Genomic DNA, 72,089 nt, shown 5'->3' on the forward strand with positions numbered 1-72,089 from the left:
ATCCCTTTCTCCCTCTCTTGTTTTGTTTTTTTGAAAAACCCTCGATCCCTTTGCAAAATGGGGTTTTCTTCTCCCTAATTTCTGAAAATCTCAAATCCAAATCTGAGATTTTCTCTCAAAATTTCAGATCCAGATCTGAGATTTTCCTTCTTCTCCTCCCTTTCTCTCTCGAAAAATCAATGAAAACCTGTGGATCCCGCCCCGAGGGGGGTGGTCCCACGAGGGTGTGTTTTACGATGATGATGATAGCGCCTTTGTCCATTGGATTTGAATATGATTGCTTTTTTCGCAAATTTAAGATAAAAGTCCTAACTTCACGAAAGAACCAACTGACTAGAGTCGCCACCTAGATTAGGAATCTAGGACCCATGATTAACTCTGTTAATTTGGTCTACGTTTTGAATTCTGGGTAAGTTACCTGATTACGAAGTCGGAAGGTGTACCGCACGAAGTGTACAGCACCGACCTTGCCTAACTTTTTAAAAGTTTTAATTATTCAGGTTTAACTAAGGGGGTGAATGTGAGTTTTACTTTAGAAATCTAAACATTACTAATGATTTGGCCGTTCACAGTTTAGACTCATGCGGGCCAGGAGTGATGTTCCTAAATGCCTAGCTAGAATGCTTAGATGCCTATATGAGTGACTTGACATTTTATTAGATTTGATGAGATTTAGTTTAAGTTGAATTTGATTAATTGATTTGACTTAAAATGACCTATGCTATATGAACCTAGATCTAATGCAATGGACCTAAGTTGCATTTTCAGTATATTTGAGAAGTTTGGGCTCTAAGATTCTATTGGGGAACCTAAAGTGCAACCTCTAAGTTTATAACCTGAAACATTTTTACAATTGATCTTGAATTGTGATTTTCCAATTGGGTGAAAGTTCTTAGGTTCTTTAAGGCTTTCAAATTCCAAAGAGTTCCAAATTCAAACAAAATAACTAAACATGCAATTTCTACCAAAGACAATTAACATGACATTGATGAAACATGCAAAAAAACTAAACATAGGAAGCAAAGTAACTTAATCATGCAAAATGACCAAAGAACTAAACATGCAATCGATGATTTGAGAATGAGAGAAGGGATAGAAAGAGGGGTGGAAGAGACGGAGAAGGGTGTGAGAGAATAGGAAGGGTGGAGAAAGGGGCGGCTGAACTTGGTTTTGCCAAGTTGCCTACGTACCCCGTCGTGGGGATCAAGCCATACGTAGTTCCCATTCGTGGTTGAGATTAAGAATTGGGATTGGGATTTGGATTAGCTTTGGAAGCTAGGATTTGAGAATTAGAGACTTGGATGAGGAATTTTGAATTGGAAACTTGGGGTTAGCTCCGAAGGATTGAATGACAAGGTCATCAAAAGAGATGGACTTGTAGATTTGGGCATAGGAATGCAACTCAGTTGGGGTCTAGGGGTTGGGTTTGGGTAAGCTTGGATTAGGCTGAATCGGGTAGTTCGGGTTGAGTGCGGATTGGGGTGCGGCTTGAGGCTTGGGTGAGGCGAACTAGGTTCGGCGTGTGGCTTGGGGTTGGGCCTGCGACTTGGGTTTGGGATGTGGCTTTCAGTGTAGGTCCGGGTTGGAGTCGGGTTGTGGGTCCGAGTTGGGGCTGAACCGGTTTAAGGGTTTAAGGCTGAACCGGGTTGGGCTGGGTTGAACCGATTCGGGGCTGAACTGAGTCGGGGTCGGGTTGTGGGTCCGAGTTGGGGTTGAACCGGTTTAAGGGTTTAAGTTAAATGAATGGGCTGAAGTCTGTTGATAGGGATGGGTTATGGGATGGTCGGTGGATGTGAGGATGAGGGTAGGTGGGTTATAAAGGTTGGCAGGCATGGGTGTTGTGGGCTGATGGCCATAGGTAATGTGATGGCTATGGGTGAAATGTGTGAGAGTAAACTCCATGGTGTAGGTGGCTGCATGGGTGCTGTTGGGTTGGGTAAGGGTGGAAAATTGGTCCGGTTGAAATGGGTTAAGTTGGGTTTAGTTGGCTAAGCATGGGGTCTGTTGGGTTGGGTAAGGGTGGAAAATAGGTCCGGTTGAAATGGGTTGAGTTGGGCTTAGTTGGCTAAGCATGGGGTCTGTTGGATAAAAAAATTAAGTGGAGATGGGATGGGGTATGTGCTGTATGGATGGGAATGTGAATGTGAAGTCCAATGGGGTAACCGAATGGGTTATTGGGAGGATGGATTAGATGAATGCTTTTCTATGTAGGCTAAGGGTATGATAGCTATGAGATGTGAGATGGAGTGAATAACAGGATGGGGGATGAGGTATATTATAGTCTATTGGGGATGGAATCATGTGAATGGGCATGGCACATGGTTAGCGGCTACGGGCATGGTAACAAGGGTAGTGACTGTGTGTTAAAAAGCATATGAGATGTGAGAGGATGGTATATGGGGTCTGATGCATGTAGAAATGGGGTGAGATGTGATGATGTAATGGATGGGGAAGGGATTGGGTTTAGCTAATTGAGTGGACTATTAAGGCTTCGGGTCAGGGCCAAGTAGGCCAGGGGTTCGGATCAAGGCCGACTTGTCCGTGGGTTTGGGTTAAGGCCAGATAAGCCGCGGGTTTTCAGTTCGGGTTTGGAATTTGGGTACGGCTTAGGGGCAAGTGAGTCGGGTCTAAGCTAGGGGCAAACCCGAGACTAGCCAGGGTCTAACTAGGGGCTAACCAGGGGCAAGTAGGGTGCGAACCAGGGTGTGAACCAGGGTGCAACCGGGGGCTAAGCAAGATGCAACCAGGGCCTAAGCAGGATGCAACCAGGGTGAACCAAGGGCTAAGCAGGGTGCAACCCGAGTTGGGTTGTGGTGCAGGGTGAAGGGGGGCAGCAGGGTGCAATCTGAATTGGGTTGGGTCCGGCTTGGGGCGAGGTCTTTGTAGGTTTTGGGTTCAACTAATGCACACAGTGCATATAATTAAAACCCACACGGATGTGGATGATGAAATCCATATGGTTCGGTTGGATTTTTACTAATGACCAGAACACATAATTTGTAATGCATAGATGTGACCCTATTTTGGTTAAAAGAATACACACAGTGTGTATTTATTTGTGGACACCACATGAGGTGAGGAAAGGCATATATAAAGCTATGATGTTTGCTAGGATCCATCTGTTGCATGGAGAGCAGCTACCTCATGACAAAATCTGTTGGTAAGTGAGCCCATGTGGCTGCTCTCTTATGCAACAGACATTCCGTGAAATGTCATTTCCGATGGGCCCTAACAAATCCCTCTTATTTTATTCTTAAAATTTGGAAAAATTATGATGGCCTACCTCTCCGTTGTTTGGTGTCGATCCTCGATGAAGATGATTCCTCGATGATAATTCCTTGCTTTCGATGCGAGATTCCACAATAAAAAAGAGAGAGGAAAATGATGGAGGGAGAGAGAGAGTATGGACGAATTTGACAGAGAGAGAGAGGGAGTCTTCAATTCTGTTGAGAGAAGAAGAGAGCATGGGTATTTATATGGGAATGGAGAGCTAGGTTGCCTTCTTAGGAGCCTAAAGGTGTAGGGTGGAGATTGAGTGATGGAAAAAGGAAGGAAAAATGATGGCCAAGATCGAATTTTTCTAGAATATTCTCCCTCTTCTTTGGCATCTTCCATTTTAGCCATGGCCACGTTCAAAATGGCAGGCACTTATGTGGTCAGGATCAAGCACTAAAGATTTAGGAACAATTCAAGGTCCAAGATGATGCCACTTGTCCTTGAAATCTTTGTGGATTTGGAAGCAAATTTTAAGACAAGGGAAATGTCCAATTTGGTTGTCTTTGTAGAGAATGGCAACGATTTGGATTGCCGCGATTAACTGCAATCTCCATGTGATCGAAAGAACGGGCGAGATGGGGTCTCCAAATATCCTGAAATCTTTGCAAAGATACGGAATAAGATTGGGTGGTTGAGATCAATTGCAAATCTTTAAAGCATCGAAAGAATGGATGAGATGATACCTCCAAATCTCCTAGAATCTTTGTAAGAGATTTTTCAAATATTTTGAATGTGAAAATCAAAAAACGTGGTTTTCAGGAGATTTTGAAGTCCGATTTCGATAATTCTTTCGCCGTTGGAATCGTTGATTTTTCCTCTTTCATTTAAGCCCAATATTGCCGTAGAAATACAGATTTTAAAATTTTCGACCAATGAGAGCCGTCGATCTCCATCGGCAAATCGCTTTTCCAAAGATTGTGCAAACCGGTGATCCAAACGAACCGACCGACTCGATCAATCTTGGATCGACGATTAAAACCATTAAACCAAGATATCAAAGCCAATTAAGACATTAAAAGGTTCTGTTATCGATGATTTAATGGGATAATTTCGACGGATCTCATTCATCCTGCCTTGATCCGTGACTTTTCACTAAGTTTTTGCTCAGTTAAGTAACCCAATGTTTAATCCGGATTCGAGATTAACCTTGATTGATATTATTTTGACTAAATGATCACAAATCCTTGGTAAAGAAAGACACCTAGGTCAAGATCTGCCCTCGATCTGAAGATTTACGAAAATTGGGTCTCGGAATGGAACCAGGGCCCGGGTTGTGAAGTGACCCAAGCTTATTTTGTTCCGATTGATGATCCGTAAAGTCAGATCGAGGTCACCATGGTAGAGGGGCTTTTCTCATGAATTCTAGGGAATGTGAGGATATTTATTTTAACAGTGAAACTTCGCGGATCAATGCATTAGGCTATTGTTGGTTAAAGTGTAGCAAAATGAGGGTGTCTACAAAACCGAATTCCTCCTTTTCTACAAAAATATCATATATTTGCATCCTTTTTCAATGGACAACCCCCTTTAAGATGGTTCACCTCCCCTTTCTACATTTCTTTCTCGGCTTGCTTGCTAAACAAACGCGCTCGGATCCTGACAAAATTTTGTAAGGACCCTGGCGGGACCCTAAGCTACCTCAGGGTTAAATTTGGAATCTTAGCTTGGTAATTGGATGGGGCTTCGCACAAACATAGCGAACTTGGGTCCGGTCAAAATGGGGTGTCTACAATTGGCTTGCGTCTTTTTAAGTTGTTTCAGCAAATTATCTTCTTCTTCATCCAAACTCTGTTTCTGTTTTTGGTTTTCTGATTCCCTTGCTACTTCAGCAGGATTCTCAACTCGTGGCTCGGCCGGTTTGAAAATGCGTCCACCACGTGTAACATGGCGGAGTTCATCACATGAGTCATTAAGAAGTAACAGATCTTCATCCTCCAACCTTAAAACATAAGAAACTTTTTCTTTACTCTCTTCTTCTTCATATTTGAGGACATATGAACATTCGGCAGATTCTGCAATTCCCCCATCCTGAGCAGACAGTACATAGGGCTTCTTGTTTTCGATATCTTCATCGTCTTCTTCCCATCTCAAAACATAAGGTTCCTCAGAGACGATAGCACATATATGAGAATGATCCAAAGCGACTTCCTCTATAAGGATCGCATAAATATTTGGCGGAGGGATCGCATGTGTCGGCAAAGGATTGCGAGTAACGTTAGGAGCTTCAACAGTAATTTTCTTTGCCTCGATCATGTCTTGGATCTTATGCTTCAATGCCATGCATCTATCAGTCAGATGTCCGACACTCTGATGGTATTCGCAATAATGGTCCTTCCTCCAGTACCTTGGGAGAGGGTTTGGAACTTCTCTAGGCTCTAGTAACTCGATCTTCTTGTCTCTCAACAATTTCTTCAATGCCATTGAAAGGGAATATGGCAAAGGGACGAATCGGCTCGGTTCTTTCCTCTCTGGGCGACCTTCACCAAAGTTTACCCTCCTTCATGGCGGGGCAGTATTCACGTTATGAACCTCTTTGGGTGCCATCATAGGTCTTTTCCCTTCTCTTAAATCAGAAGAAGTTCTTGACCTTAGGCCTTTGGACAAGGCATCCTCTATTTGGGTTCCCGTCTTAATGAGGTGGTTGAAATCGAGGAAGTATTGAATGGCCATGTGATGGTAATACTATGGGTACAGATTCTTGACGACAATCTTGATTTGGTCCTCGTCTGACAACCTGTGAGTCATCTGAGCGGCTTTTCTTTTCCATCTGCGGATGAAGGAAGTAAAGGTTTCATTGTGCCCTTGCTTCATCACTTTTAGATCTCTCTTTGTCACGTCTATCCCCTCCTCCATGGAAAATTGCTCGATGAATCGATTAGCAATATCTTCCAAGGTTCGGAACTCTTCGGATTTCAAACTCAGAAACCACTTCTTAGCTGTTCCAATAAGGGATCTAGGAAAGAGAAGAGCAACCTGCTCTGGAGATAAACCGTGCTGTTGTAGGAGCGGAAGAACATACATCATATGGCTTCTAGGACACCCTGTCCCGTCGTACTTATCCATATCTGGTACTCTAAATCTTGGAGGCAGTGTGACTCCTGGATATATCATGAAATCAGCCATATTCAACTTCTTCGGGCCTTGAAATTTTATATTCTCCATCTCTTGAGTCAGCTTGTCCAATCTGTCTGTTATCACCTTGCCCTTATCAGCTCTATCCAAATGAGGGTGACAATTCTCTTGTGCATACTGCTCACCATCAAAGTCATCCTCAACAGTGAACACTGGTGGCCTAGTCGCCACAGGAGGTGGAGGAGGTATTACTGAAGGGTGCTGGGGTGCATGTTCTTTGGAAGAGGAACCCCTATCATTTTTCAACCGGACTATCTTCTCACTCATATTATTCATCTGCTGGAGCATAGACTTCATCAATTCATTCATTTCAGCCAGAGTGTTTCCAGATTCAGCCATTTGTTCAGGTGCGGGTTGAATGGTTGGAAATATTTCCTGGAAATTCGAAATAGGTGACAGAGGAGAGGTAAAAGAGGTAGGTGAAAGAGAATATCGACTCAGCCTAGAATCAGTAGACTGACGGGACCAGGTTGGTTTTGAAATTGTAATTTTCTTTGAAGCAATGGCTGCTCAGTCATGAATCCTAAAATGGAAGTATATACACTAGATTAAAATGAATGATAAATAAGATAAGATATTCTGATCAAATAGTAACAAGAGAAACAGAAACACACTTTCATTAATGGAATTGAAACTGTGATTACAATTGACGAAAATACTAATCTCTGATTACAATTGGATAAGCAAACTGACAATAATGGGAACTGAAGAAATCAAGATAACAAAACATGATAGAGATCTTCAAGATCACTCAATCCGAGCTCTCCGCTTTCGGGCTCTTCTGATATTTTTCCATGTTGGACTTTAGATGCTAAAGAAAATCTTCTCTCTATATTTTTGTTTCCCCAAGCAGCCACAATGGATCTAATGAGATCAGGAGTGAGATCTTCACAAAGAGGAGGAGGGGCTATGGCTCCGGGAGGACATGAAATTCTCGTAACCTGATGGAGAAATCGCGTGAGTGCATAAAAAGAAGATTTCTCGATACCCATGAGGTAAATAAACGGATGTGGGTAGGTGCTAGTGAAAACTTGGAAGCACGAATGACTCACTTAACGAAACAGGTTCTCCTCTACATGCTGCAACCAATTGTGCCATTCCTTGATGGACTGAGGTTGATTAGCCATCGATTGCCATAAATGAAAATTCTTCAGGGTATACAAATTTTGGTTTTGTCGCTGAAGAACCTTAAGTTTTTCACTAAGCCAAACATATAGCAATTTAACACATCCACAGAAATTGTTTTTGACCTCTTGACTAGCAATAAGGTCTAGTCCCAAGAAGGTCTCTGCTAACATGGTGGGTATAGGATTCCTCCCTTCATTAATTTGGTTTACAACGGCTAGCAAGGTTAACGGGGCAACACGAGGGTTTCTTCGAATGACATATCGTTCAAAGACACCAAAGATCAAAGCATTACGTCGACAACTTCGAAAACGGGAGTTGGTAGGATTGACGTTTTCGAAAAAAAGTGTAATGAGGTTCTGAACTTGCACACACGTATCCGTTAAGCATGGAAGAGCATCAACGGTTTGATTTTTGAATAGCTTGCAAAAAAGAGAATGAGAGGAATCGATATTCAAAGGTAGTATCCAAAGTCCTGTTGGAAGCTCTAATAAAGCACACCAATCCTCAAATATATGACAAAGCTCGAAGGATCCAAATCAAAAAACATGAAGATTAGGATCTCAAAATCCAGCGGCTGCTTGGAGAAACTTCCAATTTATATCAGATATACTCAAATAATTGAAGGTACAGATGAACTGATCAGCCATACTCCTTTCTGAAGGTTCCCGCGGAAGAGCCTTAATAGCCTCACTTATCCAACCTTTCAACACATTATTCTCCATGATTTACTAAACACAAAGATAGGATAGGATAATTAGGTGATGAAGAGAACTGAGAATAAACAAAGAATAGGGATAAACTTAGCAATCAATCATAGGAATGATACAATTGGCGACACCGAATGTTCCATTGATGATCAAAGATGTTCAAAAATTCAGAAAAGAGACCACGGTCACAAAATGACAAAAGTAAATCATAGACCGGGTCTAAATCTGGAAGATGGATGTCAAACTATATGATCAAAAGATCGATAATAATAGACTATGGCCATAGAGACAGCGGACAAGCTATCGACCATATCTAAGACAAAACAAGCAAAAATCTGAGTAATACACATGCAATATGAATCTATGACACAACAAAAGAATGAATGAATGAGGTTTGAATTCGAAGGATAAGAACAAGCATAATTTATCATCACTAGATCAAGAAATAAACCACGGCTATAGGTGTGACTAATAGGAGTCACCAACCGGGTTTAAATCTGAAGGATGATTTTACATGATTAATTGCTTTAGACTAGGAATCCCCACTAGAAAGTAGGTCCCGGTCTCATAGCCAAGGAATACATGGACAAATTTTCCAAGAATAGATCAAAAGATAAATCCTGACCATGAGAATGGTAAATAAGAGCCACTGGTCGGGTCTAGATTTCGGAGATGGATTGATAGAATTGATTAGATTAGATAAGGAAGCCTTACTAATGAGTAGGCCTTAATCTGATAATCAATATATAGATATGTATACATATATATCCTAATCAGGGGCACCAGCCCTAAGTATTATCCCGCAGAGCCAAGACACTTGACTCAAGACAGACATGTGAGTATACTAGGACTGCATTGTAGCCACATAAGGCGAACTACAATAATATATAGACAGGACATAGCTCCTAAATCTAGGCTCCACATGTGTAAACAACAGATGTTCGTCCCTATATGAATGCAATACATATATAAGCACATGTGACTCCTAATTGGGTTTTACTAAATCAGTAAATATATTCATTTACATAATATATGTAAAATGAAAGTAGGGCTCCAGACTCAATCAATCAGGCACTATGCATATGATCCATACAATAAATGTATAAGACAAGTACACTTAGTGTTATACATAGTATGCTTCATTGCTCACTGGCTGTTATAAATACAAGTACACCGAGTGTTTACGGCTGTAGCACTGGCGCATAGTTTGGAAATATATACAATAGCACCATCAGCGAAACGACATCCCATCTGGCACGCACTGTATCTATCCCGTGGAGCTAATAAAAATAAAAGAAAATAAAAAACATGATAATGTATGCTGTGCAGTGTGTGAATTCCTTATTTTGTTGTGCACCTATTTGGTGCCCTTGGATTTCTAAGCGATTAAGTTCTCATTTATAATGATTTTGGCCCAAATTTCTTCAAAATTAGTAAAAAATGGCATTTTAACAGAGCTAGGAAATATCTCGAAAGATTCCCCAGCAGAGTCGCTAGCTTGTGGGCCTCGATCCGAGAGAGGTGGGGGACGAGCCCATAAAGTCTCTAGATCATCCACGTGAAGGAGAGCTCTACCAAGAAACTCTCGAAAGAAGTGCCTCTCACAGAATGAGTGGTGATGTAAGGTGGGATACCTCTCGATTCGGAGACTAGCTCGGATTCGAGAAGTACCTTAAACAAAGAAGAGTCGCCATCCAAGGAAGTCAGACCTGGATCCCATACTATGCTCTGTTGCAATGGATAACCAGAGATATAAAAAGGTTCGTGCCTGGTTACTAATTTGGAAGGTCCGAAGAGCACCTCATCCGCCCAAGTGCAAGCACCTGGTCTCTTATGCCATTTATTTATTGATTTTGAAGAGTTTTGGGAGAAAGTCATGTGAAATTAGAACATATATCACCGAGAAGACGTCTATCTAATCTGCATGTCTCGGAGATGAATAATAAACATACACAAAATATAAATGAAACAAGTGTCACCTAAGCATAGCTAGGTTATGAGTGTCATGCCTAAATGATGTCTAAGTTCTAGTGTGCAAACACATGCATGCTACAGCTAAAGGTATAAGGCATGTACATGAAAGTAAGAAAATACAACAAAACACACAATACAACTGGACTCCTCACACGAATCGACACGACAAACCCTAGACTCTAATGTGATACTTGACTCGGACCAAGATTGCCATCCATCCCGGCTGCTCTACGTATCCCGGCCTCGGGAAGAATCAGAGTCAACGTAGTTCGGTGGCCTATTCTAAGCTATGATGCCTAACTGTCTAAGACCGCTATCCTAGACTCCATTAACTAGACCCGACTAATTTTTAAAGCTTCCTGTACGATTGCTTATGTTCAAGTGAATGGTAATTCTTAGGACTCCATATATGCCCTGACTAATGCAAGTTGGTTAGCCTTAAGCTAATGCAGGTGATTCCTATATCCTATGTATAACTAGGCTGTGTGTCCTAAGAAAAATCATGGGCAAACTAAGTGCTTCCTAGTCTATCCATCGACTCGACTAAGTGTCTAACAGACCACGACTCGAGGCCTCCTAACTCTAGGGACACTTACCGACAAGACACACAAAACATCCACATAACCAGGACAGACTCCTAACTCTAAAACATCTCAAACTTCTAAGACAGATTCCTAACTTTCAGGGAAGATCTTTTTGAAAAGATTTTTGAAGAATTTTTTTATTTTTGGAAGGTTTGAAATGTTTATTTTGAAAGGTTTGACTGAACTTGGGATATGGATCCCAAGCTGCCTATGTACCTCATGAAAAATGATCAAGCCAACATAGTTCGGAAACAGACTCTCCTAACTACTCCTAACGACTCCAGATATTTAGAATGTTTTGGATTTTTCAGATGTTTTTGATATTTTTGACTCAAGATGACAGAATCCTATCATCATAAGAGTAGGACAGACTGCTGATATCCCGCAAAGGTTGGACAAAATCCTATGCTTTGAAGGAAAATTGGACAGAATCACGACTCTGCAAGGGTTGGACAGAATCCTATGTCTTGCAAGGATTGGATAAAATCATATGACTTGATGAGAGGTTGGACAGAATCCTAACCCCTATGATGATAAGATTGACTCCTGAAAGACTGACTAAGAACAGATTCCTATGCTAATGACTCTAAAAGAGGTGCCAATGAGTGTGGACCCCGATCCGAGAGAGGCGGGGGACAAGCCCCGGGAAAGTCTCTAGATCATCCACGTGAAGGAGAGCTCTACCAAGGAACTCTAAAAAAGAATGTGAATGCCCCTCACAGCATGAGTGGCGATGTAAGGTGAGATACCTCTCAATTCGAGGACTAGCCCGGATTTGAGACGTACCTTAAACAAAGAAGAGTCGTCATCCAAGGAAGTAGGCCCTGGATCCCATACTATGCTCTGTTGCAATGGATAACCAGAGATATAAAAAAAGGTTCGTGCCTGGTTACGAATTTGGAAGGTCCGAAGAACACCTCATCCGCCCAAGTGCAAGCACCTGGTCTCTTATGCCATTTATTTATTGATTTTGAAGAGTTTTGGGTGAAAGTCATGTGAAATGGGAACATATATCTCTGAGAAGACGTCTATCTAATCATGCATGTCTCGAAGATGAATAATAAGCACACGCAAATGAAATGTCACCTAAGAATAGCTAGGTTATGAGTGTCATGCCTAATTGGTGTCTAAGTTCTGATGGGCAAACACATGCATGCTACAGCTAAAGGTATAAGGTCTGTACATGAAAGTAAGAAAAAATAACAAAACTCACAACACAACACAACTCGACTCCACACACGACAAACCCTAGACTCTAATGTGATACTTGACTCGGACCAAGATGGCCATCCATCCCGGCTGCTCTACGTATCCCGGCCTCGGGAAGAATCAGAGTCGACGTAGTTTGGTGACCTATTCTAAACTACGATGTCTAACCATCTAAGACCGCTATCCTAGACTCGATCAACTAGACCTGACTAGTTTTTAAAGCTTCTTGTAAAATCGCTTAAGTTCAAGTGAATTGTAATCTTTAGGACTCTCTATATGCCCTAACTAATGCAAGTTGGTTAGCCTTAAGCTAATGTAGGTGGTTCCTATATCGTATGTGTAACTAGGCTGTGTGTCTTAAGGAAAACCATGTGCTAACTAAGTGTTTCCTAGTCTAGCCATCGGTTCGACTAAGTGCCTAACCGACCACGACTCGAGGCCTCCTAATTCTAGGGACACTCACACGACAAAACACATCATATCAACACAATCAGGACAGACTCCTAACTCTAAGACATCCCAAACATCTAGGACAGACTCCTAATTCTAGGGAAAAAAAATTTTGAAAAGGTTTTGAAGAATTTTTATATTTTTTAAGGCTTGAAATGTTTATTTTGAAAGGTTTGACTGAACTTGGGATATGGATCCCAAGCTGCCTACGTACCTCGTGGAAGAGGATCAAGCCAACGTAGTTCGGAATAGAATTTCCTAACTACTCTCCTATGACTCAAGATTTTTTAGATTTTTTTGTATTTTGAAGTATTTTTGAATATTTTTTACTCAAGAGGACAGAATCCTATCATCAAAAGGGTAGCACAAACTTCTAAAAATCCCGCAAAGGTTGGACAGAATCCTATACTTTGAGGGAAGGGCTAGATGGAATCACATCTCTGCAATTGTTGGACAGCATCCTATACCTTGCAAGAGTGGATAAATATCACATGACTTGATGAGAGGTTGGACGGAACCTAACCCCTATGATGATAGGACAGACTCCTGACAGATTAAATCTCTAACTAAAGACAGACTCATATACGAAAGAACTGACCCTAGTGCACAACCCTAAGAGGGGAGTGTTAATGAGACTAAGCTAGTCTCCTAAAAGAAGAAGAGATAAAGAAGGGTGTTAGTGAAACTGGGCAAGTCTCCTAAACACCGAGATGGGTTCCAAGTAACCTTATCATTGCCCTTGCAGTGATAGATACGGTTAGGGCAACTACCAGACCAAGATGATTTTCAATTAGGAAAGGAGTTTCTAATGATGAGGCTAAGCAAACCTCCTATGTGTGACTCGGTAATGAGACAAAGCTTGTCTCTTAAAGAGTATGACTCTCTGCTGAGACATAACTTGTCTCCCTAAAAGGTGGGCTCAAGATATCTCTTTCATTGCCCATGCAATGAATATGAAAACCTAAGGTCTTAATGGATATACATCTAAAAGACTTGGGCAAGTCTTTTAAATGAAAGAGAGGGGAGTGCTACTTGGACTGAGCAAGTCCCCTAATGATGGGCTTGGGTTAATGCCTTCATCGCCCGCTTTCCTTCCCTTCTTTTTTCTAAAAAAAAACTAAACCTATGCCGGAAAACAACTCTGACATAAAACCCCATGTCAGTAACCTCCCAAATTCTGAGTCCCTAAAAAATCAGGATAAAGGAATAAACAGAATCAAACGACCGGCTTCCATCAAAGTCCCAGGATTAAGAGAATATTAAGTTTGCAATTAACATCCTTTCTAAGTCAATTTTTTCGAACAAATGTCGAATGCTAAAGACAAAATAGCAATGGTTTAAAGGCTCAATCCCTTCTCTGCCCTCTTTGAAGTACATTCATTGAGGGTCATTTTCTCAGTAAAGAATACAACAGAAAATTAGTCTCTACCTCTGTGTCATCTAGGCATAGGTACTGGACGTGAGGAACAACAAAAAGAGTGAGACTAAACCCTGACCCTAAGTCTATCATGGACCATGGAATCAAAGCGAAACTCAAACTGAGAATCACACCTCACCGTTATATCAAGGTCAATTGCACATCACACTCATTATTTAGCAAAAAACTAGTGATTTTCCCGGATGAGAAACAAAGGCTGGTAGTGGCAAAGTTGAATATTTCTCAAAATTTGGGCCAAAGTCTTTCAGCGAAACCTACCCTTGTGCTATATTTCGACTTGCCTTTTATCATCACACCAATTAATCATAACCATATCAATTCTGCCCTAATGAATGACAAATCTAGAAGATGTCATGATCCCAAGACTAGTGACAGCAAGCCTCCTCAGGCGAGAGAAGGATAACTTTTTTTTTTACAGACCCTTTTGTCGCAGAAATAATCATTCAATGGTCTTATTATTCATAAGATTCTCACAAGTCAGTTAAGAGAAAGGGAAAACAAAATATAAGCTGGGTTGATTCAATTAGCAAAACAAGACATGGCAATATTCATGAACAAATACAGACATCATCAACTTCATACTCAAGTGGTCACACCTATCATTGACCCAAAGAAATGATATTAACACCTCAATGTTTTACTATTTAATGAGTTGATGAATTTATTTATTTTTTTAAAAACAGTGGTAACCTGTTGAAGGCCTCTTAAACATAAAAAAAACTAGTTAGTAGAGCTTGAAATCAAAACAATGAAGTGTAGATATCATTTCCCTTTGACTTATCATGACTTTGACAATTGCAACAGGATCTTTGAAATTTTAAGCTACAGGCGTGTGATTCAATCCCCCTTTAAATCAATACATTATCCCCTGAATGAACTGATCCTAACCATTTTACAAAAAAAAAATCCAAAAGAATTCAGCATACATGTTATCACAATAAACCTAATTTGAGCTCTGATCTGCAAATTTAAGTTTCAAATCCAAAACTGAAATCTGATCATTTTGTATAAGTATCCAGTCCAGTCTGTTAGTCTTTGATCCAAGCTTTAATTTCTCCGGAAAATCCGATCATTTTGTATTAGTATACTCAGGGATAAAAAGTAAGAAGAAGAAGATCAGAGGGAGATAGAGAGGTAGAGAAAGCGAGTTATAGAGAGCATCGAGAGAGAAGAAAAATAGTAGAGAACAAGGATCTACACTGAAATTCCAGTTCTCATCGGAGGAGATTTTGAGCGGAAGCTCAGGGAACAAAGCCTAATCTATCACACAGAAAAGTTCAAGTAACCTTCTCATCCGTTTTTGTTATCTTTCGTATACATATGAATGCTCAAATTAGGTTTATTGTGATAACATGTATGCTGAATTCATTTGGATTTTTTTTCGTAAAATGGTTAGGATCAGTTCATTCAGGGGATAATGTATTAATTTAAAGGGGGATTGAATCACACGTCTGTAGCTTAAAATTTCAAAAATCCTGTTGCAATTGTCAAAGTCATGATAAGTCAAAGGGAAATGATATCAACACTTCATTGTTTTGAATCCAAGCTCTACTAACTAGTTTTTTTTTATGTTTAAAAGACCTTCAACAGGTTACCACTTTTTTTTTTTTAAAAAAAAATTCATCAACTCATTAAATAGTAAAACATTGAGGTGTTAATATCATTTCTTTGGGTCAATGATAGGTGTGACCACTTGAGTATGAAGTTGCTGATGTCTGTATTTGTTCATGAATATTGCCATGTCTTGTTTTGCTAATTGAATCAACCCAGCTTATATTTTGTTTTCCCTTTCTCTTAACTGACTTGTGAGAATCTTATGAATAATAAGACCATTGAATGATTATTTGTGCGACAAAAGGGTCTGTAAAAAAAAAAAGTTATCCTTCTCTCGCCTGAGGAGGCTTGCTGTCACTAGTATTGGGATCATGACATCTTCTAGATTTGTCATTCATTAGGGCAGAATTGATATGGTTATGATTAATTGGTGTGATGATAAAAGGCAAGTCGAAATATAGCACAAGGGAAGGTTTCGCTGAAAGACTTTGGCCCAAATTTTGAGAAATATTCAACTTTGCCACTAGCAGCCTTTGTTTCTCATCCGAGAAAATCACTAGTTTTTTGCTAAATAATGAGTGTGATGAGCAATTGACCTTGATGTAACGGTGAGGTGTGATTCTCAGTTTGAGTTTCACTTTGATTCTTTGGTCCATGATAGACTTAGGGTCAGGGTTTAGTCTCACTCTTTTTGTTGTTCCTCACCTCCAGTACCTATGCCTAGATGACACAGAGGTAGAGACTAATTTTCTGTTGTACTCTTTACTGAGAAAATGACCCTCAATGAATGTACTTCAAAGAGGGCAGAGAAGGGATTGAGTCTTTAAACCATTGCTATTTTGTCTTTACATTCAACATTTGTTTGAAAAAATTGACTTAGAAAGGGTGTTAATTGCAAACTTAATATTCTCTTAATCCTAGGACTTTGATGGAAGCGGGTCGTTTGATTCTCTTTATTCATTTATCCTGATTTTTTAGGGACTGAGAATTTGGGAGGTTACTGACATGGGGTCTTATGTCAAAGTTGTTTTCGGGCATAGGTTTAGTTTTTTTTTGAAAAAAGAAGGGAAGGAAAGGGGGCGATGAAGGCTTTAGCCCAAGCCCATCATTAGGGGACTTGCTCAGTCCAAGTAGCACTCTCCTCTCTTTTATTTAAAAGACTTGCCCAAGTCTTTTAGATGTATATCCCTTAAGACCTTAGCTTCCCATATTCATTACATGGGCAATGAAAGAGACATCTTGAGCCCACCTTTTAGGGAGAGAAATTATGTCTCAGCAGAGAGTCATACTCTTTAAGAGATAGGCTTTGTCTCATTAGCGAGTCACACATAGGAGGTTTGCTTAGCCTCATCATTAGAAACTCCTTTCTTAATTGAAGACCAACTTGGTCTGGTAGTTGCCCTAACCGTATCTATCATTGCAAGAGCAATGATAAGGTTACTTGAAACCCATCTCGGTGTTTAGGAGACTTGCCCAGTCTCACTAACACCCTTCTTTATCTCTTCTTCTTTTAGGAGACTAGCTTAGTCTCATTAACACTCCCTGTAGACACCCCATTTTGACCGGACCCAAGTTCACGGTGTTTGTACGAAGCCCCATCCAATCAGCAAGTTAGAACCCCGGATTCTACCCTAAGATAGGTTAGGGTCCAACCAGGGTCCCTGCAAAATTCCGTTTAAATCCGTGAACGTTTGTCAAATAGGACAAGCGCTGTGGTATAGTATCAAGGGATGTAGAAGGGGGGTGAATTATCCGCAGAGGGAGATATCCATTTGAGAAGCGGGGTGAGTTATCCTGTGATGGGTGCGCCCAAGCCGAATAAGACAAATCTGGCGGGCGCGCCTCATCAAGTGGGGGTGCGGATATCAGCACTTTTATTTTGATATATAAAAAAAAAATCAAAAAGAAATGGGGGCACTGTTCATTCTTATCTAAAACAGAGAGAGAGAGAGAGAGAGAGAGAGAGAGAGAGAACGAGAGGATTTTTTTCAAACCCTAACCCATTCCATTGATTTTCTCCGGCCTAGCACCGGTAAAAGCTCCGACCGCCCTCATTTTCTTCCCTAATCTATCTTATTCTTCTTCTTAGCTAGCTTTAAGCCATAGATCCAAGTTTCTTAAACCTTGATTCTAGATCTAAGAACCTCTAACCCTCTGTATTTCTTCCCCAACCTCTAACCATTGCAGATCCCATTTTTGTTCACCCTAGCCATCTCTTCCATTACCCGATCCGAGCTCTCAGCCTTTCTTTCCGATCAAAATCTGACTAGTTTTCCGGCAAGCTGAAGTTTCTGTTGATTTTCTTCTTTATCCAAGCTCCGATTGCAAGATCAAGTTGGTTTGAGCCCTTTGTCTCTCTTTTTTTATGCTTGTTCGAGACTCTAAATTTTCCTTGTTACAAATCCTAACCTTGTCTTCTCTGATCAAGCTCCGGCAAGCTCCGACCGGCCAATATTCCAGATAATTTCTTCTTCTTTTTGTAGTATTAGCACTCCTCTCCTTGAATCATCATCAGATCTAAGTTTTCTTTCTTTAAGAACCTTAAAATTTTCTTTTGTTTTTTCCAAAACCCTAGGTCCAGAATTGCAAGCCCTAGATCTAAACTTCTAATTGTAGAGCCAATTTTTATTTGTTTAGATCTTCTCATTATTGAAGTTTTTTTTTTAGTCATCTCATTGAGAGCCTGCAATTCGAGTATTGTTAGGACTGGGATTTCAGGGAAGGAGACCTAAGAGATAGCTCATCCTTTGTTTTCACTCATTTTTGAATATTTTGCAAATATAACGCAGGAAGAAGAAAAGTTCATTGGTAATTTTGATCAATTCCAGTCAGGTAGCATTCTTTTCTTCTTTAATTCTGGATTTAAAATTAGTATATTAATTCCTGTTGTAATCTCCTATTTGATGAAATAGTGTTGATGTATGAAATGATTTTAAGTAGATCTGTTATTATTAGATGATGCTAATTTCTGTAGTAAAGAAAATAGGACTAGTTGGGTAGCTTGTGGTTGTTTGAATGCTTAACAAGTGATGTAAATACCTTATCACTTGGAGAAGATAAGAACAGTTTTTCATCGTTCATTGGTGTTTGAGAAATTTATTGTTTGCAAATTACTTTGGTTCGCTCAACACCTGCTGAAATGAATGTTACTGGCATGTTCTTATACCCAGATAATCTGGTCAACTATTCTTTTATTTAGATATTTTAGAAAAAAGGACATGTGGATGATGTGCATATGTTAACTTAAGTAGGTGATCAACTTAAAACCTGTTGAACTGTTTTGTTTGTAGATTTTCAGAGTTTTTGATGGTATTATTAGAGAGTCTTTGACTCATCCGTTCTTTTGTGGTATTATTAGGGAGTCTTTGACTCGTTCTTTCTTTTGATGTTTTATTAAAGAGTCTTTGACTCATTCATCTTTTTTATTGGTATTTTTAGTTAGGAGTTTCTCCTTAATTTTGTAGTCATTCTCCTTCTTTGGAGACTAGCACAGTCTTATTAGAGCTTTGCCTCTTGAAGTCCTTTTATTTTCTTATCTTTGACATTAGTTTACCAGGTTTAGGGGTTTCCCCTATTTGCCCTAGGGTTTGGCCAACAGCTTTATGTATTCCCCTAGGTCTTTGACCAAAAGCGGTGAAAACAGTTAAAAATTCAGAAAACATCTAAAACATTTTTAAAAATCCAAAATTGAAAAAGCTTTAAAATCTAAAAAAAACATTGAAACATTTAAAACTCAAAAACATTAGAAATTTAAAACATAAAAAAAGTATTTGAAAACCTTAAAAAAAATCTAAAGTGTTGAGTGTTTTAGAAGTAGTAATTAGGAGAGTTCGTTTCGAACTACGTTGGCTTGATCCTCTTCCACGAAGTACGTAGTGCATCTTGGGATTTATATCCCAAGTCCAGCCAAACTTTTGTAAATAGCATTTTAAATCTTTTTGAATAAGCAACCTTTAAAACCTTGTTTTCAAAAGATCTTTCTCTAGAGTTAGGAGTTTCTCCTAGATAGAGAGTTTTAGAGTTAGGAGTTTCTTTTGATAGGTTGTTTGATTGTTTGTTTGTTGTGTGCTTGTTTTAGAGTTAGGGGTTTGTCCTAGAGTTATAGGAACGCCTCCATCTGGTCAGCTGGCGATCCACATCGGCGACTGATGACTAGAATAGGATACGCTAGTCCACCCTTTATTTTCCTTAGGAAACACAGCCTAGTTACACATAGGTTGTAGGAACCACCTGCATTAACTTAGGACTAACCAGCATTTAGTTAGGGCATATAGGGTGTCCTAAAATTCACAATTCATTGGAATCTAAATGATCGCTTAAGAAGCTTTAATAACTAGTCCGGTCTTTTAGATTGAGTCTAGGATAGATGTCTGTGTCTTAGCCATCATAGCTTAGAATAGGCGCGAAGAACTACGTTGCTCTGATTCTTGCGGAGGCGGGGATACGTAGGCTTCTTTGGATGAATATCAGACCATCCGAGGACTCGGGCTAAATCGTTTAACGTCTTAGGATTTGTGTTGTTATTGTATGTTTTGTTGTGTTTTCTTACTTTCTTGTACTGATCTTATTTGTTTAGCTGCAGTCTGCATGTGCTTGTCCATTAGAACTTAGACACCAGTTAGGTATGTCACTCATAACCTAGCAATGTTTAGGTGACACTTTTTTCATTTATTTTCTGTGTGCTTATTTCTATTCTTAGGAAATGCATGCTTAGGTAGACGACTCCTGAGGATTGTTCCCATTTCACATGATTTTTGCCCAAAACTCTTCGAGGTTAATAATAAATGGCATAAGAGACCAAGTGCTTGTACTCAGACAAATTGGGGGTGCTCTTCGGACCTTCTCCATTCGTAATCAGGCACGAGCCCATATATATTTCTGGTTATCCATTGCACAGAGGATTTGATTTTGGGGTTCCATGGCCTATCCATGGATGGCGACTCTGAGTTCATTTTGGGTATGTCTTGGTTTCGAGCTTTGGCTCCGAATCAAGACATATCTCTTTCTTTTTATATCGCCACTCGTGCTATGCTATGAGGGTGGCATTTGTTTCGAGAGTTCCTAGGTTGAGCTCTCCTTCACACGTGGAGATCTTAGAGTATCTAGGGGCTCATTTCCTCACCATCCTCGAATCGGGGTCCACACTCCCCTCTTAGGGTTGTTCACTAGGAGTTAGTCCTTTCGTATATGAGTCTGTCTTTAATTAGAGATTTAATCTGTCAGGAGTCTGTCCTATCATCATAGGGGTTAGGATTCTGTCCAACCTCTCATCAAGTCATGTGATTTTTATCCACTCCTGCAAGGTATAGGATGTTGTCCAACCCTTGCAGAGATGTGATTCCATCCATCCCTTCCCGCAAAGTATATGATTATGTCCAACCTTTGCCGGATTTTTAGAAGTCTGTCTTACCCTTATGATGATAGGATTATGTCCTCTTGAGTAAAAAACATTCAAAAATACTTCAAAACACCAAAAAATCTCAAAACTCTTGAGTCATAGGAGAGTAGTTTGAAAATTCTATTCTGAACTACGTTGGCTTGATCCTCTTCCACGAGGTATGTAGGCAGCTTGGGATTTATATCCCAAGTTCAGTCAAACCTTTTAAAATAAACATTTCAAACCTTCAAAAAATACAAAAATTCTTCAAAACCTTTTCAAAAAAAATTTCCCCTAGAATTAGAAGTCTGTCCTAGATGTTTGGGATGTCTTAGAGTTAGGAGTCTGTCCTGATTGTGTTGATATGATGTGTCTTGTCGTGTGAGTGTCCCTAGAGTTAGGAGGCCTCGAGTCGTGGTCGGTTAAACACTTAGTCGAGCCGATGGCTAGACTAGGAAACACTTTGTTAGCCTATGGTTTTTCTTAGGACAGACAGCCTAGTTACACATACGATATAGGAACCACCTACATTAGCTTAAGGCTAACCAACTTGCAATAGTTAGGGCATATAAAGAGTCCTAAAGATTACAATTCACTTGAACTTAAGCAATTATACAAGAAGCTTTAAAAACTAGTCAGGTTTAGTTGATCGAGTCTAGGATAGCGGTCTTAGATGGTTAGGCATCGTAGTTTAGAATCGGTCACCGAACTACGTCGACTCTGATTCTTCCCGAAGCCAGGATATGTAGAGCAGCCGGGATGGATGGTCATCTTGGTCCGAGTCAAGTATCACATTAGAGTCTAGGGTTTGTCGTGTCGAGTCGTGTGTGGAGTCGAGTTGTGTTGTGTAGTGTGTTTTGTTATTTTTTCTTACTTTCAAGTACAGACCTTATACCTTTAGCTGTAGCATGCATGTGTTTGCCCATCAGAACCTAGACACCAATTAGGCATGACACTCATAACCTAGCTATTCTTAGGTGACATTTCCTTTACGTGTGCTTATTATTCATCTCAGAGACATGCATGATTAGATAGACATCTTCTCGGAGATATATGTTCCCATTTCACATGACTTTTGCCCCAAACTCTTCAAAATCAATAAATAAATGGCATAAGAGACCAGGTGCTTGCACTTGGGGGGATGAGGTGCTCTTCGGACCTTTCAAATTCGTAACCAGGCACGAACCTTCTTTTATATCTCTGGTTATCCATTGCAACAGAGCATAGTATGGGATCCAGGGCCTACTTCCTTGGATGGCGACTCTTCTTTGATTAAGGTACGTCTCGAATCCGGGCTAGTCCCCGAATCAAGAGGTATCTCACCTTACATCGCCACTCATGCTGTGAGAGGCATTCTTTTTTTGAGTTCCTTGGTAGAGCTCTCCTTCACGTGGATGACCTAGAGACTTTCCGGGGGCTCGTCCCTCGCCTCTCTCAGATCAGGGTCCACAATGAGACATGACATGTCTCTTAGAAGAAGAGGAGATAAAGAAGCGTGCTAGTGAGACTGAGCAAGTCTCCTAGATACAGAGGTGGGCTCCAAGTAACCTTATCGTTGCCCCAGCAACGATAAAAAAAAGTTTGGCTAATTAATAGACCGAGTTGGTCTTCAACCATTAGGGGGTACAAGTTAGGATACAACTTAGAGAAGGTTCTATAAATGAGGCTAAGGCATGCCTCCTATAGGATGACGCATTAATGAGACAAAGCTTGTCTCCAAAGGATGAATGACTTTTCTACCGAGATATAGCTTATCTCTCTAAATGGGGTAGGCTTCAGCTAGTGCTATCATCGCCATTATACCTAAACAGATGAATTCCTTGCATATTGAAAGATATAGTCCTAATACAAGTGCCAAATTCCAATAAAAATTTCAAACATAAAGACCAACTCTGGGAACTTCAAAATTTGAACAAACAAATAGAACAACCACTGAATCTATTAATGCATTACACAACAAGTGTGGTAACATGTGCTGCGTGTGATCAAACAATGCATTATAACCCATATAATAGAGCAGGATTTCAAGAGCATTTAAACCATGACAAGTAAATTTATCGCACTCTAGGCAGGTCACTGCTAACATCAACCACTCAAATGGCACAGAATGATGGATAATCAATGCAAAGAAAATTATTTAACACTATACATATTAATTCTCAAAGGATAAAGTCATAACATTAATATCGTATACCCTTTTTTTACAGCCAGTTATTCTAAAAAAATGAATATTTTTACAATTCCCAAGCAATCTTCATATATTTAACAAAATAAACTATTGATAGCGGTACAGATATTAATTCTAAAGAAATGTTTTAGAGAGATGAAAACATTCACTATACAATTATCATAACTGGACAAACCCTCTTGAATTAACTGAAACCAAAGCGTATAAACTTGAATGGAGATTATTTACTAAGATATTTTACATGCATAATAATATAAAATAATGACACAGAAATGAAAACTAGAGCACGTAACTAGCTGAAGCTTGACCAATATTCCAAAAGTAAAACCCTTTACTACTAAATTAACCTTGAAAGATTTCAATAACCTGAAATAATGAAAACATGCAAAATTCTACTCATGGACATTTTAAAGACCAAAGAAGCATATGATCTGAATATATTGTAATTTCTTCAATCAAAACACTTTTTGGGCAGAAACCCATATATCTAAAAAAAATCATACATCTTGACAATGATTGGGTTAATATCACATGCTAATTTTTCTAGAGAATTTTCTAGAGAATAATAATGCTGCAATTTCACCTGAAGTTACCCCAACTTAGCATGTCCTATAATATCCAAATGTTTATTAGATAACCTTTATTATTCTTAAAAAGAGTTCTCACAGACTATACTCAAATGTAATAGAAACATCAGCAGATTTCTAAATCAGTGTTGAAAGGAAATAAGGCAAAACTAAGCATTTTTCAAAGCATAGCTGAGTTAGTATTTTTTTCTTACTAAAATATGAAAACCAATAAAAATAAGATAAGAGGCAAAGCATAACAACATCGAGAAAAATGGTGTCAATTAATAAGAACAAATCACTGCAACAGGGCTACTTTATCATATTATCTTTCTCAAATTAACTCATCTGACCTAACGAACTAGCCATATGCAAATAACAAAATCATAGAAATTTGGACTACTAATTAACCATGTAATCATATGAACCTATTTTAGTAACCATGCCATTACCTTGAAAATCACTCATCACCTGAAATTGTTATTACTAGTTCAAAGAAACACAAGCATACAAGCATATTTTGAATTACTCTTGTAATTGGTCTCATATTCTCAAAAAAAAAATACATTTACAAAACCTAAAAAAAAAATCCTAGCCATAAGAGAAATAGCAGGTGTCAAGATATGATTGTACCCACATAGTCGTCCAAAGCAATTAGAAGGACGGGGCCTTTAGATTATTCATAGATCAAATTTTAGGGACTTGGAACAAGGAAGGGATTTCATCCCTAAAATCTTCAAAGTTTCGTATGGAACTTACAGATAATTAATGGAATAGATGTCATAATGTAAAGCAATATAATACTGAGGAATAGATCAGGGAATCTCAACCAATGTAACAGTTCTCATATAGTTCAAGCATTCAAATGGAATATGCATAAACCGCAAGCCATATGAAGGACAGATTCAAGGACACAGTTTCTTTTTCTGAAACTTTCAATACATTCAACAACAACAAGCCTTATGACTGGATTCACAGCTTTCTATGTTCAGAAATTAGATGAAACTGATCTAGGAAAACTTTATAGAATCTTACAAGAATTAAATTTCCAATCATAATTCTATCCCCAAAGGAAAACAGAACATGTCTTAATACTATTACAAACACATATAATAAATTCGGTTCAACTTTTACTTTCAATTGACTAGATTAACTTTTAACATCCATTTTTAAACCGAAGCAGAGTATACCTAAGCTTCTACATAAACTTTTGTACTTCAATAATACTGATCATTACCATATTTCATTGATAACACTAATCATCCTATCATTCATTTTTCAATTAGAACATCCAAATGCTAATAGAGCTATATGTTTGGACGCAAAAAAATAATTATCCTAAACTCAAAAAACATGCACCACCACCCAATGCTTAGATTTGTTTACCTATTCATATCATATTCATGTCATATTATTTATGATGCTAAATTTAATTGAAAATGACATGTTGATTTCAGCTGCTATGGACCTATACAGATTATACAAATCCTAAAAATTCAACAAAAGGAATCATCTTGAAATTGAGGTCAATGATGAGAATATTATTTGCATAATTTGTACTACAAGATTACCTGAACTTCAATGATACCAAAGGATATAATAAAATAGGATTCATACTTTTCTTCATGAGGCAAGCTCAGCAAAAACAAAATTTAGGTAGCAATGAACAAATCAAAGAACAAATCTGAGATTGAAAGTCACATACAAATCAAAAACCTAAAACTAGTGAAATCAGTAGATCTCATATAAGGATTAGGAGAAACTGTATCTCTAATTAATAAAAAAAAGCATAGAAATTACCGAACAACCTAAAATAAAAAAAGACACAGCAGATTCTTAGGCAAATATGAATATACTTTTATAAAATCCTATAAATGAGGGAAAACAATGTTAAAACATCCAAGTTCAAGCGAGAATATTTACACAAGCAGAGAATTAGAAGAAAATAATAAATAAATAAATAAATAACTTCAAGAACTTATGTAAATACATCATACTCACAGAGAAATGCCGAGCTTGATTTTTACCTCTTAAACCTTTCTATCTGTCTTACTCCTTGTAATTACCCTTGCTACTGGAATTAAAGCGCTTGTCGAAAACAGATCGAGTGACCAAAGTAGATGCGAATCACTCAGTCACATCCTCTTCTCAACACTTTCTCTATGCTTAGGGTTTGCAGAGATAAGGGAACGATGACAGAAATTGAAGAAGATCCGCTAGCTTTTGGTGATGTTTGATGGAAAAGATGGCAGAATACAAAGAAAGGAGTCTAATTCTCTCTCTCTGCTATGATCTCTTGATCTCTCTCACTCTCTTTCTTCCTACTCTATTTCAGTTCTCTTCTCTCTCAATCTCTTAAATCTCTAATAGATCTCTCACTCCCTCCATTTCTCAAATCCATGACAAAGAACAAGTGACTGAGAGGGATCTAGGTTAGGTAAGCTAGAATTAGGATTGCCATGGCCAGATCTATGGTTTAGATTGAATCTAAAGGAGGTAAAAGTCTAAGGTTTTGAGTTAGAAAATGGTGAAGATTAGGGTTTCTAACAGGATGAATCTAAGGCTTCAATGTTAAGAAGAAGAACAGAGGAAGTAAAGCAATATCAATGACAACAAAATCCGGCTGAAAATTGACCGGAGTTAGGCCGGAATCCGGTTGGATTGATTGGAGAAGATGAAGAAGGGGTTAGGTTTTCTCAGATTTGGGGATTTCTCCTTTCTCTCTCTCTCTCTCTCTCTCTCTCTCTCTCTAAGATCTTTGAATGAAAATGAAGAATAAAAAATCCTAAAAAACGAAGAAGGCTTCTCTATTTATAGTAAAAAGAACACTGATATTGGCACTTTTATTAGTGATGGGCGCGCGGTTTTGCGCAAATAATTGATGGGCGCGCGCTTCATCTTGTCTTTTCTGCCCCCAAATTCGTCCCTTCCAGGATAATTCACCCCCATTTCTGGTTTACACTACGAACACTTCTTTGGTTCGTTCGCTAGGCAAACGCACTCGGATTTCGACAAAATTTTGCAGGGACCCTGGTGGGACCCTAACCTTGCTTAGGGTGAAATTTGGGGCTTTAAAACAATAGTTTAATGGGGTTTTACTCAAACATGGAGGTTTAGGGCACGGTCAAAATGGGGAATCTACACCGACATCCCAAAAACATCCTTCGTCGCCGAATAAGGATTGTTCTGTTATAAAGTGATGTCGTTCAGTCTTAAGAACGCAGGGCCGACCGATCAAAGGTTGGTGAACAAAATCATCACTCTACAGATTGGCCGTAACATGGAGGTTTATGTCGATGACATGCTCGTAAAAAGCTTAAAAGCTTCTAATCACATCACCGATCTCCAAGAAGCATTCTCAGTACTCCGGAAATACAAAATGAAGCTCAACCGTCAAAGTGCGCTTTTGGAGTCACCTCCGATAAATTCCTCGGCTTCATGTTAAGTCAGTGGGGAATTGAGGCAAATCTAGAAAAGATAAGAGCAATACTCGATATGACTCCCCCAAAGACCGTTAATGAGGTGCAACGAGTTGCAGAAAGGATTGCAGCATTAAGCCGATTCATGTCAAAATCCGCTGAAAAATGTCTCCCATTCTTCAAGATATTAACGAACATGAAAGACTTTCAGTGGACGAACGAGTGCCAAGAGGCATTCGGAAAACTTAAACAGTACCTCCAATCTCCCCCAGTATTGATGAAACCATAGTCGAATAAAGAGTTATACCTCTATCTAGCGGTAAGCCCCGTAGCCGTCAATGCCGTACTCGTCAGGCAAGAACAAAAAATGGAACACCCCATATATTATGTCAGTCGAGTCTTACACGATGCCGAGACAAGGTATCAGAACATTGAGAAGTTCGCATTCGCCGTGGTTGTTGTAGCCAAGAAATTGTGTCCATATACTTCCAGCCCACACGATAGTTGTCTTTACCGACCAACCATCACAAAGCTCGACACTTTGGGACGGTTAATTAATTGGGCGGTGGAGCTGGGCGAATTCGATATACAAGTACGGACCGGTCCCGTCATTAAGACACAAGTGTTTGCCGACTTTATAATAGAATGCACGGCTCCGACCAAAGACTCCGGGGGGCAAGAGGAGCCACCAGCTAAACAACATGACAAGCAATACCCTTGGATGCTATTTGTCAATGGATCAGCTAACTCGGGCGGAAGCGGCGTCGGATTAGTCTTGGCCGGACCTGATAAATTCCTGGTCGAGTACGCCCTAAAGCTTGATTTCAACGCTTTGAACAATGAAGCTGAGTACGAGGCGTTCCTTGCCGGACTTTCACTCGCCCTTGAACTAGAAGCCAATAGACTAAAAGCCCATAATGACTCTTAGCTTATCGTCAGGCAAATTAACAGCTTTTATGAAGAGAAGGACCAAAGGATGTTGAAGTACCTGGAAAAGGTAAGACAAAAAATTTCCCTCTTTAAGGAATTTGAAATTACACAGATTCCCCGAACACTTAATGCGAGGGCAGATGCACTCGATCGAAAGGAAGCACAGAAAATCGTGGCCAAGTCCGCCCTATATATCTTGAAGGACGAGATACTATACAAACGGTCCTTCTCATGGCCACTCCTCAAATGTCTCCGACCCACCGACGCCGACCGAGCCATGAGCGAGGTACATGAGGGCATATGTGGAGACCACTCAGGGGGCAACGTACTGGCTCATAAAATTCTCCGTCGAGGATTCTTTTGGCCAACTATCTTAGGCGATGCACAAAATTTCGTAAAAAGTATGAGCAATGTCAAAAGTTTGCCTCGGTGTCCCGCCAACCAGCCACGCAGTACACCCCTATCTCTAGCCCAATCCCGTTCGCCACCCGACCATGAAGTACCGTCAAAACGGTACCACCCTTGATATTTGATCCAACTGCAGCCCACTTTTTAAGAGGCTGTTGTTGGATCAAATATCAAGGGTGATACTTTTGAAGTACCACCTTCATAGGACTTGACGGTTGGGCATCATATAATTTCTCACTTGCCAAAAATCCGGTTTGTCATGCAAGAACAAAGCATATTAAGATCGAGCACCATTTCATTCATGAAAAGCTATTAGATTGGACAATTGGTGTGACGGAAGTGAGGAGCGAAGAGAAGATTGCCAACATCTTTACCGCATCATTTTCCAAAGGACCGTTTGAGCTGCTACTAAGGGATAAGGTTGGACTTATTTCCAAAAAAAAAAAACCTCTAAAAGGGAGTGTTAAATTTGAAGTGTATTTTTCAGAAAATCATTTTGTTTATTTTAAATTTTGTTTTATTTTGTGAGTTGTAGTGAGGACAAAAATGTATTTTGTGTTCAAGAGCATTTTGGTCACTTTGTCTAGCTTGCACATGTGTGAAACACACATGGTTGGTCCATCTTTTCCCACTTCCTACCTATGTCAAATTCAAACTCCACTTGGAACTCTAAACCCACCACCAATTCCCTAAGCATGTTAGTGTGCAAGCTTGTTCTTGAAGGAAAGAGCTAACTTGCCCTATTTTCTTGTTTTGAAACTTTGTTCTCTTGCTTGTGGTTTGTTCTTCTACCTTGGTTGTGGATCTTAGGCTTAGTGTAAACTTCGATTTTACTTTTTTTTTTTTTTTTTTTATAAAATGACTTCGATTTTACTATTTGAGAAGTGGATATCTAGACATTACAAAATCTCTCTCTTTAAAATAAGAATTATTTGGTCATTTGATAGCATTCATTTGAAAATTTAATCCTTAAATAAATATATTTTAGTTATGTTCAACGTTTTTCTTTTCCACAGTAGAGCCCCTAGCTTGATGGTTTTTTTAGGGATAATTACATTTACACCCCCTCTAGTTTCTGACATATCCACTTCCACCCCTATAGTTTAAAACGTGACAATTACACCCCTGTAGTTTCAATTTGTTTAAGGTTTGCCCCCTCAGCTGAAGGTTCGTCCATAGATTGAAGGGTTAGGATGATCCGATGGAGCTGATTTTTTGGGCACACCCTATCTATGTTAGGACACATCAAATGAACGCTTTGGATCATCCAAATAATGTGGGCCCATACCCGAATCCAAACACTACCAAAAAATCATCCAAATAATGTGGGCCCACATTGTTTGGATGATCCAAAGCGTTCATTTGATGGGTCCTGACATAAATAGGGTGTGCCCAAAAAATCAGCTCCATCGGATCATCCTAACCCTTCAATCTATGGATGAACCTTCAGCTGAGGGGGCCTACCTTAAACAAATTGAAACTACAGGGGTGTATTTGTCACGTTTTAAACTATAGGGGTGGAAGTGGATGTGTCAGAAACTAGAGGGGGTGTAAATGTAATTTTCCCTTTTTTTTAATACTGTGTGTTTATATGTACGTAATTTTAAAAAAATTACAGTACCGTCCACATCTAAGAAGCACGGGTACGACACGACACGGGTACACGGGTACGTGATTTTCCAAAAACCTAGGTGCGGGTATGTTCAGTTACGTTAAATATAATAATATTTTTTATTATTTTATTATATATTTATAAAAATTAAAAAAAATTAAAGAACAATCAAATTACAATTAATATCACCAAAATAGTAAACTCTAATATTACTCCATATTTCATAAGTTCCATATTTCATAAGTTCCAACTTTAAGTACAAAATGTTACGATCGCATCATTCATTAGATACAATGTCCATCGCCTCATCTCCAATATCATCATCTACATCATCGGTAAAAACAACGGCTTCTAAATCCGGCTAGCAACTTCAAGCACCCCAACATTCTCAAAAGAGTCAAATGAATCTCCACCTATGTCCCACATCCTCGTCTCTCCCTATGCATACTGTGGAGATCGTCTTGATAGAAGACGAGGATTACTATGAACAAAAACCAAGTCCTGAGCCCGTTGTGGAGTTATCTTGTTCCTTCTCAAAGAATGCACAAAGGAGTAAGTGCTCCAATTCCTCTCGGCACAAGATGAAGAAGAAGGCTGCATAAGAAGCTTCAAAGCTAAGCTTTGAAGCATTGAAGCACACGTACCGTGGACAGCCCACCAATCATGAGGCTCTAAAGTAGCTCGGTCATTGATGGAATCAACGTCATTGAATAATCCAGACTTCATAAAGAAGTGGGCTCCACATTAGCCTTCGTGCGATCTGCTGAATTGGGAAAGTACCTTTTGAGGCACTTTACCCTCTCTGCATAAATCTCTGTATCCTTATGTGGAGGAACACGATTTGAACCGGCACTAAGCCATTCTTCGCTGTAATACCTTCAAGAATAAAAATAATAATTTAGTTTCATGTTAAAAGTAGGAAATAAAGTTCACAATGAACATAACTATTAATCTAAATAAAATTTGAAGTCACCTAATCTTGGATTCAATGAATGAGCCAAGCAATGAAGCGAAGTGTTGCTCTTGTTCCAACAATCAAAAAGAATTTCTTGCACCACTTCATAAAAGCTAGACTCTTCTTCTTTTCTCTTTGCTTCCTTCCTAGATATTGTCGTCTTCACTTTCTCAATCATCGTATCCCACATATCATAAACCAAATGAAGACAAGGCTTATCCGTGTCATACTCTCTTAGCATGTCATACATAGGAGATGTAAAAGAGAGTATGTAATCGATAGAATCCCACCAAATGTCATCCAACACCTTCTCTTTCACAAACTTTGCTTTTCCTACATCATCATCTCGATAGCAATTCCATTTGTCACTAATCACCATCGATTGTAGACCTTGCTTTAAGAGTTTAAATCTCTTAAGCATCACAATAACACTAGCAAAGCAAGTCTCGGCAACGGAAAGCAACTTCAAACTATTGAAGTTGTTGAATATGGCCAATCTCATCGAATGATTCATGATGAAATTCTTCACTAGAATGACATCTCCCACAATATCCGAGATCCAACTACATTCTCCATAAGCAATTTGATTTACTTCCATATTCTTTGCCGCACAAATGTTCTTCAAAGCAAGATTGAGTGTGTGCACCACACACGGGGTCCAAAATATGGAAGGAAATTGAGCTTCAACAAGTTGTCCGACCGCCTTGCAATTTGGAGCATTATCGGTAACTACCTGGACAAGCTTATCATGTCCAACCTCATTAATGACTTCCTTCAATAAGTTAGCAATGAAATGCTTGTCTTTTGTCTCCCCCGAACAATCTATCGCCTTAAGAAACATAGGTCTACCTTCCGATACCGCCATGAAGTTAATGAGAGGCCTCCTCTGTGAGTCGCTTCATCCATCACTAACAATGCTCACGCCTTTCTCCCTCCACGTGTCTTTAATAGGTTGCAACAACCTATCAATATTAGCCCTCTCTCTTTGAAGTAGAGTTGCCCTAAGCAAGTTGTACCCCGGAGGCAAATAACCCGAAGTGCATTGTTGGCGGCAAAAGTGTAGGAACTAGCATAGTATGGGTTTCTTGCTAGGTGAAAGGGCAAGCCACCGGAGTAAAACATCCTAGCAATCTCGGCATGTAGTTGATCACGGGCCGCCATGTTGAAAGCTTTTTCAAGTGCACTCACATTTCCACTTGTCTTTCTCTTCTTCAAATCATAACTTGGAGCCACAAACATACTTGTGCAACCCAATGATCCAGTACTCGACGATGGCGGCAATGCCACTTTCTTGGGAGCATTTTGCTTCATAATCTTCTTGGCCTCTTCCTCCATCCTTTGCATAGCAACTAGATCACTCGTCTTCACTTTAGGACATGCTCTGATTCCTTGTCCGGCTATCTTTAACAAGTGTGCCCTAACCCTTGTGTACGAGCTACTAAAATTCTTCTGACAATAATTGCACTGCTACTTCACATTCCCTCCACCTTTAGGATCTTTATCAAATCTCGACACATGCTTCCACAAAGGCTTCGAGACATCTTCATCGCTAGGAGGTGTCACACTAGCACCGGATGAAGACATTCTTAAATCTATTAAAAGAACAATGAACAGATTATTGGAATAAAATATACAACAAATTATTGAATAGATATATAATAAAATATCTATTCAATGAACAATGAGCAGACAGTATAAAAATATCAAATGAACAGGGCCTAAATGTGAGCCCCGAACAAATTATTGGACTCAAAATTAAACAAAATTTTGAATCCAATAATCAGTTTTGGACTGTCAATCGGTTGACACAATCCCAAATGAACATTTAGGCCCTTTTAATTTTGGATTTTTGCACTTCTCAAACCAACTTAAGTCCAAAGCTGATTATTGGACTGAAAATTACAAACACTACAACAAAAATGGTTTTTAGCAGCGGGCAAGACCGCTGCTGAAAGAAGGCTTAACTGCTACCATTACATTTAGTAGCGGTTAAATAACCGCTACTAAATCTCGTGTCGCTATATGTTATAGCTGCGTTCTCACTGCTGCTACATGGACCGCTTGTGTATGGAACTATTTAGCAGCGGATATCACCGCTACTGTTTTCAACTCTTAGGAGTCTAGGCTCGTCAATATAGCAGCGGTTTAGACCGCCGCTAAAAGTTACAGTTTTTTAAAAAAAAATTTAATTTTCAGCAGATCCCAAAACACGGGAATAACAAATTTGTTTGATACATAACCTGTTTTACAATTAGAACCTGTTATATACACATCACATTTATAAAAACCAAAAACTATACTATCTCATGTTATATACAATTAGAACCTTTACAATATCCACCTGGAAATATCTCATGTCCAGTAGGATGTATTGACTATAAATCCACCAAAAATAATATTAATGGCGATTGGTAGGAAGTAGGAAATATAAAACCATACCCCATGTGCTAAAAAGAATAAATTTAAATGAGATACATAGGAACACTGGGTGAATGCTTACTTTAAATCAACTTTACCAAACCTGGCAGGGCTTGCTCGTTCTTAAATTAGAATTTTCTTATGAATTTACATCTATTATCTACTTCATTTTGATGGGGTGATCTTCTTTAAGCTCCTTCAAGAAATTTTAGCTTAATTATTCATTACAAGTTATGCAAAGATGTTTTTTGGCTGAAAATGTTGTTATTGTTCTTGAGACATCAGGATTGCTATGGCAATTCCATAGAACTGTGACATGACTTCATGGCAATTCTCTCGAACTACGATATGACTTCACTAGTTTGTAAAGGAAATCTAATCATTCCATATTGTTTACCGATATATTATTACAATAGTTTCTGCGAGGCTTCAAACCCCTATGTAGGCCCTGTTTATTTAATTTTCTCTGTAGAGGATCTAGGCTGAAACAGATGCTTGGTCACCATATTAACCCTACAGTACAACCTCAAACTCATTAAGGTTTAGAATCATTCACTCGATTCAACAAGTATCATGAACTTACCAAGGTAAAATGCTAACATTTCAAGTTTGAGGAATTAGCACGGGTTAATTATTACGATAAGTCAACATTCTCTGTTTGTATGGTTCGTTGCTAAGAATAAGTTAAAAGTTGTGAACCATTGAATTGCTCTCCTTGTGACAATGTTCTTCTTAATCCCAATCACCTGGATTGCATTATATACCCTCTAAAATGCATGTTTTTCACGATCTCCCCAACTGGATCTGTGTCACTCCAATCAACCTCGTGTTAGATTGCATAACTTTGTTATTCCTACACTGTTGAGGGAGCTCCAATTTTAAATGCCCTAGCACATGTACCTCCAATCAAGCATGAAAACTGGTTTGGTTTTGAATTCCAATCAACACCTTGAACACAAACATATAGGTGAATCGTGCAACTTTGAGAATCATATTTAGATCACTTACCCAATAGCCCACTTAGCTTTTCAGCTTTGGACTGTATCTCTCGAAATAATGATTGATCACTCTAATACTGATGGTTGGAAAAACTGTGCCACCATCTGTCAGATGTTTTGATAGCCCACGTTCATCTAAAAGTTCACCTGCTCGAAGCACAGAGTTGAAATCATGTTGCTAGTAATTTGTCACGAATGTGGAACGGCTCACCATATTCTTAGAAGATTAATATGTACATGTTTGTGGAGTTCATAGAACATGGTTTCATGTTGTAGAGCTCCCAAATGAAATGCCAAACTGGCAATCAAATGTTATTTAACAAAATCAGCACTAAATATATCATGTCCAACACATTATAGAGAAGTTTTCTAACTTAGTCTCAATATGAACCCACTTTTTAAATCCTACTTCAAGGAAAAAAAAATAAACCAGAAACTGTAAAATTGTTATACTAAATCCACTCTAAAAATCCATGGAGGCTTAAGGACTTTCAGAAAGTCTTTGACTTTGGGCATTATAGGGAGCATTTTTTATGTATTTCTCTCCTTGATACAGGTATGTTGATGCTGTGCTGACAATACCAAAAGGCACACTGTTTCCAATGTGTGGAATGAACCTAGGGTTTAACAGGGAGCTCATAGGCCCTGCTATGTATTTTGGGCTGATGGGAGATGGCCAACCCATTGGCAGATATGATGACATGTGGGCAGGATGGTGTTGCAAGGTATCTTACAAATGTCTTTTCCTTTTCTTTTTTTGAATGGATGCAAATTTCATTCATAACAAGGAGAACTGGGGAGGACAACCCCAAAATTACAGTGAATGAAGAAAAAGAAAGGAAAATACAAAAACTGAATAACAAAGGCCTAAACTCATGGAGGCAAAAAATAAAAAAATTCCAAGCTTGCTTTTCTACATCTTCCCTAGCCAGGCAGTCAGCCACGCTATTCGCTGATCTCCTAACATGCATAAAAATGACAGACCATCCATTAATTTTATCTTGAATCTCATCAAAAGAATGATCAAAACGCGAAGAGGGAACAATGGATCCTCTGAGCCAACGGATTGTGTTGAGAGAGTCGCTCTCCCTTCCCAATCTTTTAATCCCCTGGTGAACAGCTCGTACCTCAGCCTCACTGGCGTCCGCTGTCCCAATGGGCCCTGAGAACGCCCACAAAACTCTATCTCCATTGTCCCTGAGCATACCTCCTATACCAGCGGGTCCGGGTTGCCCAGACTGGATCCATTAAAGTTCAACTTCAACATCCCTTGAGACGGTGGTTGCCATTCCTGCACTATAGTAGGGTGCCTCTCAACACTAAAACAAATTTCCTTCCACCCCACTCATAAATCATAAGCCGAGATAAAACGGAAAGGAGGAAGGCTTTTTACCCAGGTAATGGTCAAGGCTATTACCTTGATGAATAAGGAGGAGGATGATTTGGACACACCCTCAAACACTTTTGCATTCCTCTTTTTCCAAAGAACCCAAAAAGTGCCTAAAAGACATACTTCCCAAAGGTTTTTTCCTTTTTTCTTCCTGGGCACCCAAGACCAACCTTAGATGGGAAAACCCAAGAAATTCCAAACCTTGAGAGGATGCCCTTCCAATCCTTGTTACCATGCGAATTATTTTTTTACATTATCTATTTCATTTTTAAATTTTACATTTGATGAATGATCTTGGGTATGAATGAATCACCAAAATTGATGCATAAAGTTTCAGTATCTGCTGTTCCACATGCAAATCATCTCCACTGTCCTATGGATATATCCTCCTAAATGAATCACAGCCCAAAAATTGCAGCTATCGAATATTATTATGAACAAAATCTCCAATCAATGTATTTTGGATCATTGTCCATAAGTCTACTGACCATCTCCAGCTGGCAATTGATTTGGTGGTTATGAACATCCACTCACTGTGATTTTTAGCATAAGACCGATCCAAGAGTTACCTATTGATTGGGTGCCCAAAATTGATGTGCATTCAAACCATACAGTAGTTTCAAAACTCCCCCGAGTCAACTCCATTTTACCTTTGCCGTTTTCCTGTCCAAGTCTGCGTTATGCCCACCAAAGTCAATCAAAACTCCTTGGACTCTCCCAAGTTATGACCACGTCAATCGACTACTTGGCCTTGTCGTGCCAATCCAACTAGAATTTACTTTGGCCGTGTTTAGACCCGCATTCATGTTTTGAAACACTGATTCAAACCATTCGGACAGTGAAAATGGCTCATGAATTTGGAAAGTTACCTTTCGGAGGAAAACAATTGGAGAGTTAGAGATGGTTCATGCAGGAAGGAAGAGAAGGCTCTATCAGTTGATAGAATGTGAACGATTTGAATGATTTACGCAATGAAAATACTTGGATCTACCAAGTGTTTGCACTGCAATAAATAGGATATCTGCAGTCAGTCAAGAATGAATTGAATTAAGACAGATCGTACATGAATACTCTCCCATTGTACAGATCCAAACCATCAACTCTTATGCTATTTGTGATAATTTCTTAGAGAAAGAACTTACGTTGCTACTTGCTAGAAGTCTTATATGACAATGTCCATTGTGTAAGAATGAGAAAGGAAAGACCAACTTTTTCAGTGAATCTTACGGGAAAGTAGATCATTTCAAGTGAATGTGGCTAAAAATCTATCAGCCAGAGAACAATTAGTAATATGAATGACCAGTGGAGGACAATGACGCCATTTTAGATCTACCAAGTGTTTGTACTACCAATTTGATAATAAAATGAAGGTGTAATTATATATCTGCGGGCGGATGATATGATGATCATCATAACATACTGTAAAGCAATAAAAGACACCTAAAACTTTATATCTAAAATTTTGAGAAGAAAACTGCCCCTAATTTTGACCTACATGATAGGAGGGCGAGCAGCTATACACATTCATCCAAAGAAACGCCCACTAGAGAGCATTAAGAGTGTTGAGATACCTTAAGGGTACTGTGAATGGCAATGGAATTTTTCTAGATATCCACTATATTGAGATAAGACAATGATGTAATTTGAATTTTTGAAATGGCTACTAAGACCAGACACGAATATGTAGTACAGGAAAACATGACAACCAAATTGTTAAAGTTTGAGTGTTGGAAGTACTCTCCTGTGCATAAGGCTGAGGATACAAAATACTTTGGCACATAGGGCTTTAATCAATGAAAGAAAAGGCCAAGCGTAAGAGTAGAAGTTAAAAAAAAACAGAAAATCTGCAGCAACTATGACATTATCGACCCATGAAGCACAAGACAATTTGGTACCTGAAAATCACTCGACAAATCCTTCGCATTGTCTTCGGAGAGCTTTTTTTCCTGCACAATATAAGAAAGATAACAAGAAAGGAGGAATGGTTGTTAAGCAAATAAATGAGAACAAGTGAATAAAAAGAAATTGTATATTCAAAGCTTTGAAAGGCAAATTCAAGATGCAAACCTTCTCAAGTTTCTCATAAGCTTTTATTGCATCTCTCCTTATGTTTCGTATAGCGACCTGCAAATAGTAGATCAGCAACATATGAAGAAAGTTATAATTCTAGCCTCACATACAAAATCTAATATCATCTTACAATATCGCATGCTTTGCTTTTTCTTCACAAATACTAGCAAAAGTTTTGTCAAAACCAATTATGGTTTTTAAGCTGGGTTAGACTATTTACCTCAAATAAGTTTGGAAAATCTGTGAAAGTCACCTGACACTTAGAAAGTAACTATCGCATGAGCAATTGTACACTTACAGATTCAATTGTGAAAAACTGAAAACTATATTAACAGAACCATTTAAGACGGATATCTATATTGAAATTCCAGTTTGCGGTAGAGAATTGGATAGGTGTTTTAAACTGTAGAAGTTTATTGTAGCACCAAGCCATATACTAAAATATAAAAAAATCAACTTTGCTAGATTGAGGCCATGTGGTAATGCACTCACATGGTGTGAAGCTTACACAAACATGTTCAAAAGGCATGGGTCCATTTCTCAATCAGATGGTAGGTCCCATTCAACACCATCATCAGATTGTGACAAAAACCTGGTGAATAGCGCATACAGAAGAAGTTTAGCTGTATGTGCTTCAGACCGGATCATCCCTTTGTCTAATACAACAACAATGACTTCCCAAAACTGACAAACAATTGTGCATCTCTATGTGTGCATATGGGCTCTGTTCATGCAAATGCAAATAATACAAACACAAGGATTTGAAAAACTTCATGCTTTCAAGATATTGATTTGATAAGTTCCTGTAAGCCTCTTCTAAAGCATTCAAAATACCCTTGATTTTGACAATATTTACTACCCTTGCCACCCTACTCTTTAAGTAAACAAAAACCCAAAAAGCCATCGAATTTACGACGAATGGCATCGGGCCCTAACATCGACAGTTCTCTCACTCCGAATATATTTCCGCCCATGTTTTGCCAAAAATACACCAAATCTCTTTTTTTCCCTCCCAAATCTTGCCCAAAATCATGTAATCTCAATCAGCCAACCTCAAATCTCTTAGATCATTCTAGTTTACTAAACTTCCAAACCCAAATTTGATTTCAAATCAAAGAAATCAACATTCTGTGGTACCCGATCCCGCAAGAGGGGCGTGGGGCGCGAGCCGCCGCACGCTCTCTCTTGGTCTCTCGTACCCACGCAATTGGCGTGTGCATTTTATTATTGATTTCGTCTTTCCTGTGAACTTAGGATCACTAAGGCAATCCGAATTCCACACGAAAGAGACTGACAGAGTCGCCACCTAGATGTGGGATCTAGGACCCATAATCAACCAGAAATCTAGACTCGCTACCTGGTTACAAGAATGGAAGGTATGGGGATTTATCCACCACATGCACCATTCCTGCCCGATAATCGGTCTTCGATTCCAAAAGCTAACTCTTTTAAATTTATTTTAAATGGCTCATTCAACTCTATGTTAATGTGTGAACTAAGTGACATGCATCTTAGACTCTAATTTCAATGTGAATCCTAGATGTGTATCTTGATTTATTAATTTGTCTGGATTCAATCTAAGTGAAAGTTCTCCTAGAATTCTAATTTCATGGAAAGCCCTAAGTGAATTTATAAAAAAATTAATATACAAAACACCACAATTCGTTGTGGTGCCGACTCGCGGGTGGTATGCCATCAGACATCCAAGCTGCCTATGTACCCAAGCCTCACTGGGATCAGAGTCGACGTAGTTCGGTGCACCTAAGCTAAGTTACATATGCCTAACTCAACTAAGACACCGACCTGGACGGGATTGACTGTTTCAACAGTTTTAGGAGAAGTTATTTAATTCAAGTTGAGGATTTTATTATCTTAGGATTTCATCAAAGATGCTATATGATTCTTATCTAAATGCAAGTTGTCCCTTAGACTAATGCAGGTTTGCCTACATCCTAGTTTACTAGGCATGTCCTAAGGAAAGATTGGGTGACTAGTGTAACTAGACCTATAGCACGGTTGCTATTCATAGCAAGCGTCCGTGATGAGGCTGGACTCCTAACTCTAGGACTCCTTAAAACCTAGGACACGGCACGACACCAGTGTTCCTAAATTGGGCTCTAATGGTTCTTAGATTGGAAACCATAATCCAATGGTTCCGAAAGACTCGAGACAAATCGATTCAAATTCCTGAAGTTAATTAATTTCAGATTTCATGGATTTTCGGTTTCTGGACATTTAAGGAATACCAATGGTTCTAGGGTTCACGAATTTCGGCCCAGAATGACATCCAAGGGAGGGAATCGTGCGCTCTTTCCTTGTGCAATTTAATACTTAGGTTATAGCATCTTATTGCCTGGCAGATCTCAGGATTTCCGTGGACAGTAACCTCGGAGCCAACAGCATGCTATAGCTTAAATATTCAAATTGTCAAAGATCGGTTGCAATTGGGATACGATTATGGATGCACTGGCCATTTTTCCAGGGAAATCTAAAGATCCTAAAATTTCTGTTTCAATGGATTAAGGAGTGAACATGTGACAGAATTTAAGGTTATTTGGAAATTTTCACAATGACTATTAATTAATTTCGAATTTTCAATGGATTTTATCAATTTTAAGCATATGAGTGATTTTACAAGTGAAATTATTGCAAACGAATTCGAAATGAGTTGAAATTTCTACAGCAGAAATATGGGAATGTATGTAGCTTACTGGATGAGTTTTGTAGATTTTTACGTTAAACTCATATTTAATTTTGGTTTAACAATTAATTGACCAGATTGCAAAATAACACAGAAACTACTAGCAATATAAATCTAAATTCATGGACATTTCTCCAGAAATAAGATATGAATAAAAATAGCATGCTGTAAGAATTTCATGAATTTTGGAAACCATTTACTATCAATTTCGGATTTTTCAATATTCAGACCAGATTATGAATTAACACTACATCCCATATGCAAACAGATCCAAATCACTTGAACATTTTACAGTAGCAAGTAATATGGAATATAAGACTACTGGAATAATTGTAAGAATTTTAATGGTGATCTGGTGTCAGTAATAATTCTCACAAAATCTGATAATTTTCAAAGAAAAATAAAATAATATATCAAAAAAAATCCAACAATTCTCAAAAATTCATGGTAGAATGTGTCAGTATCATATTATTTTTCCACGAAATTTCATTAAGTTTGGAATCTTTTTAGTATATAATTTATTTTTCTTTGTCAAAAAATGTTTTTTTGAAGAGTTTTCGATATTCAGAAAAATTCAAAAAAATTTCAAGAGCAGTGTACCTACCTGTGGTGAAGATTTCCGCCCAATCCAAGAGTAAAAAAATCTGAAAAATCCTGTTGCCGCCGATCCGCTCTGCCGTCTTTCGCTTTCTCTGGAGTGATTGGAAGAGATAATGGAAAAAGAATATCTTTTAGAGTGATATGGATGGCAAGGAGAGAGAGTGATTGGAAGAGATAATGGAAGAAGAATATTAGAGGGAGGGATTGAGGGAGTGATTGGAAGAGATAATGGATGAATAATCTTAGAGGGAGGGATTGAGGGATTGATTGGAAGAGATAATGGAAGAAGAATATTAGAGGGAGGGATTGAGGGAGTGATTGGAAGAGATAATTGATCAATAATCTTAGAGGGAGGGATTGAGGGAGTGATTGGAAGAGATAATGGAAGAAGAATCTCTTTCTTTTTTTTTGGTATGGATGGGAAGGAAGATATATATAGGGAGAGATAGTGGAAGAGAGAGGTGTTAGTGGAGAGCCCATCATGTTGTCCTTCTTAGTGGAGAGATACCATTATTGCTCTTGGTGGAGAACCCATCATGTTGTTTTTCTTAGTGGAGAGCTACCATCATTGCTCTTGGTGGAGAACCCATCATGTTGTTTTTCTTAGTGGAGAGCTACCATCATTGCTCTTGGTGGAGAACCCATCATGTTGCTTTTCTTAGTGGAGAGCTACAATCATTGCTCTGCATAAGAGGCCCCACAAGAGGCCCCACTGAGGCCCCACTATATTATGACATCCAAATTAGTTTTCATAATAATGATCCAAACCGTTCACGTAATTAGCCACAATGACAATTGATTGTCCCTCTAATTTATTTCCATGAGTCGATCCAACCGTCCAAATAATAGCCACAATGTAAATCGGTTGTGTGACCAAAAATACAATTTCCACAGATTGATCCAAACCGTTCACGCAATTAGCCACAATGACAATTGATTGTCCCTCTAATTTATTTCCATGAGTCGATCCAACCGTCCAAATAATAGCCACAATGTAAATCGGTTGTGTGACCAAAAATACAATTTCCACAGATTGATCCAAACCATCCATTAAGTTGTGCCTCAAAATCATTTTCGAGAATTATCCGAATAATTCAACTTGATGATCGCAACATAATTCGGTTGTTAAGGTAACCTCCCTGAAATCCTGATTGTTCCCTTGATGGGCATTTTTATGCACTGGATCGACATAGGCTCGAAACTCATTTTTATCAAAACAATGTGGGCCCCCCGGTTGATTCAAATTTAAACAAATGTTCAATGCGGGCCCACCAAATGGGTCCAAATTCTCCCTTGCTCGGATTCTTGTGAATAACCCTTTTCAACACTTAACGGAAAAAAATCAGAACATTGCAGGAATGACCAGAAAGATTTGAGAAAGCGTAAGGGACGAACACCGGAATAGAAAACACTGAAAAATTGACAGCGAAACCCTAATTTCTTTGTTGATCAGAGCGGAGCAAAATGGGGTGTCTACAGATGCCCCTCTTTGGTAGAGATGACGTAGTCATCGAATTTCAAAGCAAAAGTGACAGTGCCATTTTGCGTAGCTTTGATCGACAAAGGACTCCCTAGACACAACGCAACCTAACTTAATGCAAGACCCTAGATGAAATCCTAGAATTTGAACATATATCACAATCGCTTACTCTAAACACCATGAGATGGCAGTTTAGAATAACGGAGAATCAGATTTACTCTAGGTGCAAAAATCTTGCAATCCAGAACAAAAATGATTATGATGCGGCGCTGTTTTCGAACGGGCAACGAAGGAACGGGATACCATTTTCAAATGAATTTTCAGAGGGAAAAGAATACCGTTTTTGAACGGTTTCAGAGGAAACAAGACGCCATCTTCAAATGGTCTTAGAGAGAATGACTTTCAAAAAGGTTTTTTTTTTTTTAAAAAAAAAAAAAACGAAGCCTCATTTTTGAACGGGCTCAGACACGAGATATCACTTTGAATGGATTTAACAAGAAGGAGGCCTTATATTCGTACGGGGTCGAAACGCTAAGAGACCGTATTTGTATGGTCTCCCAATAGAATGAGCAACCATATTTGTATGGATCCGAAAGAGAAATAAGAGACTATTTTGGAATAGACTGAGAAATGATGAGATACCGTATTTGTACGGTACTCAAAAAGGAGTAAGGGACCATTTTCGAATGGACCTGGAGAGAATGAATCAACATATTTATATGAATTCCAAGGAAATGAGACATCACATTTGTATGATGCTCAAAGAAAATTAAGGGATCATTTTTTTTTAATGGACTTGGATAAGATGAAATACCATATTTATACGGATTCCAAGAAAATGAGACATTACATTTGTATGATGTTCAAAGGGGATAAGAGACCATGAAATACCGTATTTGTACGGATTTCAAGGGAATGAGACATCATAGTTGTATGGACTCGAAGAAAATGGAATACCGTATTTGTACGGATTCCAGGGGAATGAGACATCATAGTTGTATGATGTTCAAAGGGGATAAGAGACCATAGTCGTATGGACTCGGAGAGAATGAAATACCGTATTTGTATGGATTTCAAGGGAATGAGACATCATAGTTGTATGATGTTCAAAGGGGATAAGAGACCATGAAATACCGTATTTGTACGGATTTCAAGGGAATGAGACATCATAGTTGTATGGACTCGAAGAAAATGGAATACCGTATTTGTACGGATTCCAGGGGAATGAGACATCATAGTTGTATGATGTTCAAAGGGGATAAGAGACCATAGTCGTATGGACTCGGAGAGAATGAAATACCGTATTTGTATGGATTTCACGGGAATGAGACATCATAGTTGTATGATGTTCAAAGGGGATAAGAGACCATAGTTGTATGGACTTGAAGAAAAGAGGCACCGTTCTCAAACGAGCTCGAAGAATTTAGAGATTTTTCGTGAGCTTGAATTTGACGTAGGAAAGGGGATAAGAGACCATAGTTGTATAGACTCGGAGAGAATGAAATACCGTATTTGTACGAATCCCAAGGGAATGATACATCATAGTTGTATGATGTTCAAAGGGGATAAGAGACTATAGTCGTATGGACTCGGAGAGAATGAAATACCGTATTTGTACGGATTCCAATGAGATGAGACATCACATTTGTATGATGTTCAAAGAGAAAAGACCATTTTCAAATGGATTCAGAGAAAATGATAATTTGAGCTTCGACAGAGATTATCAGAAAAAGGAAATTGAAATCTCCAATTAACAACTTTGGAAGCGAAGGATTCATGCAGCAAAGGACTTTCAAGGCTTGAATATGAGATGCCACTTCATTAGCAACCTGCCCCAATTTGAGGCATTCTAACCTTCTTCTATTCATTGACTAGAGATCATTCTTCAGAGATTTTTCGCCATTCGCGGCAATCTCGCCTTTTTCCAGTTTCTCGGAACCTGTTAATGAACCTGCCTTCAGAGTGATTGCACCCTACAATTCTAAAAATAGAGTTCGTAAATTTGTCTAAAAAAATAAAAAAAAAACAGAACCACAGACATTCGTAATAAAAAAGACAAAATAAGAAAGATTACTCAAGTAATTTCGTGATGCTTCTGACTTATCAGTATTTTCTTTTGGGTTAGGCTAACCTCTTTTAAAGAATATTTCTCCATTGATGAACATCTTCACTTATTTTTAAGACAGTGATACTTCATATATCTTTCTATCAACTTTCGGATTGCTTTGAAATTAATGCCCCTAGTTTCAGGAATCATTATTATTAGCTTTGCCTGACCTACCACGAGTTCAGAGATTGATATAATTCTTCTGGCGTGAACCCAATCTTACCACGACAAAGTCTTCCTTTTTAGATTTTCAACTTGGCGGACCGCTCAACCTTAACTTTTGCCTGAATCGTCTTTTTAGGTTTTCGACTCAGCAGGCCACCCCTTAACTTTTGCCTAAGCCGCCTTTTCAGGTTTTCAACTTAGCAGGGGAATGATCCTAAATTTTGCCTAGATTGCCTTTTCAGGTTTTCAATCTAGCGGATCTTCAAGCTCCATTTTCTTTTCCTTTTTTTTATTTTTACTTGAACACCAAAAGGACTTTACAGGTGAGGTAGGGCTTTTCAAAGAATGGCTTAAGGTTTTGCAAGAGTTTCGACCGAACCTGTGAACAGGTTGCCTACGTATCCCAGTGTAGGAATCAGGTCATGCGTAGTTCAGGGCGGATGCCCCTAGTTTGAGGGTATTTCACTTTTCTTTTCTTTTCAGATAACATGGATTTTTTTCTTTTTCTTTTCCTTCTTTTTGGAATGATCGATTTTCTTCTTTTGAAACAACCGAACTCGGTTTGACCGAGCTGCCTACGTACCCCGGTGTAGGGATCAGGTCATGCGTAGTTCAGGGCGAATGCCCCTAGTATATTGGGTTTTGAAAGAAAATTTTGTTTAGGCTCAAAAGGGTTTGCAAAAGGTTATATATTTTTTTATTTTGGGTTATGAATTTGGGATTTATTTGGCCAAAAGAAGGCCTTCTGGTGTTCAAGCATAGAACCTCTTGAGTTGATCAAGGTTTGTTGGTTCTGGTAATATTTCTCCATTTAAATTACGGAGCTTGACGGCTTTTCCGGGTAAGATTTGGTCCACATGGTAAAGCGCCTTTAACCTCTTCTCATCTAGCATGTTCAGCTCTTTATATCTGGCATCTGCCCATTCATTTTCTGGCAATTTGACTTCAGTCAATACTCGAAGCGAAGGTACACGGATTTCAACAGGTAGCACTGTTTCCATCCCGTAAACAAGAGAGTAAGGAGTTGCCCCAGTTGAAGCTCTAATTGATGTTCTGTAAGCCCACAAGGCGTACGGCAACTTATTCGACCAATCCTTATAAGTTTCTGACATTTTGCTAATGATAGTCTTGACATTTTTGTTTGCAGCTTCTACCGCTCCATTTGTCTGCGGACGATAAGGCGAGGATTTATGATGCTTAATCTTGAACTCTTCGCAAAGAGAGATTACTTCCTTCTTGAAATGAGATCCATTATCTGAGATAAGTTCATGGGGAATTCCATATCTGCAAATGATGTTGGTGCGTATGAATTTAGCAACTGATGAGGATGTAAGCTTTGCATAAGAAGCGGCCTCAACCCACTTGGTGAAGTAATCAATAGCAACGAGTATGTACTCGTGACCATTAGACGACTTGGGAGAAATCTTGCCAATGATGTCAATTCCCCATACCGAAAACGGCCAAGGAGAGGTAAGAGAATGCAATTCGGTGGGTGGTACATGGATGAGATTCGCATGTATCTGACATTTATAGCATTTCTTCACAAATGTGTGACAATCTGCTTCTAATGTCGGCCAATAGTACCCTAGACGTAGGATCTTCCTTGCCAACATCTTCCCATTCATATGAGGCCCACACACCCCTTCATGAATATCTGCGAGAATTTCTTCTGCCTGATCTTCAGTGACACATAAGAGTTGAATTCCGTCGAAAGACCGTCGATACAACTCTCCTCCACAAATGACAAAATTAGCTGCCAATCTCTGCAAAGTCCTTATTTCTTTATTCGACGCCTCATTGGGATGCCCTTGGCCTGAGATATAGTTCTTTATGTCCGTATACCATGGTTTACCATCGGGACATCTTGCAGCTATCTCTATAGCATCAACATATGCAGGAGCCCATTGCTCTTGAACCGTGATGGGTCTCATCTTCATATTGTGAGGTATGTCAATCATAGAAGCTAACGTCGCTAAGGCATCGGCGAATCTATTCTTCAACCTTGGCAGATAACTGAAAGTGATGCACCGGAATTGTTTAGCAAGCGCATCCAAGTATTCATGATATGGCAATAGCTTTTCTTCTTTGGTACTCCACTCTCCTTGAGTTTGGCAAATGATTAGCTTCGAATCTCCATATACGTCAAGATTCTCTATGCTTAAGGCCAATGCGGCCTCAAGCCCAACAATGCATGCTTCATACTCTGCCATATTGTTGGTGCAATTGAATTGCAACTTAACGGCAAGGGGAACATGCTCATTTCGAGGTGACACAAGCAATGCCCCTACTCCTTGTCCTGTTTGATTTGCTGCTCCATCAAAATAGAGGGTCCAACCAGTTTCTGGATATTCATCTTCTATCATCATGATCTCTTCATCTGGGAACATCGGCTTGAAAAGATGATTTTCTTCTCGGGGTGCTTCCGCCAATTGCTCAGCAATGACTCGGCCCTTTACTGATTTTTGAGTTACATGGGTGATGTCAAACTCAGACAACAACAATAACCATCTGGCAGTCCTGCCTGTCAAGGCTGGTTTTTCAAAGAGATATTTCAGAGGATCCATCCTTGACAGGAGCAAGACCTTATGTGATAAAAGGTAATGCCTGAGTCGCTGAGTAGCCCAAACCAGAGCTAAGCAGGTTTTTTCTAGGACAGTGTATTTTTGTTCATACTCCAACATTTTCTTACTGAGATAATACACAGCCTTTTCATGCTTGGTTTCTGGATCTTGCTGTGCTAACATACAACCCATTGTGGTTTCTGTTACGGACAAGTAAAGCAGCAAAGGATGCCCCGGTATCACTGGTGCTACTATCGGTGGTTCAGACAAACTTTGTTTTATCTTCTCAAAGGCTTGCTGACATTCACCCGTCCATACTTTGGAAGAGTTTTTTTTTAAGAGCTTAAAGATAGGTTCACAAGTTGATGTCAGATGAGCGATGAATCGCCTTAGGAACTGTATTCTTCCTAAGAATCCCCGAATTTCCTTCTCGGTTTTAGGCGGCGGCATCTCCTGGATAGCCTTAATCTTCTGAGGATCTACCTCTATGCCCCTTTGACTCACCATAAATCCAAGCAACTTACCAGAGGTAACCCCGAATACACACTTGCTAGGATTCAGACGAAGCTGGTATTTGAGAATTCTTTCAAAGAATTTCTTAAGGTTCGGGATATGATCTCTCCTTTCCTTGGCTTTTACAATCATATCATCAACATAAACTTCGACTTCTCTATGTATCATGTCATGGAGTAGGGCTGTAGCTGCTCTTTGATATGTCGCCCCAGCATTCTTAAGACCAAATGGCATTACCCGATAGCAATATGTCCCCCATTGTGTAATGAACGAGGTCTTAGCCATGTCCTCGGGCGCCATCTTAATTTGATTGTAGCCCGAGAAACCATCCATGAAAGATAGTAATTCATGCCCGGCCGTATTGTCTATCAGGATGTCGATATGTGGTAGAAGGAAATCATCTTTTGGACTTGCCTTGTTCAAATCCCTGAAATCTACACACATTCTCACCTTTCCATCTTTCTTCGGTACAGGTACTATATTTGCGAGCCATTCTGGATATTCCACCACTTGCAGAAATCCAGCATTCAACTGCTTATTAACCTCTTCTTCTACTTTCAAGACCCACTCGGGCTTCATTCTCCTTAGCTTCTGCTTTTTAGGTTTAATTCCTGGCAACAAAGGTAGCTTGTGCTGAACAATGTCTTCACTCAGTCCGGGCATATCTTTGTAGGACCAGGCAAAAACTTCTTTATATTCCTTAAGTAGGTTTATTAATTCATCGCGCTCTTCAGATGATAGAGTATTTCCAATTCGTATTTCCTGTATTAAATCTTCTGTTCCGATGTTTACAATTTCGATTTCATCTTTAAGAGGCTGGGCTCGGCGCTCCTCCTCTTGTTTGAGCATATGCTGCAATTCAAGGGGAGTTTCGTCAATCCCATCTTCCTCGTCTGAGGAGGGAGTGTTGTCAGAAGCAAACACAGAGACATACTGAGAATCAGATTTCATTGAATTGAAAGAAGTTACATCATTATCATTGGACTCATCCTGAACAGGCTCAGGATTCACATAGTAAATAAACTCAGAAAATGACTCGCCTGGACTAGGCACTGACACCGATTCACTCGACTTGACTAGACTTGACTTAGCAATATAATAAGATGGAAAAACATCAGAACTCCAGTTTGAAAGATTTTCTGTTGCAGGTGCAATCTGACTCTGAGGTTCAGTAAAGGTATCATTACTCTGAATAACTGCCACCAGCACATCTTCACAATCTGTCTCTTCTTGTTCTTTAGAATAATGATCAACATCAGGCACATTTTCTTCAAACAAAGATCCCAGCACATCTGGCTCAAGGTAGACTAACCAGTCCTCAACAGCTTTCTCAACACAATATATCGGCGGTTCTGTTTCTGGAAGAGCAAGGCCACTGAATATTTCAAAACCGGGTATCATGATCCCTGTCACTGAGTCATACCATGGTTCAGAAAACCCATAGTATGGAAAGGTCTCACCTTCTTTGATAAAATGACCATTCATTGATAAGGGATATGGAGCCATTAGGAGTACCCTTCCGGTGCGGCGGATTTCTTCCTTCAATTTCAACAATTCTTCCATGACTTCCTCCTCCTCCTCAGTAGGTACATATCCAAGACCGAAAATTCCATGGTTTGCTTTGATTGGGCGCCAGTGAGATGCCTTGCTTGGATCACGACCCAAATTCATACCAGGGAAGTAGTTCATTTTTCTCATCATCTTGGCCACCACAGGACTGATGGCGAACGGCAAACACAACTCCTCCCGAGAGGCATCCTCATAAGAGATAGCAGCAACCTCGAATGCGAAACCATTCAAGTTGTAGTCATCTGCTTTTGCAACTGGAAGGATCAAAGTTTCTCCTGTTATCTGCCCTATTTCTGGCTCTTCATCACCTCTGACAGTGAACAACTTCCCATCTTTGATGAATTTCAGTTTTTGGTGAAGGGTTGAAGCAACAGCACCTTCCTTATGCAACCAGGGACGTCCTAGAAGCATATTGAACGAGGCTTTGATATCAATAACTCGAAACTCAACCTCAAATTCTTGACCGCCCATAACGATCTTGGTGGTGAGGATTCCGACCACATTTCTGCGGGTGTTGTCATATGCGAGGATACCAAGGGTTGATTCGGCAAAATCAGTGGGACCGAAACCCAAGGTAATGGCAGTTCTCAATGGACACACATTCAATGCGGATCCGTTATCTACCAACACAGATGGTACTTTCTTGCCTCCACAGACAATAGTGACATGAAGAGCTCTAGCATGATTCCGACCTTGAGGAGGCAGCTCTTGATCTGAGAAACTAATGGCCCTGGTAGCCTGGGTTAGAGCAACAACTTCAGCCAGTTGCTCCGGAGATATCTCTGAGGATACCTGTGTTGTATTCAATTCTTTTAACACAGCCTCTCTGTGTTTCTTTGATGCTATCAATAATCCCCATACAGATATAACAGCCTGAGTTTTCTTCAACTGCTGCACAACTTCATCATCTGAATCTTTCACATATTGCGGCTCCTCTCCTCGAGCCAATGCCCCTGGATTTTCGACACTCAATTCAGCAGGTTTGAAAATTCTTCCGCCCCTTGTCACATGTCTGACTTCATCCAATTCAGGCTCATCATAAGTGATAATTTGAGGGACTTGTGGCTCATAGGTGATTACCAAGGGAGGTACTGACTCTCTTGGGTATGATTCATCACAAAAGATAATTTGGGGTTCAGAAACGGGTTCTAAGGCACATATGAGGGTGAGAGGGTCAAACTCAGAATCTCCTATGGTTATGGCATTAACGGTAGCAGGAGGGTTAGCATGACCAGGTAGCGGGTTTTGGGTGACATTGGGTCTTGGCTGGAATGCAATGACTTTTTCATCAATGAGTTTCTGGATTCTAAATTTCAAGGCAATGCAGTTGTCAGTAAGATGACCAGGACCTCTGTGGTACTCACAGTGTAGGTCAGCTCGCCAACTTGCAGGTAGAGGATTGGGTGGAGGCCGGATGGCAGGTAGGGTTATGCGACCTGAAGCCAGACACTGCTTAAGCACCTCTGAAGATGGAATGGGGAGAGGGGTAAATTCTACCCGGGTTTGTTGCCGAGGTGCGGTTGCGGTTTGAGCATAGTCCATTACTAGAGGTTCTTGGCACCTAGAGGATTGAGCATTGGAACGGGAAATGCTATTGACTTGGGCTGGAGGGGACTTTTTGAAATCTCTGGGGTTTGGGTTGCTGCGGTTAAATACACCTTGAGCCATAGCCTCCTCTATCTGGGTACCAGCCACAATGAAGTGTTTGAAGTCTGGATAGTATTGCAATGACATGTGATACTGGAGCTGGGGGGAAATATTTTTCATGATTATCTGGACTTGCTCTTCCTCAGACGGGCGCTCCATCATCTGAGCTGCTATTCTCCTCCATCTTTTCACAAAAATAAGAAAGGATTCCCTCGAGTCTTGCTTTGTTCTCTCTAAATCCTTTCTAGTGATTTCTGTCCCATCATCATATTTGAACTGCCTGATGAATTGCTCGTCAATATCCTTCCATGTCCTATAACGAGTCTTGTCTAAGACCATGAACCATCTCCTAGCAACCTTGGTTAAGGAAACTGGGAACAATTGAGCCATTTGCTCAGGAGATAAGCCTTGAGGCTAACACATGATGGTGAACATTTGCAAATGTGTGATTGGACAACCCACACCATCATATTTGTCGAAATCGGGCATTTAAAAATTAGCAGGAAGGCGGATTTCGGGAAATAGAGTAAGATCACTGGGATTGAAACTACCCTGGTCTTGAAACTGAATGTCTTGAACTTTCCTGGTAAGAGTCTCTAATTTCTCCATAACAGACTTATCAACCATGGACTGAGAAGGTCTACTGCGATTCTCGCTATACTGCTCTTTTTCCAAATCTTCTTCGGTTTTATAATGGATATTGATGAACACTGGCTGGGCAGGTGCTGCTGAAGTAGCTGCTTGGTGCATAGGCCCTTTATCCTTGGACAACGATGGTCCCAACTTTTCAGAAAGCTGAGCCTTGATAACTCGGTTTTCTTCTTTGAGTTCTTGAAGCTGTTGGAGAATCAAGGTAAGAGTATCGGTAATAGCAGTGGGTGGAAGACCATCTTGGTTGTTTGCCATTGGTGAGGATGAGGATGGGAAAGAAGGAGATGCTGGGGTTCTTAGAGAAGGTGGCGGAGAAACAGATTTCCTCTCTAACCGCGAAGAGACCCGAACCCAAGGAGTATTAGGGTTAGCTATGATGTTTATTGCCCTGCAATATTTGAAAGACATATTTTAAAATCAGAAAGGAGTAGACGAAGATATACGCATAGACCAAGATAATGAGAAAGAAAGATGAACTTTATTGATCAATCATTAAAGTTTGAGTACATGATTCATTCTTTCGAAGATAAACGGATAAGATTAAACATGGAACTAAGCATTCTTTTTAGACTTCTTCTTTGGACGACAATCCTTCTCAACTGACTCCTTTAAAGATTTGATGATTCTGGCATCCCAAGCAGATGAAACAGCTTTGACAATTTTGGGCTTAAGATCCTCAGGCGGATAGAAATGACGAAGGGGAGGCACAATGGATTGCTCCCTTCCATACTGACGCTGAATCCTGGCAGGAACATAGAAGGAAGTCTTTTTGAGACCAAGAAGGCGAACGTAGTTAGCTTCTCCAGTGTTGAAGACAGCTTCTTCGATTCCAGGGATTTGCCAATAAATCTGATCTTGTTGGCGAGAATTTAACCATTCAACCCAATCGCTTTTATGATCGAAAGAAACATCATGACGCCATTCACTGAAGGTGTATAGCGTATGATTAAAATGAACAGGAGCTGCGATTTTTAGTTTGTGGCACAACCACACTTGGAGTAACGCAGGACATCCTGAGAAAGACCCAACGAAAGAGCGAACATAAGAGCTTGGACCTGAGCTGGCGCGAAGACGAGCCATATCATCCAATCCATTGAAGGTTTCTGCAAGGATAGTAGGAATTGGATTGGCGCCACGATCCATTTGATCAACAAGGTCCAAGAGAATAGCAGACGCAAAGCGAGAAGGCTAGACAGTGAGGAACCTAGCAAATGAGCATAATCTCAAAGCGCGACGTCGGGCTTTTTGAATATCCACAGCACCAATGTGTCCAACAGGAGGGTAAATGTCAATCAGTTGTTGCATGGACATTTCTTGGCCTTTGATGAAAGAATTCATGGATTCATCTGGACTATTCACCAAGTGAAGGAATAAAGGACGATAATCTGGAACACATGATGGCTTCACTAGAGGGCCATCCACAGGATATTCCAATAAGGCACACCATTCTTCAAAGGTGGGACACATTTCTTGGTTGCCAAAACGGAAGACATGATGATCGGGATCCCAACACTCTGATGCGGCATAGAGTAATCCCCAATCGAGCTTGATGGTTGCCACGTAGCCGAAGAGATTTTTCTCTTGCTCACTTATGGCATAGATGTGAGATTCTCTTAATGTACCACGGATCCAATCAAGAATTGCACGAGTGGACATGGTGTCTGTAAGCCAAGAGAAGAGATAAAGAATGATCAGGATTACACTAACACGAAATTGGGATAAGTTCCTGCCAGTACAAAGGAATTATGGATACATGATCGAATCACATGATGGAAGATTGAAAATTGTACGATCAAGAGATGGGATGAGATAGCATAGGATTGCTTTCAACGGATAGATCATGAATGACTAATCCTATGAGATCTTTGGAAATGAATGGGATTTATATCTTAACCCCAAAGGGAAAGTTTTTAATCTTCACACATTTTATCAGTGTTACCTGAAGGCATCAACCCTAATCCTAATCTAGCGGAGTGGAGAGAGGATCTCGACTCATGACCTTGTTCGTGTATCTAAGGACCGATCGTAGCCATTGGAAGATGGACCATGGCCTAATCTAGACACAAATGGGTAAGATATCCTAAACTAGGCTCACACACGTGATGCACATGTGTTCGTATACTACATGCATGTGTGGGTTAATCTAGGGGTAAGGCCAAGAGTTCCCTTAGCACGAATCCCTGTTCGATATACTGTACCAGTGTCCGGCGTATCAGTACGTGAACAAGAGATCCGTTTACGTACCATAAAGGTACTAGGCTAAGGGTGGAATGCTTCTCTAGCACAGAGGCACCAGGTGATGAAATCCCAGTCAACCATGCTAGATAACACTCCGGGTTTCTAAAATAGGACGTGTGTGCACGTGAGATGCAAGGGTTTAGATGCAAGTGATGTAAGTGTGTGCAATACGTTTGCGCAATCTATGATGCCTTCAGGTATTGTTAGATTAAGTTTGAGTAAAGTGTGATGAGAAAATAAAACAAGACAAACTAATCTAACAAGTATAGAGTTTTTATGAGCCAATTAAAATAAATTCAAATGAATTATCTTTTGAAATTTTAATGAAGTTAGGTGGTCCCCGGCAGAGTCGCCAGACTGTGGTACCCGATCCCGCGAGAGGGGCGTGGGGGGCGAGCCGCCGCGTGCTCTCTCTTGGTCTCTCGTACCCACGCAATTGGCGTGTGCATTTTATTATTGATTTCGTCTTTCCTGTGAACTTAGGATCACTAAGGCAATCCGAATTCCACACGAAAGAGACTGACAGAGTCGCCACCTAGATGTGGGATCTAGGACCCATAATCAACCAGAAATCTAGACTCGCTACCTGGTTACAAGAATGGAAGGTATGGGGATTTATCCACCACATGCACCATTCCTGCCCGATAATCGGTCTTCGATTCCAAAAGCTAACTCTTTTAAATTTATTTTAAATGGCTCATTCAACTCTATGTTAATGTGTGAACTAAGTGACATGCATCTTAGACTCTAATTTCAATGTGAATCCTAGATGTGTATCTTGATTTATTAATTTGTCTGGATTCAATCTAAGTGAAAGTTCTCCTAGAATTCTAATTTCATGGAAAGCCCTAAGTGAATTTATAAAAAAATTAATATACAAAACACCACAATTCGTTGTGGTGCCGACTCGCGGGTGGTATGCCATCAGACATCCAAGCTGCCTATGTACCCAAGCCTCACTGGGATCAGAGTCGACGTAGTTCGGTGCACCTAAGCTAAGTTACATATGCCTAACTCAACTAAGACACCGACCTGGACGGGATTGACTGTTTCAACAGTTTTAGGAGAAGTTATTTAATTCAAGTTGAGGATTTTATTATCTTAGGATTTCATCAAAGATGCTATATGATTCTTATCTAAATGCAAGTTGTCCCTTAGACTAATGCAGGTTTGCCTACATCCTAGTTTACTAGGCATGTCCTAAGGAAAGATTGGGTGACTAGTGTAACTAGACCTATAGCACGGTTGCTATTCATAGCAAGCGTCCGTGATGAGGCTGGACTCCTAACTCTAGGACTCCTTAAAACCTAGGACACGGCACGACACCAGTGTTCCTAAATTGGGTTCTAATGGTTCTTAGATTGGAAACCATAATCCAATGGTTCCGAAAGACTCGAGACAAATCGATTCAAATTCCTGAAGTTAATTAATTTCAGATTTCATGGATTTTCGGTTTCTGGACATTTAAGGAATACCAATGGTTCTAGGGTTCACGAATTTCGGCCCAGAATGACATCCAAGGGAGGGAATCGTGCGCTCTTTCCTTGTGCAATTTAATACTTAGGTTATAGCATCTTATTGCCTGGCAGATCTCAGGATTTCCGTGGACAGTAACCTCGGAGCCAACAGCATGCTATAGCTTAAATATTCAAATTGTCAAAGATCGGTTGCAATTGGGATACGATTATGGATGCACTGGCCATTTTTCCAGGGAAATCTAAAGATCCTAAAATTTCTGTTTCAATGGATTAAGGAGTGAACATGTGACAGAATTTAAGGTTATTTGGAAATTTTCACAATGACTATTAATTAATTTCGAATTTTCAATGGATTTTATCAATTTTAAGCATATGAGTGATTTTACAAGTGAAATTATTGCAAACAAATTCGAAATGAGTTGAAATTTCTACAGCAGAAAGATGGGAATGTATGTAGCTTACTGGATGAGTTTTGTAGATTTTTACGTTAAACTCATATTTAATTTTGATTTAACAATTAATTGACCAGATTGCAAAATAACACAGAAACTACTAGCAATATAAATCTAAATTCATGGAAATTTCTACATAAATAAGATATGAATAAAAATAGCATGCTGTAAGAATTTCATGAATTTTGGAAACCATTTACTATCAATTTCGGATTTTTCAATATTCAGACCAGATTATGAATTAACACTACATCCCATATGCAAACAGATCCAAATCACTTGAAACTTTTACAGTAGCAAGCAATATGGAATATAAGACTACTGGAAAAATTATAAGAATTTTAATGGTGATCTGGTGTCAGTAATAATTCTCACAAAATCTGATAATTTTCAAAGAAAAATAAAATAATATATCAAACAAAATCCAACAATTCTAAAAAATTCATGGTAGAATGTGTCAGTATCATATTATTTTTCCACGAAATTACATTAAGTTTGGAATCTTTTTAGTATATAATTTATTTTTCTTTGTCAAAAAATGTTTTTTTGAAGAGTTTTCGATATTCAGAAAAATTCGAAAAAATTTCGAGAGCAGTGTACCTACCTGTGGTGAAGATTTCCGCCCAATCCAAGAGTAAAAAAATCTGAAAAATCCTGTTGCCGCCGATCCGCTCTGCCGTCTTTCGCTTTCTCTGGAGTGATTGGAAGAGATAATGGAAAAAGAATATCTTTTAGAGTGATATGAATGGCAAGGAGAGAGAGTGATTGGAAGAGATAATGGAAGAAGAATATTAGAGGGAGGGATTGAGGGAGTGATTGGAAGAGATAATGGATGAATAATCTTAGAGGGAGGGATTGAGGGAGTGATTGGAAGAGATAATGGAAGAAGAATATTAGAGGGAGGGATTGAGGGAGTGATTGGAAGAGATAATTGATCAATAATCTTAGAGGGAGGGATTGAGGGAGTGATTGGAAGAGATAATGGAAGAAGAATCTCTTTCTTTTTTTTTGGTATGGATGGGAAGGAAGATATATATAGGGAGAGATAGTGGAAGAGAGAGGTGTTAGTGGAGAGCCCATCATGTTGTCCTTCTTAGTGGAGAGATACCATTATTGCTCTTGGTGGAGAACCCATCATGTTGTTTTTCTTAGTGGAGAGCTACCATCATTGCTCTTGGTGGAGAACCCATCATGTTGTTTTTCTTAGTGGAGAGCTACCATCATTGCTCTTGGTGGAGAACCCATCATGTTGCTTTTCTTAGTGGAGAGCTACAATCATTGCTCTGCATAAGAGGCCCCACAAGAGGCCCCACTGAGGCCCCACTATATTATGACATCCAAATTAGTTTTCATAAAAATGATCCAAACCGTTCACGTAATTAGCCACAATGACAATTGATTGTTCCTCTAATTTATTTCCATGAGTCGATCCAACCGTCCAAATAATAGCCACAATGTAAATCGGTTGTGTGACCAAAAATACAATTTCCACAGATTGATCCAAACCGTTCACGTAATTAGCCACAATGACAATTGATTGTCCCTCTAATTTATTTCCATGAGTCGATCCAACCGTCCAAATAATAGCCACAATGTAAATCGGTTGTGTGACCAAAAATACAATTTCCACAGATTGATCCAAACCATCCATTAAGTTGTGCCTCAAAATCATTTTCGAGAATTATCCGAATAATTCAACTTGATGATCGCAACATAATTCGGTTGTTAAGGTAACCTCCCTGAAATCCTGATTGTTCCCTTGATGGGCATTTTTATGCACTGGATCGACATAGGCTCGAAACTCATTTTTATCAAAACAATGTGGGCCCCCCGGTTGATTCAAATTTAAACAAATGTTCAATGCGGGCCCACCAAATGGGTCCAAATTCTCCCTTGCTCGGATTCTTGTGAATAACCCTTTTCAACACTTAACGGAAAAAAATCAGAACATTGCAGGAATGACCAGAAAGATTTGAGAAAGCGTAAGGGACGAACACCGGAATATAAAACACTGAAAAATTGACAGCGAAACCCTAATTTCTTTGTTGATCAGAGCGGAGCAAAATGAGGTGTCTACACATTCTCTTGCCCTGAATAAACGAATCCTGCTCAAATCCTCATCAAAATCAGAAAAAATCCGAGCATTACCTTATTCTCATACCATTTTGGTTTAAAATCATACCCAAATCTATTTTTTCAATCCTTAATTGATTCTCTACAAACGGCTCTTTTTTTTCCCTCTTCTCTATAATTACCCACTTGAGCCTCCCCCCTAACCACAAAAAAATACAAGGCACAAGCCTCACACTACAAGCTCTCAAGCCTTCTCCATTTTCTTGAAGCTTTCAACAATTTTTCTTTCTCTCTTCTTTCTTTACATTTTCCGTAATTTTCTCTTTATTTCACAGTTTTTCGCCATTTATTACACCGGGCAGCGACTTTGACACCGTCTTAACGGCCTTCAAACATCCCAACAAAGAAGCCACCTCGATCTCATTCTCTACTTCAACCCACATACAAGGCATTGGTTCAAACATCATCTCAGCAGAATAGGGAAGGCCTGAACTCTTTACATATATTTGTTTTACTTACCAACATTGTTGCGAGTGGTCATAAAAATTTCTCTGTGCACCATTCGAAGTACTCTGTTTGGACTTTCATCTTTGTTAAAACCCCTGTCTAAAATTTATTACCTAGATCCAGATTGCATAACTCTTTTAGCACTTTCAAGTTTGTTTATTGACATAAATCTCTAATCTGTGTTATCTTGAAGTTGGATTGTGCAGCACAAATTTTTTGCTTGAAACTGTTATCACAGGCTCATATTGGCTCCATCGTTTGAATGAAGTTCTGACTGTACAAAGAATTGGGTCATTATCTTTCACAATATTAAGTGCTCTAGATTATACTCTGCACGACACTTCAACTTGGTTCAGTTCTAGCTTTACATAGCATTATAAAGCAATCTGTCACATTGTTTCATTGTGAAATTGCAACAAAACCTCTCAAGACGGCAGGAAAGCCTTCGCCGCTGCTGCATAGGCAAAGCCATCATAATTTTCTTCTTAAAACTTACATCACGCAACCAAATTCTACGCCTACTAAGACGTCCAAAAGAGACCTCTTCATTGCTATACATTGACTTCTCAACTTGCCAGTCAGATCAAGCACCATAACAGGCTAGTAACTTAATCCGGGAACTTACTCACAACATAATCCAAGCTCTATTCACAAGCCACCCAATTTAAACACTAATCTTGATTAGCACCTTAATTTCTAAAACAAGGCTGATTTAATCCTACTTCCAAAATCAATCACCAGAACCCCAATTCAAGCCTTAAGCCCTATTCATTTGCTATATCATACAGTCCTTGTTCAATTATTTCATGAACTATACAAACTATACACTTTCTTATTCGACTGACTTATATTGTTATCTTCCATTAAACGTATTGCAAAAATCCATTAAAGCTAAAAGCCCAACCACAACCCATAACTCAAATACTTCAACCAAATTCGAATTTTAACCTCACCTCCCGTTGTTAACCCTAAACTCAAAAAAAAAAAAAAAAAATTGCTTTTCTTAAATCTTAGTTGTTTTCAGTTCCAAAGGAACAAATCGTTGATGAGTAGGATTTGGGCATAGTAGCCGTATTTGACCATGTCTTATTGGATCCATATCCTAAGCTCCAAAATTAGTTCGAATCGTGACCCAGACAGAGCCACAAAATCTGAAGTGTCCTATATCAAAATAGTGGGTATCAACTTACTAAAATATCCTTCACAATTTCATTCATTTATGTCTATTCATGAGTCCATTTTAATAAAAATTAAAAACCCTACTCAAAACCACAAACAAAATTTATTTTAATGCTTTTAGTTTGATGATGATTCTCTTCTCTCTATTGAGTTTCTTCCCTCTTCCCTCTTTACAATAAAATGCACATAGAGAAACCCTAGTTGAAACTAATTAACTAACACAATAAAATGAATAGAGAAACTATATTAAGAGAAGCCATTTACCTTAGTCAAACCCAACAAAATACCTCTTTCTTCAAAGGAAATCCAATGGATGAGAAATCCTAATCTTTGTCTGTAAAACAGAAAAAACACAGATAAAAAACCTAGTAATAAAATCCAAATGGGTCTTTGCCCAAGTGGCCGTTTGGATACTCGGATTTTACAAACCCTAAGGGACGTTTTGGATTTATAAGCTAAATCCTCAATTTTATAAACCATGATTGTAAAATCCAAGTTTTAGCTTCTTCTCAAACCCTTGATTCTATAGAACAAACCCAATCTTTGAAAGCCTCTTTTACAAACCCAAATGTATGAAATAAAAAGAAAGCAAACAATGAGAAACAAAAAAAGAGAAATAGGGCAAGACGTACCTATGAAGATCAACAAAAAAGGGTGAAACCCTCAAGCTCCCATTCTTATCTTCTCCAAAGCTTCTTCCTCAAACCAGAGAGAGGGGTGTGTATGGGAAATGGGCAAAACCCTAACCCTAAAAAAATCAAAAACCCAAAACACCACTCTAAAAAATCAAAACCCCAAAACACCTTCAAAAAGGGTTAAACCCACCCCAACCCACATCTTCTTTGATCAATATCACAATCACCAAACTCGCCCTCTCCCAAGCCCTACAATTCACAGAAGCTAACTTCAGCAACCAAAATCAAAGAACAAGCCTTAGTTTCACCTCACAGCCCTTCCCACAAATTCAAAAGATTATGAAAGAAAGAAACAACTCGGAAGCAAATTCAAAACCTCAAAATCTAACATCTCCAAGAAATAAAGCCCTAATATCAGAAAAAGATCAAGAACCCACCAAAATCCCTCTCTTAACACACCCTAAAAGGCTCCAATAACACCAAATCTGGCCTCAAAACCCCTGACCGAGATGAGAAAAGAGGGGAAATTACCGACCTTGAATAGAAAACGAGACAGATTAGGGACCGAATGAGAAAAATGGCAATTTCTTGGACCCAAATGAGAAAATTAGGAAAATCACAAACCCAGAAGAGAAGAATAGGAACCCTAGGTGCTGAAATCGAAACCCACATCCAAAAAGAAGAGTAAAGTTCAAAGGAAACCCTAACAGATCTCCAAAGCTTCTTCCCGAAATCAGAGAGAGAAGGGATTGGGGTTTTCTTAGTGAGGATGAAGAAAGAGCATATAAAGGGGCTGGAATGGGATAGCAAGAGAGGAGATTAGGTATTCATTGATGAGGATGAAGGAAAACCATAGAAAGGGTTGATGAAAATGTTTTGGTATTCTTTGATAATGAAGAAAGAGTAGAAAAAGAAGGCCGGTGAAAATATTCCGCGCGGGAGGGTGAAAATGTCGTGCACAAGGGATCGATTAGGGCATTGAAAAAAGACAGCGGTCTTGCTTAACATTTAGAAGCGGTCATGATGGTTGCATATTTTAGTCCGTAAAGACCGCTGCTTAATGTCCGCTCCTAAAAATCACTTTTGTTGTAGTGAAAATCCAAAACAAATAGGGCCTAATAATCTGTTTTGGACTAAATCAATTTTCAAAATCTAAAAAAAAAAAAAAACAGAGAGAGAGAGAGAGAGTAGCAGAGAATTCTGAGCTCCCTCTCATTTGAATCCATATCAAATGAACATGACGTAAATGTAATTCTGAGCTCCAAACAGATTATTGGACTCAAAATTAAACAAAATTTTGAATCCAATAATCAGTTTTGGACTCTCAAAAGGTATTACACCCCAAAACTAAATTATTGCACCCAAAAAACAAAGAGACAAACAATTAGTTTTGAATCCAACAGATTATTGCACCAAAAATAGCATTTACGCCCTGTTTGTTTCGGATTTTGAAAACAGATTGTGAGTCCGAAGCTGATTCTTGGACTCAAAATTAGACTCAACAGATTGTGAGTCCAAAAATCTGCTTTGGACTCACAATCTGTCCTCAAAATCCAAAAGAAAGAGGGCCCAATAATCTGTTTTTGGACTCAAATCGATTCACAAAATCCCCAAAAAAACAGATTCACAAAATCCCCAAAGAGAGAGAGAGAGAGTGAGAGAGAGACAGAGAGGCTGAGAGAGAGAGTCATGGAGAGAGAGGGAAACAAAGAGATAGGCTGAGAGAGAGTAAAAGAGAGAGAGAGAGAGAGAGAGAGGCTGAGAGACACACACACAGAGAGAGAGAGAGAGAGAGAGAGAGAGAGAGGTGAGAGGGAGTGAGGATTACCGTCAAGGTTTGCCGGAGGGGAGGGCCCTCGCCGGAGTGGAGGGAATCTCGCCGGAGAAGATGGATTTAGGGTTTGAGAGAGGGAGAGAAAAACGAGATTTAGAAAATGATCGGGGTTTTTTTCCTTTTATTTGTTTTATAAACACACACCCCCATATGTTATAAACACACCCCCTTAAGTCGCTAAAACACCCCCTGCCTTTAAAAAACCCACCAAACGTGTCGGGTACGCGTGGGTGCGCACCCGACACGCACCCGGACTTAAAAATTGGTTTTTTTTTAAAAAAAAATGTAGGGTGCGTACCCGCACCCCATACGTGTGGGGTACGGGTACAGGACCCCGGGAGAGTACTCGTGCTTCATTGGTCCACATGAACAACATACCATTATTTAAAAACCAAATCGGGATTTGCTAGGCAATTTCACTGCTGCCGGATGCTCACTTTTAGATTTTGTCTTATTCAGTTAATTCACCACAAAAGTGAGCTATGAAATAGCTTTCGACAAAATTGCATAGCAAATCCCAAATCTAATACACACAAAAAAAAGAAAAAAAAAGTTGACTTGGGAGGCAAAAACATATAGACAAGTAGATACTTATTCTCGTCAGAATGTATCTGACATTATTAGAATTGACAATCATCTACACCACCTTCATTCACTACAACAACCACCTTCACTACAAAACAATATATACATCTCCACATCACAAATACGAAGGATCTGAGCCGTTCAAATCACTCGCGTGCAACAACAACTACCTGTTTCCCAATGCTGCTTCCGGTGAAGAGTCCTATCAGAGCCGCCGGGGCTTTTTCGAGGTCTTCTACTGTATCTTCAACATAAAAAATCTTGCCTTCCTTGATATACTGATGGGTCAACTCCAAGAACTGAGGGTACAAATGGTAGTAATCGAATACCGTAAATCCTTCCATTCGAATGCGTTTTGAAATGAGGCAGAACAAGTTTTGCACGCCATCAAGCTTCTCAAGGTTGTATTGAGAGATCATACCACACACCGCAATGCGGCCTTTGAGTCTCATGTTCAAAAGAACCGCATCGAGCATTGGGCCCCCCACATTCTCAAAGTAGATGTCAATGCCTTCGGGGAAATACCTGAAAGTAGTGACCTTAAAACATTGACGAAAGCAAATGGAAGAAACATTGAAGAGATGGATGAAAATGGTCATAAAATTAGGGGTACAACTTGGGTGGGGTTGGGTTGAGCTTTTACTGAAAATGAATTGGAATCAATCCGAACCCAACCTGATTTTATGTTAAGAATTCAACCCGAATTCCCAAAAATCGAACCGAGTTGCACCCCTACAGAAAACAAATCAAAGCTGCTCTTTTCTGTAGTACGAAAACTGAAATTAAGATGATGATGTTTAAGAATCTCATATGAAAAAGTGGACAGACCTTTTCAAAGCCACATTCAAGTCGGGCTCTTCTTTATAGTTGAAAGCCTCATCATATCCAAACTTGTTCTTAAGTAGATTGACCTGAGTGGCATTAGTGATAAGCAACAATCTAAATTAACAAGAAGACTATGCTTCATAAAAAATTACAAATCAGAAGTAGATGACGATACAAATTAGAGGAAACAATGTTAATTTATCCATAACAACAGCAAGAAGTAACTTTTAACATCAATACTAAAAGGCAATTTGTTGGTTCTTCCAAAAACGGGCATGTATGTGAAATCAAGAACGAGGTGACACGTATGGTCTTGGTCCCTCTATAAAGGCATGTTTGATTGGAAGCAAATGCCTTTCCACGTAGAAAGAGCTTTCCCTGAAAAGCCTTCTTCCCATGTTCCAAGTGTTTGGTTCAACAAATATTAGAGCCGCTAATGGACCTGGATAGTCCGATGGATCCAGATGATTTGGGTTGCTAGAGTGGTACATAGACAAATGATGTCGGTCCATTGGAGTGTCCCATGTGGGGCGTAGCTCTCAACATTTTTTTTTTTCTAATCAGGATGCAAACACTACTGAAAATGTTCGTTGAAACATATTTTTGGAATATAGTAGCTATACTACATAATACAACATGGATATTAATCAATAATCTAACAGTAAGGCTAAGATGGAGGGTCCAAATTTAAAAACTCAATAGGACCCACATATATAGTAACAAAGTATATGCTAATTCCAGAACCAATGGACCTCGCATGTGTGAATGTTGTCCAACATTTATTTTTAAACAAAAAAGAAAGCCGCATATGAGGTTCTAGAAGAAAACCTTTAAGACAAAAAAAAATTGTTGTTTCCTCTTCAAGATGGAATGGTCTCTCCATCTCGAAAGCCTTTCCTTGCCCAACCAAACAAAGCAAAGTGATGACAACTTGGAAAAGGTTTTCCTTTTCACTACCTTCCTTCACTTTCATGTCAACCAAACAGGGGACATCCCATGCATTAGGTAAAGGACAACAAAAGTCAATGGTTTAGCTCTTCTTAGCACAACCCCAAACAACCCCTGTGGGATCAACGGATTTGATCATGTAAATGATAGAAGTAAAGCCATGTGGGATCAACGGATTTGATCATGTGAACAATAGAAGTAAGGTCCAATGAAAGCCTCTAAGAAAGGAGCATAAAAGTGACTCCTTTTAGTATTTTCCTAATTTATCTAATCTTTTATTACAAATCTTTTATTACAGTCCTATTTTTCTTGGTAAGAAAATGGATATTGTATTAGTGTGGGGAAAAAAGAAGGGGAAATCACCAAAAAATTCTTATGATTAAATTTTGGCAACAAAAACCTCTCATTCTTTCTTGTAAATTGATAAAATCGCAATTTTTTTTGTACTTCAATAGCTTTACAACACCTTTTCTAGGTAGTTTATCCTAAAATGAAGATAGAATTTTGTTCGGAAAGAATATCTCTCTATCTAAAAGATTCTCCAATAGATGGAGTCTTGCCAATGAGAGGGAGATCCAAAATATTGGTTCATTTTAATGTTGTTTATATATATATATATATATATATATATATATATATATATATATATATATATATATGTGTGTGTGTGTGTGTGTGTGTGTGTGTGTGAGAGAGAGAAAAGTGTTTCTAAGCACGTGCTTAGGGAGCTCCCTAAGCACAAGTGGCTTAAAAAGGCACTGATTGGTTCGTATGGCGGGTCCAAAATATTTTGTTTTATTTTAATTTTGGTTCCAAAAAATTAGATCATTGCCAAAGGCTGTAATAGGTAAAAACTAATATTTTTTGAGTGGCTAGGTTTAAAATATTAAAGGCTAATAATGAGTGATTTTAGTTATTAACAAAAAAATTGGGGGATTTTGGTTGAGAAACTTTAGTCAAGGGAATTTCATAAGATTCCCAAAAAGAACAGAACAGAAAGGCCTGAGAAAGAAGAGATGAACATGGACTATAACAAAATCCAACAAAACAAGAACATTGCAGTACGATTGCCCACTCAAAAAAAAAAAAAAGAGAGAATGTTTAATTTTTATATAATCTAAGGAGTTGTTATATCATGCATGGCCGTTCCTGTTTAAATTTCCTTGAAAAATATGATGCGAAGAGGTGGTACATATGAGGACCAATTGCCCAATCATCCAAACAAGTTTTATTCTAGACCTTTGTTGTGGATGGGGTAAGCACCAAAGTTCTCTCATTGCCTCCAATTGGTAGCCTTTAAATGGACGGTCAGTCTATATTTATCAGAGAAATCTCCACAAATCAAACGGTTTAGGTAATCCAATGGAAGATAATTTTGACGGATGGGATGTCAATTACAAGGCCTGGCAAATAAATGGTTTGAATGATGGTACAAGTGGGGCACACTTGTACGGTTGTACTTCTCACTGCTCATATTTTTCCAAGAGAAAATATAATAATGTATCATTGTTGAAGTATAAAAGAATAAATAACAGTTTCTCTAACAGCTTAAGCTTTTGGAGTAACTAGTAGGGCATCAGAGCAAAGGTCCTGAGTTGAAGGCTCCTTGATGTCAAAAATCCACATGTAATGGTCAACCAAAAGTGGGGTCACATGTGCCACCTGTAGGCCAACCCAAAGAAAGAGGGGCCACATGTGAAGGGGGAGTGTTAAAGTATAAAAGAATAAATAACGCCTTCTCCAACAGCTTAAGCTTTTTAAGCAACTGGTAATTTCACAATCATATAACATCTCAAATGTGAATGTATTTGTTTTTAATAAACCCTTTCTCTGTGTCATGCTTCTATGGACTAATATTTATTTTTATGAACATATATTGGTGTCCGAGTTTTCCAGTTGAGCAGATGACATCGAAATGCATGTCCATGTCTAAGTTACATATGGCATGCAAATGTATAGTCAGGGACCACTTTATCGGTGGTCCAAACCATTTGTGAATGAGCCATGCCACTCCGACGGATGATCCTGATCCTCCATTTGTGGAGGCAGAATGTGGATTAAGAAGACAAGACTTCACATCCAATGATATAATCTCCACAAATCGTCTCCACAAATAGGAGGGTTAAATCATCTGATGTTTTTGTTTGGGAGCAGGGCATGTTCATAGTAGACAAAGCAAAATAACAGTTTGAATCATTAAAAAGATGGCCTGAATTGCATTTCGAGTTCCCTTATTCTTGCATCAATATATATAGCAAGTATCTTAAGTGGAAAGTCACCTTTGCATTCGAGCCGGCACTTCCAACCACATAGCAACCCATTAGCTTAGCAAATTGCCCAACAAGTTGACCAACTGCACCGGATGCCGCTGATACGTAGACATATTCCCCTTTCTTAGGAGAGCAAACCTCATGAAATCCAGCATAAGCTGTGAGACCAGGCATACCTACAAACAATGTCCTATGGGTAGAACTTGAAGAGCCAGAAATTTTTCTGAGATGAAACTAAAAATGAAAGCAGAATGCTAATTTGCAATCTGGGAAGGATTACAATTATTGTGGAGATGTGGACTGAAAAGGATTCTATGAGCTAAATCAGATGGTTCAGAAAATTCAGTGAATCCTCTATTCAAGGAATTCAAATACAAATTGATAGGCAATTTCAAGGCAGATAGCTTTCAATTTAAGGTGGAAGTGTAATTTGTTGAATACACCACACTAAGATGCTTATATAGATCCACGCTAGTACAGTTTGGCTTTAGTACTTTAAAAACTTTCCTGTCCATCACTGTCTTAGTAAATTTAATTTTCATTATATTTCACGAAATGTATGGATGATACCAGTTAAAAGTAAAGTCCCATGCTTTGGAAATACTACACAAAAATCTAAAAATCAGATATGTGACAAAACAATGTACAAGCTAACTATCAGTTACACGGAGACTACAATCAATGATTCAGGATTTAACTGCAATGGTTATGCATTGATTTTGTTATTATGGTCAACTAACCCAAGTAAATAGCGCAAAATGAGGTCTTAATATCAGCTCCAATTAAATTCTTTTCAATAGGAAAATAGATATGACATTGAGATAAATAAGACCAAGTACAAAAAGTTCTGAAATGAGGAGATAATGTTTCAAGCAATGCCTTAAGTGCAGTAGCCGTTCACTCCTTAAAAAGTATTAAATAGGGGACATGATGAGATCAAAGTATCCTTAAACTATCAGATAGCTTCATATATTTCCAACAGCTACAGCCTACATATTTGTATACGCATTGCAGAAGTCCAACTTACCGAGAAGGCCTGTGTAATAGGAAAGTGGCACATCGGTATATTTGATCTTAATTAGCATATCGGTTTCTGATATGAGACTGAACTCTTCCCATCCAGTGACCCCCCACACCAAATCCCCTTCCTTGAAGTCCGGATGTCCAGAATCTATAACTTTAGATACGCCATAACCAAGTATGGGCTGCGTAATAACAAGTAACAAACACAAGTTCAGCGCCTGGAATGAGAAGAAAAGACTCAAAGAATCTATAACTTTAGATACGCCATAACCAAGTATGGGCCGCATAATAACAAGTAACAAACACAAGTTCAGCACCTGGAATGAGAAGAAAAGACTCAAAATTTTCCAACTTGAATCAAACTTTTTCATAGCACAAGCCAAGTCGTCTTGGCACTTGGTTAAGTATTATTGATCATGATTTTTTTTTTGTACTTTCAAAGAAGATCTTATTTTTTAAGTTTGTCACTCATTCAATTGAGTTATTTGCATTCTTTATCATATCCTACAAAACCCAAGTTCTAAATCTGAATTTCTTATCTTTCCCTGAGGAAAAAAAAAACAAACCCCTGATTTAAAACTTCCCAAGTCAATCATATACTCGACCGAGTCAACTAGGTTTTACCTTGGCATAATTCTTGTTTGAGTCCGAGTTTGTTCCTATGGAGTTGAACAAAACCCCTTTGCCCCTCCCAACTTGATGAAAATTAATTGTGTCAATCATTGACTAACCCAAGTCAAATGGGGTTTACATTGGTCCTCTAGTTATCATCAGAAACTGAGTTTTTAGACACAGAAGCAAATGACCCAACATTCATTTCTATAGGATGATCCTAACTATCCGATCTATAGATCGGAGGGTTAGGATCATCATCCCATGGAAATGATTTTTGGGGCACAACCTATTAAGGTTGGATCATCCTATGGAGTGGGCCCTACCATATTTATTCCCTAGCAAATTTCAAGGGGAAAAAAAAAATTGCTCTAGTGTCTTCTGAAACTTACAAATTAAACTAATTTCAATGAAAATAGAAAAACACTAACAAAATGCTGAAAGAAAATTCGAACCGGGAAAAAAAAAATTACCGATCCTGGAGTGAAGGAAGAAAAATAGCCAAGTGTAATCCGACTCATACGAATTCGCAAATAAGGATCACAAGAGAGATAGAGATTCTTAACGAGGACTGATTTTGAACCGTCAGGAACCTTTAATTGGATTTTGTTTGACCTCAAAATCATGTCCGATTCTTTAGGAAATCCCGTCACGTAATCTCTCAAGATTATCTGTTTGTTGCTAACTTCATCTCCCTCTGCCATTTTGCACAATCAAAGCTTTTGTTTTTTCTACTGTCTTCTGGAAACCCTAGATTTCTCTCCCTGTGATTAGAATTTAGAACTAGAAGTGGTGCTTTCTATTGTCTATTTTTTGGAGGGGTGAGGATATTTATAGCATTTTTTGTGGGTGATAAATCAAATGAATGACGCCATCACTTACGTAATAGGGCTGCAACTCGGGTCGGGCGGGTCGGGTTTTGGAGAACCCAACGCTACGGGAGAAATATCTCCGGTCCGGTTTTTTTTTTTGGGAAAACCCACGATTCCCAAACCCGGCCCTACCCATGATAAATCTCGGGTCGGGTCGGATTTTTTCACGTTGACGCAATTTTTAAGGAAAATTCTTGTTTGGCAAGGCAATTCAACTCATAGAAGCAGAAATTACACTCACATTACACTTGAATCAAACAATGATGTAATTACACTCACATTACACTTGAATCAAACAATGCTGTAATCAAACAATGTTGTAATTACAATCAAACAATGCTGAATCAAACACTTGAATCAACTCAACTCATAGAAGCAGAAATTACACTCACATACAATAACAGTGGGTGCTTGGGTTTTTACTTTTAACTTTTAACTAACAATAGAAAAAAATGTACATACTATAACTTATGTAACTCGGGTCGGGTCGAGCCCCTTCAAACCCGGCCCGACCCGAGATTCATGCGGGCTTTTGAATGCTCAACCAGAAACCCATGAAACCTGAACCCAACCCAGGCTATTTTCGGGTCAGGTTGATGCGGGTCGGGTAAAACCCGGCTCGAGTTGCAGCCCTACTTATGTTACCAAAACGTGTAACGCCCAAAAAAAAATTAAATTAAATGCGCTCGTATTGGGACCATGGTTTTAAATTTTGACCGAAATCCGAAATTTAAATGGTTTTAAATCGGATTGTATTGGGAGCATGGTTTTAAATCGGATTTCGGTGGAGACCGACACCGAAACCACACAAAACCGAAATGGTCATTTATTTCGGCCGAAATTTCAGTTTTTCCGAAATTTGACAAAAAAATTTATTTTTTAATATTAATTCAATATTTCACCGAAATTTCGACCGGAATTACTGAAATTTAATAATGAATAAAATATTGTTTTTTCATTTTGTACCAAATTTCGACCGAAATTTTGAAATTTCAAGGTCCGAAACCGGTACCGAAACCGAAATTTTAAACCTTGATTGGGAGCCATGGTTTTAAATTTCGATTGGAGACCGACACCGAAATCACCCAAAACCAAAACGGTCATTTATTTCGGCCGAAATTTCAGTTTTTCCGAAATTTTCCCCAAAAAAATCTATTTTTTTAATATTAATTTAATATTTCACCGAAATTTAATATTGAATAAAATATTAATTTTGGGTTTTGCACCAGATTTTGACTGAAATTTCGGTCGAAATTTCAAAATTTCAAGGTCCGAAACCAGTACCGAAACCGAAATTTTAAACCTTGTTGGGATTCAGAGCATGGTTTTAAATTTCGGCCAAAATCCGAAATTTTAGGATTTCTGGGGAGACCGAAACCGAAATTTGGCGAATCCGGAACCTTGGACTTTACCAAATTTTGGGAATTTCGGTCGAAATTTTGAGAAAATATAATTTAAAAAAAGAAGAAGAAATGTTACAAAATTTCGGTAATTTCGAAATGAATTAAATATTCTATTTTAATTTTTACCAAATTTCGGCCCGAAATTTCGGATTTCGGTGGGGTCCAAAATAGGTACCGAAATCGAAATTTAAGACCTTGATTGGGAGTGGTTTGTTGGTTCAAACATAAAGGGCGGAATCAATGTAGCGTTCACACGCTATGAAATTTCACATGTAGGAAAACTTCATAATGATATTTTGGAGGTATTAAACGTGTGGGAAATGATATTTACGCCCCTTTTATCACCAGGGACACCCATTTGCCAGTGCACTTTGCAATCAAAGCCTTTTTGCCATTGATACACGGACGAGCGGTGTCCCTGGTGATCAAAAGGGGCTTAAATATCACTTCCCTAAACTTTTTTAGGAATTTACTAGACTTTGCATGTGATGACAGCCACTTATGTAAGGTTGCAACTTTGTCAGGTTAGCCCGACTCGGAAAACACATGGGTCAAGTTTAAAGATTGTGGGTTTTTCTTTAAAAGCAAAAAAGGACCCGGCTTGCCCCACTCGAGTTGCAACCCTAGGTATTATACATCTAGTATGGTGCTCATTTATATTGACTTCAATGACACGAACTTGTGACAAGGCTTTTGCAAATAGCTTGTTGGAGCTTTGTTTAGATTATAAATTGCTTGTTCTAATGAAGAAACCACTGCAGCATTAATTTTAATCTCCTTGTTTATCACTAAAAAGGTGCACCTCTATTTTTTTTTAAATTTTTTTTTATTTTTATGCTAGTGCATTCTTCAAATCAAGTCAAAATAATGCGACGACGATGTAAAAAAAAAAAAAAACCTGATCCAAACCAACCTGAGATAGTTTCTTGGGTAGGGTAGGGTTCGTCACCACCCGACCCGCCCGCCCCAAGTTGCAACCCTATACTTATGTTAACTTTGTGGCAGATTTTGTCTTATTCATTGATGGATGTCGTGACTCATGACATGCAAAGGATGGGTGCGAAATGGCTTCATGCGAAGGTGGCTAGCAAATCCCATGTTTTTAATATGTATATAAAGTCACCATAGGGACACTTAATAAGGATATTTTGGAGGTATTTAATAGGAGTTTGCTAGCAAAACCGGAATGTCGTTTGGAAAAAAGACAATATGGCTAGCCTCGAGCAAGAAGAGAAAGGAGAGGGGGGGCACGAATCCCCATAAAAAGCCCGAAATGAATTAGAAATTGACAAATCATCAGTCAGTTTCACCATCTTCTTTACTTTTTAAACGGTATCCCTTCCTATTTAACATGCCAAATTTTTAACTTTATCATGCA

At 39.0% G+C, this 72,089-nt stretch overlaps 3 protein-coding genes and 1 long non-coding RNA gene across 5 annotated transcripts; 1 reads left to right on the forward strand and 3 right to left on the reverse strand.

The window, feature by feature from the left end:
* Positions 1–27,369: 27,369 nt before the first annotated feature.
* On the forward strand, positions 27,370–27,930 carry LOC143858840 (uncharacterized). Its single transcript, XM_077369551.1, has one exon. It carries the CDS (start codon positions 27,370–27,372, stop codon positions 27,928–27,930), a length of 561 nt encoding a protein of 186 aa, XP_077225666.1.
* A 2,815-nt stretch (positions 27,931–30,745) lies between these two features.
* On the reverse strand, positions 30,746–31,772 carry LOC143858841 (uncharacterized). Its single transcript, XM_077369552.1, has 2 exons — positions 30,926–31,772; positions 30,746–30,828 (listed from the first exon to the last, which is right to left on the reverse strand). The coding sequence occupies exons 1-2, from the start codon at positions 31,770–31,772 to the stop codon at positions 30,746–30,748; spliced, it is 930 nt and encodes a 309-aa protein (XP_077225667.1).
* Positions 31,773–34,339: 2,567 nt separating this feature from the next.
* LOC143858805 (uncharacterized) lies at positions 34,340–38,882 on the reverse strand. Of its 2 annotated transcripts, none has more exons than XR_013239051.1 (4): positions 38,292–38,882; positions 37,781–37,837; positions 37,609–37,659; positions 34,340–34,470 (listed from the first exon to the last, which is right to left on the reverse strand). It is a non-coding gene; the product is annotated as an uncharacterized LOC143858805 (long non-coding RNA). The 2 variants fall into 2 exon arrangements; XR_013239050.1 differs by having other exon boundaries at positions 38,276–38,882.
* Positions 38,883–62,749: 23,867 nt separating this feature from the next.
* On the reverse strand, positions 62,750–69,250 carry LOC143858774 (2-alkenal reductase (NADP(+)-dependent)-like). The gene is made up of 5 exons (XM_077369488.1): positions 68,910–69,250; positions 67,829–68,006; positions 66,811–66,977; positions 63,587–63,669; positions 62,750–63,283 (listed from the first exon to the last, which is right to left on the reverse strand). The coding sequence occupies exons 1-5, from the start codon at positions 69,138–69,140 to the stop codon at positions 62,905–62,907; spliced, it is 1,038 nt and encodes a 345-aa protein (XP_077225603.1). The 5' UTR covers positions 69,141–69,250; the 3' UTR covers positions 62,750–62,904.
* Between the last annotated feature and the right edge of the window lie 2,839 nt (positions 69,251–72,089).

This window comes from Tasmannia lanceolata, unplaced genomic scaffold (assembly GCF_043159265.1).
Source record: "Tasmannia lanceolata isolate RefF3 unplaced genomic scaffold, GAP_Taslan_0.1 ptg000026l, whole genome shotgun sequence".
Lineage (NCBI taxonomy): Eukaryota > Viridiplantae > Streptophyta > Magnoliopsida > Canellales > Winteraceae > Tasmannia > Tasmannia lanceolata.

Coding starts and splice junctions, on each gene's coding strand:
- LOC143858840 (XM_077369551.1), top strand. CDS start 27,370: ATGGAACACCCCATATATTATGTCAGTCGAGTCTTACACGATGCCGAG.
- LOC143858841 (XM_077369552.1), bottom strand. CDS start 31,772: ATGGCGGTATCGGAAGGTAGACCTATGTTTCTTAAGGCGATAGATTGT. Junction 30,829..30,925: donor TTCATTGAATCCAAGATTAG/GTGACTTCAAAT, acceptor TTATTCTTGAAG/GTATTACAGCGAAGAATGGC.
- LOC143858774 (XM_077369488.1), bottom strand. CDS start 69,140: ATGGCAGAGGGAGATGAAGTTAGCAACAAACAGATAATCTTGAGAGAT. Junction 63,670..66,810: donor GTGCCGGCTCGAATGCAAAG/GTGACTTTCCAC, acceptor AATGCCACTCAG/GTCAATCTACTTAAGAACAA. Junction 63,284..63,586: donor TTGAATGTGGCTTTGAAAAG/GTCTGTCCACTT, acceptor CACTACTTTCAG/GTATTTCCCCGAAGGCATTG.